Source organism: Oncorhynchus tshawytscha, linkage group LG24, assembly GCF_018296145.1.
Source record: "Oncorhynchus tshawytscha isolate Ot180627B linkage group LG24, Otsh_v2.0, whole genome shotgun sequence".
NCBI lineage: Eukaryota > Metazoa > Chordata > Actinopteri > Salmoniformes > Salmonidae > Oncorhynchus > Oncorhynchus tshawytscha.
This window is the reverse complement of record NC_056452.1, coordinates 2824414-2896502: the sequence shown is the minus strand read 5'-3', so window position 1 is coordinate 2896502 and position 72089 is coordinate 2824414. Positions and strand designations below refer to the sequence as shown.

Here is a 72089-nt window from a genome sequence, read left to right as displayed (position 1 = left end):
GGCCTGATATGGTTCTCAATCAGAGGCAGGTGTTAGTCATTGTCTCTGATTGGGAACCATATTTAGGTAGCCTGTTTTGTGTTGGGTTTTGTGGGTGATTGTTCCTGTCTCTGTGTTTGCACCAGATAGGACTGTTTAGGTTTTCACTTTTCTTGTTTTGTATAGTCTGTTCATGTATAGTCGTCTTTATTAAAAACATGAATAACCACCACGCTGCATTTTGGTCCGCCTCTCTTTCACCAGAAGAAAACCCTTACAGAATCACCCACCAACCAAGGACCAAGCGGCGTGGTAAACAGAGGCAGCAGCAACAGCAGCAGCAGGAGAAGCGACAGGTGCAGCAGGAGCAACAGCAGCAGCAGCAAAGGCAGCAGCAGGAGAAGCAACAGAGGCAGCAGCAGCAGTGGGAGAGGCTGCACTCTTTGGATAAATGGACTTGGGAGGAGATCCTTGACGGACAAGGACCCTGGGCAGAGCCATGGATGGAATTGGAGCTGTCGGCGAAGCAGAGTGCTGAGTCTGAGGGTGTGGAGGATGTATTGGACAGAGTAGAAAGAAAGCTGTTGGCTTGGCATAGTATGCACGGCATACCAGTGCCAGCACCACGCATCAGGCCTACAGTGCGTCCCACCTGTTCAACGCTGCCGGAGCCTTTCTCCTCTACAGCGCTGCTGGAGTCTCCCGCCTGTTCAGCGCAGCCAGAGCCTTTCTCCTCTCCTGCGCGGCCGGAGTCTCCCGCCTGTTCAGCGCAGCCAGAGCTGCCAGCCTGCATGGAGCAGCCAGAGCTGCCAGCCTGCATGGAGCAGCCTGAGCTGACAGCCGGCATGGAGCAGCCAGAGCTGTCAGTCTGCATGGAGCAGCCAGAGATGTCAGTCTGCATGGAGCAGCCAGAGCTGTCAGTCTGCATGGAGCAGCCAGAGATGTCAGTCTGCATGGAGCAGCCAGAGCTGCCAGTCTGCATGGAGCAGCCAGAGCTGCCAGCCTGCATGGAGCAGCCAGAGCTGTCAGTCTGCATGGAGCAGCCAGAGCTGTCAGTCTGCAAGGAGCTGCCAGTCTGTAAGGAGCTGTCAGTCTGCACGGAGCTGTCAGTCTGCACGGAGCTGCCAGTCTGCAAGGAGCTGCCAGTCTGTAAGGAGCTGCCAGTCTGCAAGGAGCTGCCAGTCTGCATGGAGCCGCCAGAGCTGCCAGTCTGTAAGAAGCCGCCAGAGCTGTCAGCCTACATGGAGCAGCCAGTCAACCAGACTCTTCCAGATCTGCCAGTCAATCAGACTCTTCCAGATCCGCCAGTCAGCCGGGATCCGCCAGAACTGCCAGTCGGCCAGGATCTGCCAGAACTGCCAGTCGGCCAGGATCCGCCAGTCAGCCAGGATCCGCCAGTCTGCCAGGATCCACCAGTCTGCCAGGATCCGCCAGTCAGCCAGGATCCGCCAGAACTGCCAGTCGGCCAGGATCTGCCAGAACTGCCAGTCGGCCAGGATCCGCCAGTGAGCCAGGATCCGCCAGTCTCCCAGGATCAGTTAGATCCGCCATTCAGCCAGGATCCGCCAGTCAGCCAGGATCCGCCAGTCTGCCAGGATCCGCCAGTCAGCCAGGATCCGCCAGTCTGCCAGGATCCGCCAGTCAGCCAGGATCTGGCAGAACTACCAGTCAGCCAGGATCCGCCAGAACTGCCAGTCAGCCAAGATCCGCCAGGATCTGCCAGTCAGCCAGGATCCGCCAGAACTGCCAGTCGGCCAGGATCTGCCAGTCGGCCAGGATCTGCCAGTCGGCCAGGATCTGCCTGTCGGCCAGGATCAGTTAGATCCGCCAGTCAGCCAGGATCTGCCGGAACCACCAGCCAGCCAGGATCTGGTAGATCCATCAACCTGCCTGAGCTTCCTCTCACTCCTGAGCTTCCTCTCACTCCCGAGCTTCCTCTCACTCCCGAGCTTCCTCTCACTCCCGAGCTTCCTCTCACTCCCGAGCTTCCTCTCACTCCCGAGCTTCCCCTCGGTCCCGAGCTTCCCCTCGGTCCCGAGCTTCCCCTCGGTCCCGAGCTACCTCAGTCCAGTGTGGCCCGTTGTTAGGTTTCCTAGGCCAAGGTTAGCGGCGAGGGTCGCCACTCAAGGGACACTAAGGAGGTGGACTAAGACAATTATGGAGTGGGGTCCACGTCCAGCGCCAGAGCCGCCACCACGGACAGATGCCCACCCAGACCCTCCCCTACAGGTTTAGGTTGTGCGTTCGGAGTCCGCACCTTGGGGGGGGTTCTGTCACGTTCTGTCCATCGTTCGTATGTGTTTTCCTTGTTTTAGTGTTGGTCAGGACGTGAGCTGGGTGGGCATTCTATGTTGTGTGTCTGGTTTGTCTATTTCTATGTTTGGCCTGATATGGTTCTCAATCAGAGGCAGGTGTTAGTCATTGTCTCTGATTGGGAACCATATTTAGGTAGCCTGTTTTGTGTTGGGTTTTGTGGGTGATTGTTCCTGTCTCTGTGTTTGCACCAGATAGGACTGTTTAGGTTTTCACTTTTCTTGTTTTGTATAGTCTGTTCATGTATAGTCGTCTTTATTAAAAACATGAATAACCACCACGCTGCATTTTGGTCCGCCTCTCTTTCACCAGAAGAAAACCCTTACAGTATTGGTCCTGAGATCCCCAAAAGTTTCAACAGCTGCACCATCGAGAGCATCAGGACTGGTTGCATCACTGCCTGGTATGGCAACTACTAGGCCTCCGAGCGCAAGCACTACGGAGGGTAGTGCGGACAGCACAGTACATTAGTGGGGCCAAGCTTCCTGCCATCCATGACCTCTATACGAGGCTGTGTCAGAGGAAGGCCCTAAAAATTGTCAAAGACTCCAGCCACCCTAGTCATAGACTGTTATCTCTGCTACTGCATGGCAAGTGGTCCCGGAGCGCCAAGTCTAGGTCCAAGAGGTTTCTAAACAGCATCTACCCCCAAGTCATAAGACTTCTGAACATCTAATCAAATGGCTACCTAGACTATTTGCATTGCCCCTCCCCCCTTTTACACTGCTGCTAGTCTCTGTTATTGTCTATGCATAGTCACTTTAATAACTCTACCTACATGTACATATTACCTCAATTACCTCGACTAAACGGTGCCCCCACACATTGACCTTGTACCAGTACCCACTGTACAGTTGTGGCCAAAAGTTTTGAGAATGACACAAATATTAATTTTCACAGTCTGCTGCCTCAGTTTGTATGATGGCAATTTGCATATACTCCAGAATGTTATGAAGAGTGATCCGATGAATTGCAATTAATTGCAAAGTCCCTCTTTGCCATGCAAATGAACTGAATCCCCCAAAAACATATCCACTGCATTTCAGCACCGCCACAAAAGGCCCAGCTGACATCATGTCAGTGATTCTCTCGCTAACACAGGTGTGAGTGTTGACGAGGAAAAGGCTGGAGATCACTCCGTCATGCTGATTGTTTGAATAACAGACTGGCAGCTTCAAAAGGAGGGTGGTGCTAGGAATCATTGTTCTTCCTCTGTCAACCATGGTTACCTGCAAGGAAACATGTGCCGTCATCATTGCTTTGCACAAAAAGGGCTTCACAGGTAAAGATATTGTTGCCAGTAAGATTGCACCTAAATCAACCATTTATCGGATCATCAAGAACTTCAAGGAAAGCAGTTCAATTGTTGTGAAAAAGGCTTCAGGGCACCCAAGAAAGTCCAGCAAGCGCCAGAACCGTCTCCTAAAGTTGATTCAGCTGCGGGATCGGGGCACCACCAGTACAGCGCTTGCTCAGGAATGACAGCAGGCAGGTGTGAGTGCATCTGCACGCACAGCGAGGCAAAGACATTTGGAGGATGGCCTGGTGTCAAGAATGGCAGCAAAGAAGCCACTCATCTCCAGGACAAACATCAGGGACAGACTGATATTCTGCAAAAGGTACAGGGATTGGACTGCTGAGGACTGGGGTAAAGTCATTTTCTCTGATGAATCCCCTTTCCGATTGTTTGGCGCATCCGGAAAAAGGCTTGTCCGGAGAAGACAAGGTGAGCGCTACCATCAGTCCTGTGTCATGCCAACAGTAAAGCATCCTGAGACCATTCATGTGTGGGGTTGCTTATCAGCCAAGGGAGTGGGATCACTCACAATTTTGCCTAAGAACACAGCCATGAATAAAGAATGGTACCAACACATCCTCCGAGAGCAACTTCTCCCAACCATCCAGAACAGTTTGGTGACGAACAATGCCTTTTCCAGCATGATGGAGCACATTGCCATAAGGCAAAAGTGCTAACTAAGTGGCTTGGGGAACAAAACATCGATATTTTGGGTCCATGGCCAGGAAACTCCCCAGACCTTAATCTCATTGAGAACTTGTGGTCAATCCTCAAGAGACAAGTGGGGAAACAAAACCCCACAAATTCTGACAAACTCCAAGCATTGATTATGCAAGAATGGGCTGCCATCAGTCATGTGGCCCAGAAGTTAATTGACAGCATGCCAGGGCGGATTGCAGAGGTCTTGAAAAAGAAGGGTCATCACTGCAAATATTGACTCTTTGCATCAACTTCAAGTAATTGTCAATAAAAGCCTTTGACACTTGTGTAATGCTTGTAATTTTACTTCAGTATTCCATAGTAACATGTGACAAAAATATCTAAAGACACTGAAGCAGCAAACTTTGTGATAATGTATATTTGTGTCATTCTCAAAACGTTTGTTCACGACTGTATATAGCCTTGCTATTGTCACGTTCTGACCTTTATTTCCTTTGTTTATGTCATTATTTAGTATGGTCAGGGCGTGAGTTGGGTGAGCAGTCTATGTTTGTTTTTCTATGTTTTGGGGCATTTCTATGTTTCGGCCTAGTATGGTTCTCAATCAGAGGCAGGTGTCATTAGTTGTCTCTGATTGAGAATCATACTTAGGTAGCCTGGGTTGCACTGTTTGTTTGTGGGTGATTGTCTATGTTAGTGGCCTGTGTCAGCACAGGTCTATTTTGTAGCTTCACGGTCGTCATTTGTTTATTGTTTTGTATGCAGTGTCAGTACTTTCTTTATTAAAGATTTATCATGGACACTTACCACGCCGCATTTTGGTCCGACTCTCCTTTTCGCCTCTCCTCTTCGGAAGAAGAGGAGGAAGACCGTGACAGCTATTGTTATTTACTGCTGCTCTTTAATTATTTGTCACATTAATTTCTTATTCTTATTTATTTTTTCAGTTTTTTAAAACTGCATTGTTGGTTAGGGCTTGTAGTAAGGAAGCATTTCACTGTACGGTCTACACCTGTTGTATTCGGTGCGTGTGACAAACACAAATGGATTTGATTTGCACACACACATATGCAAATGCTAGAACGTGCCAATAGGATCTTGCTAGCTCATTCTTTGCTCTGCCCACCTCCTTACTCGTTCTGCCCACTCGACTCACTAGCCTCCCATTGGAAACGACCGAGTGAGGGCTATCTTGGGTTAGTTATAAAAAAATATTTGGTGTTAGCATGCACTTTTATAGCTAGCTGGATAACACAAGAAATAGCTAGGTAACTAGCTAGGCCTAGAAAGCATGGTGATGATAACTAGTATAGGGAAATGTAGCATCTAGTTCTAAATGGACATACATTCTTCTTATCTACCACAGATTTCCACAAGGTCAGACTCCAGGATAGAAAAATGCTTGCCAGAAAGAAACAGATGAAGACAGAGGCAGAGTTGTTGATTTCCATTGTTGCTTTAATGTTAAAAAGTGGAGAAAAAGACAATCCCATTTTTCTAATGAGCTATTTAGGATACTTACCATTCTACTATAGGCTACAGATATGAGTCCCCACTAGAATAGTTATTTTTATGTTATATCTTTGTTTAATCTATTTAATCAAATGTTTAATCTAACAATATAAATCCTTATTATTTTGTAAGAAATGTAAGGTCTCTTTACATGTTGCAATAAGTTGATTAAAGCAGAAGCTATTCTATTGTTTGTAGGTATATTCATTTCGTAAAGTAATTACATAGAAACGACTAAATCCTGTGTAACATCTAGTAATTACATTGTACTTATGCAGATATTACATGTACTCTGTGATGTACTAGTGTGTTTATTTTATCACTTGGACGGCACTTTCAGAAGCTGACGATTAAATTGTCAGGATGGGTAACGTACTATTTGGGAACTGTAATTAACTGCAATAAGGCCCGAGGGGGTGTGGTATGTGGCCAATATACCATGTCTAATGGCTGTTCTTAGGCACAACGCAACCACCGTAATTAGAGCAAAAAAAATACATGTTTTGTCATACCCGTGGTATACGGTCTGATATACCATGGCTGTCAGCCAATCAGCATTCAGAGCTCGAACCACCCAGTTTATAATTACAACTAAATCCTCCTCAAGATACACTTCATTTTAAATAGCTAAATCCTGTGTAAAAACTAGTAACTACATTGTACTTATGCAGATATTACATGTAGTCTGTGGTCTAGTAGTGTGTTTATTTGTCACTTGGATGGCTCTTTCAGAAGCTGACGATTAGATTTTCAGGATGTGTAATGTATTTTGAAGGTACACTATTATTACAAGTAAGTACCCCTCAAGATACACTTCATTTTACCTACCTAAATCCTGTATAACACCTAGTAAATTAGTTATGCAGATATTACATGTACTCGATGGTGTACTAGTGTGTTTATTCTCCCACGTAGATGGCAATTCCAGAAACTTAAAAATGAGGGTACACATTCATTACAAGTAAGTACCCAGATAAGATACATTTAATTTTAACTGGCTAAATCCTGTGTAACAACTAGTAATTACATTGTACTTAAGCAAACAGTACCTATACTATGCTCTGAAATAGTGTCTTATTCCTCATCTGGGGTGACACTCGCATTAGATCTGTTTCGTAAGCTCAACCAAGTTAACCCAGATAGTACTTTAATGTGCTTTAATATTCAACAACTGAGACATAAGCTGAACAAGTTCCACAGACATGTGACTTACAGAAATGGAATAATCTGTCTTTGAACAAAGGGGGGGGGGGGCAAAATCAAAAGTAACAGTCAGTATCTGGTTTGGCCACCAATTGCATTAAGTACTGTAGTGCATCTCCTCCTCATGGACTGCACCATATTTGCCAGTTTTTGCTGTGAGATGTTAACCCACTCTTCCACCAAGGCACCTGCAAGTTCCCAGACTTTTCTGGAGGGGATGGCCCTCTCCCTCACCCTATGATCCAACAGGTCCCAGAAGTGCTCAATGGGATTGAGATCCAGGCTCTTCGCTGGCCATGGCAGAACACTGACATTTCTGTCTTGCAGGAAATCACGCACAGAACGAGCAGTATGCTGGTGGCATTATCATGCTGGTTGGTCATGTCAGGATGAGCCTGCAGGAAGGGTACCACATGAGGGAGGAAGATGTCTTCCCTGTAATGCACAGCGTTGTAATTGCCTGCAATGACAACAAGCTCAGTCCGATGATGCTGTGACCCACCGCCCCAGACCATGACAGACCCTCCACCTCCAAATCGATCCCGCTCCAGAGTACAGGCCTCGGTGTAACGCTCATTCCATCGACGATAAACGTGACTCCAACCATCACCCCTGGTGAGACAAAACCGCAAGTCGTCAGCGACGGTGGGTCCAGCGACGGTGGGTGTGTGCCCATAGGCAATGTTGTTGCCGGTGATGTCTGGTGAGGACCTGCCTTACAACAGGCCTACAAGCCCTCAGTCCAGCCTCTCTCAGCCTATTGCGGACAGTCTGAGCACTGATGGAGGGATTGTGCGTTCCTGGTGTAACTCGGGCAGTTGTTGTTGCCATCCTCTACTTGTCACACAGGTGTGAAGTTCTCATGTACCGATCCTGTGCAGGTGTTGTTACACGTGGTCTGCCACTGCGAGGAAGATCAGCTGTCCATCCTGTCTCCCTGTAGCGTTGTCTTAGGCCTCTCACAGTACAGACATTGCAATTTATTGCCCTGGCCACATCTGCAGTCCTCATGCCTCCTTGCAGCATGCCTAAGGCACATTCACGCAGATGAGCATGGACCCTGGGCATATTTCTTTTGCTGTTCTTCAGAGTCAATAGAAAGGCCTCTTTAGTGTTCTGAGTTTTCATAACTGTGACCTTAATTGCCTACCATCTGAAAGCTGTTAGTGTCTTAACAACCGTTCCACAGGTGCATGTTCATTAATTGTTTATGGTTCATTGAACAAGCATGGGAAACAGTGTTTAAACCCTTTACAATGACGATATGTGAAGTTCTTTGGATTTTTACGAATTATATTTGAAAGACAGCGTCCTTAAAAAGGGATGTTTCTTTTTTTGCTGAGTTTATATTCTTAGCACATACAACTCAGCAGTAAATGTTCAGGCATTCAAGGAATCTTTATTCTATGGCTTGAATAATATAAAAACAATCATATAAATCACTATAAATATAATGTACAAAATACATTTTGGAATCAAATAAAGTAAACAATTAAACATGTTATTGACAACTCAAACCATACTTTAATATTCCTATGCCTGTGTATTCAATGTTACAAAATGCCTGCCTCCAACACAATAACCAAATGTGACACTAACCAGGTTTTCATCTAAACCTTTTATGCGAGTAAAGAAAAGGTGGGATCTTTTAGTCTCTGTAAAATTTGTTAATCGAGAAATGTCAGTGGAAATGCTTTTATGGGCAAATATTGATTTAATAACCATCATTATTGAAGTGAACTTGGGAGTCACACGATGACATGTGTTGTCCTCCCACTACGACTTGTCGGGAAAGCATGCAGTTTTAGGCTACAGATTAAATAAATTGTGATGAACTTCACAGTGTGTTGAAAGTGAAAGGTGTTGAGCTGTCATGCCCTGACCATAGAGAGCTTTTTATTCTCTATATTGGTTAGGTCGGGGTGTGACTTGGGTGGGTTGTCTAGGTTATTATATATCTATGTTGGCCTGGTATGGTTCCCAATTAGAGGCAGCTGTTTATCGTTGTCTCTGATTGGGTATCATATTTAGGCAGCCATTTCCCCATTGTGCTTGTGGGATCTTGTTTTTTGGTTAGTTGCCTGTGAGCACGCCATTAGCTGTACGTTTCGTTTGCTCTGTATTGTTTTGGTGAGTTACATTTAATAAACATGTGGAACTCTACGCACGCTGCGCCTTGGTCCATTTATTCATCAAACGATTGTGACAGGAGATCCCACCAACAACGGACCAAGCAGCGTGCCCAGGAGGAGCAGGGATCCTGGGCCTGGGAGGAAAGCTAGAAGTGGAGGACATCCTGGACGTGAGACGAAATCTTGGCAGGAGACAGAAGCCTTCCATGGAAGCAGGCGGAGGCAGCGAAGGAGCAACAACGACGACACCGGGGTTCACTAGCCACGACGAAAGCCCAAGAGGCAGTCTCAAAAAAAAGGGGGGTGCACACGGGGTGGTTTGCAGAGCCAAGGTGGGAACCAGAACCAACTCCCTGTACTCACCGTGTGGAGTTGGTCACCGTTCAGATGCCATGTTTTCCGGTTCTATGCACCGTGTCTCCAGTGCTCCTCCACAGCCCGGTGCCTTCTGTGCCTCCCCTATTGAGTCAGGTTTTGCGGCCGGAGTCTGCACTTTTGGGGGTGGGTACTGTCACACCCTGACCATAGAGCTTTTTATTCTCTATGTTGGTTAGGTTGGGGTGTGACTAGGGTGGGTTATCTAGGTTATTATATATCTATGTTGGCCTGGTATGGTTCCCAATCAGAGGCAGCTGTTTATCGTGGTCTCTGATTGGGGATCATATTTAGGCAGCCATTTCCCTTCCATTGTGCTTTGTGGGATCTTGATTTTTGGTTAGGTGCCTGTAAGCACGCCCTTAGCTGTACATTTTGTTTGTTCTGTAATGTTTTGGTGAGTTTCATTTATTAAACATTTGGAACTCTATGCACGCTGCGCCTTGGTCCATTTATTCATCAAACGATCGTGACATGAACTTGATGCTTCTTTCCAATAAATATCAAGGGTTGCATTCTGGAGAAATGATCATTGATGCTTGGCTGCAGACAAATAAAACAATCTCGCTCTTTTGTCCAATCTCATCATGTAGTCTTTACGTGCGCTCGAGCATGAAATGGTTGGATGGAAACCTGGTTAAAGAATTTTGAATTTTCTGTAACAGTATTTGGATAGTCCCATGTAGATGCTCAAACTATCAAGAAACTAAGAAAATGTCAACTGCATCTCTGCTGATATGTTGGTCTATAGATGTTCAATTAACCATCTGCAGATGGACTATCCAAATGGTGTCACCGAACTTTCTATTGGAAACATTGTCGTATATGAGTCTGCAGCGATTAGACAGAAATGGAAAATTAGGAGCCACACATTAAAGCTGCAGCCATGATCAAAAGCCATTAACTGTTACAACCGTTGTAATACATTTTAGAAAATATGTTCCAGCTTTATTTTAGTGCACATGACCTCTCTCGCTTACCTACATTACATTCTGAATATAGTGTATGTTACAGCTTTATTTTAGTGCACATGACCTCTCTCGCTTACCTACATTACATTCTGAATATAGTGTATGTTCCAGCTTTATTTTAGTGCACATGACCTCTCTCGCTTACCTACATTACATTCTGAATATAGTGTATGTTCCAGCTTTATTTTAGTGCACATGACCTCTCTCGCTTACCTACATTACATTCTGAATATAGTGTATGTTCCAGCTTTATTTTAGTGCACATGACCTCTCTCGCTTACCTACATTACATTCTGAATATAGTGTATGTTACAGCTTTATTTTAGTGCACATGACCTCTCTCGCTTACCTACATTACATTCTGAATATAGTGTATGTTCCAGCTTTATTTTAGTGCACATGACCTCTCTCGCTTACCTACATTACATTCTGAATATAGTGTATGTTCCAGCTTTATTTTAGTGCACATGACCTCTCTCGCTTACCTACATTACATTCTGAATATAGTGTATGTTACAGCTTTATTTTAGTGCACATGACCTCTCTCGCTTACCTACATTACATTCTGAATATAGTGTATGTTCCAGCTTTATTTTAGTGCACATGACCTCTCTCGCTTACCTACATTACATTCTGAATATAGTGTATGTTCCAGCTTTATTTTGGTGCACATGACCTCTCTCGCTTACCTACATTACATTCTGAATATAGTGTATGTTACAGCTTTATTTTAGTGCACATGACCTCTCTCGCTTACCTACATTACATTCTGAATATAGTGTATGTTCCAGCTTTATTTTAGTGCACATGACCTCTCTCGCTTACCTACATTACATTCTGAATATAGTGTATGTTCCAGCTTTATTTTAGTGCACATGACCTCTCTCGCTTACCTACATTACATTCTGAATATAGTGTATGTTACAGCTTTATTTTAGTGCACATGACCTCTCTCGCTTACCTACATTACATTCTGAATATAGTGTATGTTCCAGCTTTATTTTTAGTGCACATGACCTCTCTCGCTTACCTACATTACATTCTGAATATAGTGTATGTTCCAGCTTTATTTTAGTGCACATGACCTCTCTCGCTTACCTACATTACATTCTGAATATAGTGTATGTTCCAGCTTTATTTTAGTGCACATGACCTCTCTCGCTTACCTACATTACATTCTGAATATAGTGTATGTTCCAGCTTTATTTTAGTGCACATGACCTCTCTCGCTTACCTACATTACATTCTGAATATAGTGTATGTTCCAGCTTTATTTTAGTGCACATGACCTCTCTCGCTTACCTACATTACATTCTGAATATAGTGTATGTTCCAGCTTTATTTTAGTGCACATGACCTCTCTCGCTTACCTACATTACATTCAGAATATAGTGTATGTTACAACTTTATTTGGAGTGAATATCAAATCTCAACTCTTGCTTATCTCACCAAGCCCTCCGCATTGTTTACATGCTTACTGACAGCGGCAGTACAGAAAGAGCCATCTCTCTTTCTATTGAGTTCTACTGAAGGGCAGAACAGCTAAAACATTTGTGTGGTCAAAAATAACATCCACTGGACCTGGTTTATGTCAAACATCAATGACAATGAAAGGAAAACATTTACAATTTCTAAAGAATGTAGGGTTTTCGTTTGGAAAAACTGTCTATGTGAGGCTATGCTGCGATTAACCAGGCAACGATGGGACAATGTGGAGCCACACATTAAAGATGTATCTACGAGAAAGGCCTTGCAGCCATGTGAGGGCATGAGTTGGAGACAACCTCAATGATGGTAAATATCTGTAAATGCAAATACCCATACATCATTAATATTGCTTCAATAGGTCTTTTTTCAGAGACAAAAGCTTGGGCTTAAGCATTTTCCCATTATCCAAGCCCATCAGGACTTTTTTTATTAAGTCAAAAGTGTGGATCAGATGCTTGGGATAACTTGTAATTCAAACCAAATAACATAATTGCATCAGCCAACCTGGGGACATCATTCATTACAATGTCACCTTCTAGCTAGCACAACAGCAATCCTTGCTGAGTTGAACTGGACATGATCAGCTTAGCTCTTGCTGACGACTGTGAGGAGAGCGACAGGTGTGTCTGTAATGTCTGGCTCTTCAGTTTCCTCCACCTGTAACATGCATAAATGTAAGTGTTTTACCATACAAGTGAACAAACTTCAGATGTTAACAGTTAAGACTGTATGCAGGAAATACTTACATTCCAGTGGTTTCCTCACAAAGGCAGATGGGGAGACCACAAAGGGCAGCAGTGCGCCTGGTGTTCACGTCAAGTTGCTCCTTTTAAGAGTGACACACAGTGCAGAGTAGAGTTTAAAATATAGCTTGTCTATGGTCATGCACTGTTATGGTGAATACAATCAAATGAATGCTCAGAGTGGTATTACATTTTTACCTACCTGGAGATCATAGATCCTTAAGACACTTCTCATAGCCTCTGCTGCATGGCCTGTCAGTGCTGCCCTCTGCCTGAACAAGACAATCAGTCGGGGGGAGGGTGTCTGTCTAGTTCTCCGTAAAATCGGCTCTTCAGATTGATCTAATTTCGTCTGCCTCAGTTTGTCTATTAATGTTAGATTTCTCTCTGTCTTTGAAACTTTGTTGATAATTTCCTGTTTCAGCTGCTTAAGAGACTCTGGGTCTTTCCCTCTTGGGAAGTATGGCAGGAAGTTTACCTCACCTCGTCTTGATCTCTTGATGTTTGAGTGGAGTGACTCTATCTCTGGGTTGTTTATGCTCCTCTTCACTGTATCCACAGAGACCTCAGGAACTCCAGCTCTGCTCAACTTGGTCCGATAGTTCCCCATCTTGAGCTTCTGACTTGTCATCCATGCATACCATCCAGAACGACTCCCTGCTTCTTTGAGACATGGGTGCTTGGTAACAAGCACTTAGGCAGCCTTGCCTATTTCTCCCCCACTCGGATAGGCCTTGAAACGGTGTTTCGCTTTAGCTACAGTATGTTCTCAAGAACGCCATGCTTCTGGGCTCTTACGAGTTCTCATAACAAGTATTTCCCTCTCTAAGCAGGTGCTCAATATCATAAGAAAAAGATGGCACCAGAAAGCCATCCGGCCACTTCTCTGGGCGCTCTGGAGACTCTCTGGTATGGGCCAGTATCTCTGTTTACAGTTCCGGTTGATCTGGCATCACTTTCTGATCTGATTACCTCCAGGACAGCTTTCTCAGGAAGCTCCTCAATGTCCACTAGTCAGTCAAATTGCCCATCTACAATCCAAAATTAAATCTAGAATCTGCTTCCTATTTCACAACAAAGCATCCTTCACTCATGCTGCCAAACATACTCTCGTAAAACTGACCATCCTACTGATCCTCGACTTCGGCGATGTCATTTACAAAATTGCCTCCAACACTCCACTCAACAAATTGGATGCAGTCTATCACAGTGCCATCCGTTTTGTCACCAAAGCCCCATATACTACCATTCACTGCGACCTGTACGCTCTCGTTGGCTGGCCATCGCTTCATACTCATCGCCAAACCCACTGGCTCCAGGTCATCTACAAGTCTCTACTAGGTAAATCCCCGCCTTATCTCAGCTCACTGGTCACCATAGCAGTATCCACCCGTAGCACACGCTCCAGCAGGTATATCTCACTGGTCACCCCCAAAGCCAATTCTTCCTTTGGCCGCCTCTCCTTACAGTTCTCTGTTGCCAATGACTGGAAGGAACTGCAAAAATCGCTAAAGCTGGAGACTCTTACCTCCCTTGCTAGCTTTAAGCACCAGCTGTTAGAGCAGCTCACAGACCACTACACCTGTACATAGCTCATCTGTAAGTAGCCCATCCAATCTACCTCATCCCCATATTGTGTTTATTTATCTTGCTCCTTTGCACCCCAATATCTCTACTTGCACATTCATCATCTGCACATTCTACCATTCCAGTGTTTAATTGCTATATTGTAATTACTTCGCCACCATGGCTTATTTATTGCCGTACCTCTCTTATCCTACCTCATTTGCACACACTGTATATAGACGTTTTCTACTGTATTATTGATTGTATGTTTGTTTATTCCATGTGTAACTCCGCGTTGTTGTATGTGTCGAACTGCTTTGCTTCATCTTGGCCAGGTCGCAGTTGCAAATGAGAACTTGTTCTCAACTAGCCTACCTGGTTAAATAAAGGTGAAATAAATAAAATAAAAATATGTGAACTGTGCACCCAACTGTGAAGCTAGCTGTAGTGGAGCTTCGGGAAACTAGCAGTCCTGCTAGTGATAGTGGTGGAGCCAGCACCTCCACACGTGGGAGATGTATCCACTCAGTCAAGTAGGCCTACTCCGCGACCCACAGCAACGCAGTCTTCTATGGCCCAGTTTATGCCAAAGTCTATGTCTGTAGCAAAACAAGGCCAAATTGATATTGCATTGGCTAAAATGATTGGCACGGATTTCCAGCCATTTTCGATCGTGGAGGACAGAGGTTTTAGAAATTATAGCAATAGTCTAAATCCAATGTACACAATTCCAAGCCAGAAAACCCTTTCACTTATTCCACTCCAGGTTTAAGAAGTTAGCCTTCAGTGATGCCAGAGCGATTGATGAGGCTCTTCTAAGAATAACCACAGCAGCAGGGAGGGACAGCCCCAGCAGCCAGCTGGCTCAAGCACCAGGGCAACAGGAAGAAGAGGGATCAGATGGAGCAGAAGCACCAGCAGTAGTGCCACAAACGTCTGCTGTTTAGATACTGTTTGACTAGAGAGCAACTGGGTATGCAGCACGAAGGAATCCCTCAGCAGATGCCATAATGGAGGTCCGATCCTATTTGGAGGAGCCCCTCCTCCACAGATCTGCAGATCCTCTGAGCTGGTGGAAGAACAAGGCCTCTGTCTACCCACGGCTTACTAAAGTTATGACAGGGAGACTCTGCATAGTGGCCACATCCGTTCCCTCTGAGAGGGTCTCCTCGAAAACGGGAAAAATAATTACTGAGAGAAGAAACTGCATCAGGCCCTCAAATGTGAAGCAGGTGCATTTCTGAATGCAAATCTCTCATAAAAGCAAAATATGGTCAGCATTGCTGTATGCTGCTGGTTATAACATGGCAATAAAGAACAGAGAGAAAAGAGGGACCAGTTTAATGTTTTAAGTGGGATGCTGCAGTTTTGCACATTGTTATTTATTTTTCTTTGATATGGTGCAATATTATTTTATTATGTTGTTCAGATGGTATTCGTTTTGAATTATTACATTTATATGCACTTTGTTTATATACATTCAAAAGTTATACTTTAAATGCCCATGTGTAATAGCAACCTTCTTTTTTCTTAAAATTTGCGGGATGCTGCAGTTTTGCAAAATGTTATTTATTTTTCTTTGATATGGTGCAATATTCTATTATGCTGTTCAGATTGTATTCGTTTAAATTGGTTAGATTTATATGCACTTTGTTTATAAACATTAAAAAGTTATACTTTAAATGCAAATGTTTAATAGCATTCTTTTTCATAACAAACCAATGCATTTTTAAATACATTGTGGTTAAGGTAAAGTATGATTTCATTTAATAATTGAATTAGAATTGTTTTAACACCAATCATAGTCAAACTATCGCAAACTGTTTGACTTGAAAAAATACAAAGCGTTTTTTAATTTTTTAAAAGAGCCGTTTGGGAGCCAAAAGAGCCGGCTCTTTTTTGGTGAGCTGAACCGAATGAGCCGGCTCACTGAAAAGAGCCGAAATGCCCATCACTACTATTAACACCAATGGCACCAACTACTTTCTGCTGTACATTAATGATTAATAATACTCCCAATGAAAATCCAAAAGAAATATCTCAGCATGTTGCCCAGTTTTATCAGAAATTGTATACATCAGCCCAGCCAACTTCCAATATGGATCTTTTCTTAGACAATGCAGCAAACATTGCTAAGAAGATAGATAATGATTTCAGGGATTTTTGTGATGATGAATTATCTGAAATTGAGATAAAAGACTGTATTAAAAGCCTTAAGGACAATAGGTCCCCTGGAAATTATGGTTTAATAAGCGAGTTTAATAAAGCATTCAATGATAAATTGATTCCTTTCATTGCTATGTTTCAAGAATAAATAGAAAAGGGGGAGTTACCGGCTTCCTTAAAGCAAGGTGTAATTACTTTGATTCCCAAACCTAATAAGAATACTCTTTACATAGACAACTGGAGACCCATTAGCCTGTTAAATAATGATGGGAAATTATTAGCCCTTGTATTTGCTAAGAGGTTGAAACAAGGCTTGCATCATATAATTGATGAAGAACAATCTGGTTTTATGCATGGTCGACACAATAGTTATAACATCAGGTTGATCATAGATATGATCGACTATAATGACATCATTATTGATGATAGTTCTCTTATGTTTGTTGATTTTTATAAAGCTTTTGACACTGTAGAACATGAGTTTATGTTCAAAGCAATATGTTTTTGGGGGTTTGGTGTCTTATTTTTGAAAGCAGTCCAAACTTGATATAGTGGTTGTACTAGCTCTGTAAAATTATCTCATGGGACATCCCAAAGATTTGATATTGGCCGTGGAATTAGGCAGGGCTGCCCAATTAGACCATTTTTATTTATTACTCAAATTATGGCTCTTCATGTCAAGAAAGGGGTTTTTCAAGGTGTTTCAGCACTTGGCAATACATTTAAACTGTGTCAACTCGCTGATGATACCACCATATTTTTAATAAGAGACAGGAATGAGGTTTCTAAAGCAGTTTCCTGTATTGAAGACTTTTCCTTAGTTTCAGGTTTGAAAATGAATATCAATAAGTCAGTCTTATTTCCACTCAAGGATTGTGTTTTACAGGACGTTTATGGTATCCCAATTAAAGATAAGGTTACTTATGAGAAAACAAAGAAAAAAATTGAACCTCTGGCTGATGAGAGATATTTCGTAATACGGTCGGGTTTTATTATCCAAAGCTGAAGAGTTATCCAGATCGGTTTATGTCTCATTATCACTTGACTTACCCCCTAAAATTGTAAAGGACTTAGATAAGATTCTTTATCATTTTCTGAGGAACAAGCCTCACTATCTACGAAAATATATTCTCACTAATATCCAAGAACAAGGAGGTCTTGAGATTTTAGATTTCAATACTCTAAATTATATTTTTAAAATAAATTGGATTCTGAAGTATGTTAAAGAACCAGAAGTATTTGAAATGTCTTCGCTAAGTATTTATTTGACTCTGTTGGTGGTTTAGAATTTTTGCTCCAAAAATGTTGATGTTGATTTTGATGTTGATAAAATCACAGTAAAGTTGGCCAAATTGCATAAGCAGGCAATTTTAGCTTGGATGTTAGCGTATAAACACATTTTTTCCCCCTCACAGTTTATGTAACAACAAAGATATACGATTTAACAATAAGTCTCTTTTTTTCGTAACTAGTTTGAGAATAAAATTATTTTGGTTGGTCAGTTACTGAATGAGGATGGATATCTACTCTCATATGGGAATTCCTTGATAAAGTTTAAATAACCCCGAAAGAATATTAAATTGTTTTTGATGTGATTCCAAAGGGGGGTTGTATCTCTTTTAAATTCCTCTGTGGTTGATGTAAGTAACATAGATTTACATTAAAATATATTCATTGGCAATAGTAACAAGATAAATGTAGTAATAAACAGATTAGGAATATTGTTTGTGATACTACAATTCCCTCGGCAAGATTATTTTGGTCAAATATATGGTGATATACAATGGAGGAAAGCATGGAAAATTGCTAACAAATATTGTATCAGTAACAAAGTAAAGGAAGTTTCATTTAAAATGCTACATAGAATTTATCCCGTGAAACATGTTTTGGAAAGAATTCCAAAACCGAATTCTTTGGATTGACATACAGAAGTTTGTTACAAAAAAAATAGAACCGGTTGTACTATTTAATGGTTTTAATATAATTATTATTATTTTATTTTTTTGCACGACATCTTCATAGAACTCGCTAATAACTAAGACTCAATCAACATGCAAACGTTAACTGTCCAATGCTAAAAAAAAAACTCACCTCATTTTCCTCTTCGGTTTGACGTTGCCAATACCGTTGCTGTGCCGAAAAGCTTCCCACTGCCAGAATTCACTCCCCCTCCTTCGCGTGAACGCGCACGCACTTACTTCTTCATTGCTGCGACTTGCTTGAACGCGCACGCACTCAATTCTTCATTGCTGCGGCTTGCTTGCTATTAGAGATTTCTGATCACGTTTTAAACTGCGTTTCATTTGATTTTTTTTATGTCGGTTTGATCGCCGGGGAGGCACTAATAATGTCTGCAGTTTTCGGTTTGGCTATTTGTTTCAAGTGTATTAGTCTATAAATAAATCTCTTTACCAAAATTCGTGATCTCTCCCATGTCTTATTCAACTAGTAGTTGTTCTGAAATACTTGCCTACATTTTACTCCCTCCTCTATGTTTAATTAAGATAACACATACATTAATTATTAATTTCGGTTGCCTATCCTGATGTGAAGTTTGTTCTATAGAAAGTATTTGACTCTGATGTGTGCCACAAAATTAAGGAAATTAGAAGGGGGGATTTAGGCAAGGCCATTTTATTGCTTGCCGAACCCCCCCTTCTATCTTGGGACTGCAAGGCCTGGCAAACTTTAGAATAATCTTGGTAGCTCATGTTGACCAGTAGTGTGTGCCACGGAAAGTATTTGACTCTAGCCACAACATTAAGGGAATTAGGGGGGGATTTCGGCAAGGCTATTTTCTTAACTGCAGAAATTCTCCCCCACCTTCTATCTTGGGACTGCAAAGCCTGACACACTTCAGGATCATTTTGGTGACCTATCATGCCCTCTGATGTGTGCCACATGAAGTAATAGACTCTAGTCACAAAAGGAAGTGGTTATTTCAGCAATAATAGTTTTCAGAGCCCTCTACTGTTCTCTCTACCCGTCCTTCAATCCCCCATCCCATCCTGCTTTTCCCTCTTATGGCTTTTCCTACATTTTTTTTAACACTTTTTCTGTTTTAGTTTTTAAGAATGTACAGTTATATGTATGTACAGTAGTAATGGGAGACATAGAAAATTCTTGACCTCTGCGTCCTGCCATATAGTTACATTAGTAGTGCCCTTCCAAGAAGGCTCAAGGTCATTGGCCACAGATAAAATCACATTATACAGTTGAAGTCGGACGTTTACATACACCTTAGCCAAATACATTTAAACTCCTGACAGTAAAAATTCTCTGTTTTAGGTAAGTTATGACCACTTTATTTTAAGAATGTGAAATGTCAGAATAATAGAGATAAAGCTTTTATTTCTTTCATCGCGTTCCGAGTGGGCCAGAAGTTTACATACACTCAATTAGTATTTGGTAGCATTGCCTTTAAATTGTTTAACTTGGGAACGTTTTGGGTGGCATTCCATAAGCTTCCCACAATAAGTTGGGGGAATTTTGGCCCATTCCTCCTAACAGAGCTGGTGTAACTGAGTCAGGTTTGTAGGCCTCCTTGCTCGCACACACTTTTTCAGTTCTGTCCACACATTTTCTGTAGGATTGAGGTCAAGGCTTGTGATGGCCACTCCAATACCTTCACTTTGTTGTCCTTAAGCCATTTTGCCACAACTTTGGAAGTATGCTTGGGGTCATTGTCCATTTGGAAGACACATTTCCGACCAAGCTTTAACTTCTGATGTCTTGAGATGTTTCTTTAATATATACACATAATTTTCCTAGCGCATGATTCCATCTATTTTGTGAAGTGCACCAGTCCCTCCTGCAGCAAAGCACCCTCACAACATGATGGTGCCACCCCCGTGCTTCACAGTTGGGATGGTGTTCTTCGGCTTGCAAGCCTCCCCCTTTTTCCTCCAAACATAACGATGGTCATTATGACCAAACGGTTCTATTTTTGTTTCATCAGACCAGAGGACATTTCTCCAAATAGTCCAATCTTTGTCCCCATGTGCAGTTGCAAACCATAGTCTGGATTTTTTATGGAGGTGTTGGAGCAGTGTCTTCTTCCTTGCTGAGCGGCCTTTCAGGTTATGTCGATATAAGACTCGTTTTACTGTGGATATAGATACTTTTGTACCTGTTTCCTCCAGCATCTTCACAAGGCCCATTGCTGTTGTTTTGGGATTGATTTGCACTTTGGGCACCAAAGTACGTTCTTCTCTAAGAGACAGAACGCGTCTCCTTCCTGAGCGGTATGACGGCTGCGTTGTTTATGGTGTTTATACATGCATACTATTGTTTATACAGATGAACGTGGTACCTTCAGGCGTTTGGAAATTGCTCCCAAGGATGAACCAGACTTGTGGAGGTCTACAATTTTTTAATGAGGTTTTAGCTGATTTCTTTTGATTTTCCCATGATGTCAAGCAAAGAGGCACTGAGTTTGAAGGTAGGTCTTAAAATACATCCACAGGTACATCTCCAATTGACTCAAATTATGTCAATTAGCCTATCAGAAACTTCTAAAGCCATGTTTAAAGACACAGCCAACTTAGTGTATGTAAACTTCTGACCCACTGGAATTGTGATACAGTGAATGATAAGTGAAATAATCTGTCTGTAAACAATTGTTGGAAAAATTACTTGTGTCATGCACAAAGTAGATGTCCTAACCGACTTGCCAAAACTATAGTTAACAAAAATTTGTGGAGTGGTTGAAAAACTAGTTTTAATGACTCCAACCTAAGTCTATGTAATTGTCCGACTTTAACTGTAGATACAGTAGTAATAGTAAAATAATAATAAATAAAAAATCTGTACTGTGGGCGAAAAAGAAAGTTTAAATATATAATTCAACATGTGCATATCCATAACCACAGTAACTGTTATAATAATAGAAAAAAATAAGAAAATGTATAAGTTTATAATAATATAATAAACAAAACTATGCCTGAATATGCCTCCATGAAGAATCCCCTCCCCAATAGGTCCCTTCGCCCTCAATAGGACACCCCCAGCACCTCCACTGTCCCCATCAACTTCCCCCCACCTCTCAACCACAAAACACAATAATGATGACAGAAATTAAATTTAAAAAAATGATATACCCAGATATATATACACATACACAGACATGTACAGTACATATACATAAACATATTCACAGGACACTCGACTTATCTCTTATCTCTTTTCCTACATCAGATATGCAGGTGACATTTCCACCTGGATGACAGCACATAATCAGCAAGACGGAGATGCTCTTCATCCGAGGGAATGCCTGCCCATTCTCAGATGTTAGATAATCCGAGATGATCACGTCATTTACATTCCTGCCCTAACCTGAACGTTCTGCTTCTTCCTCCACACCATCCAGCGATGCCCCCTAGATTCGAAGTCAGAGCCTTGTCAGCTTCAGATTTGACCACTTCAACTCACACCCTGCTGGAATCCCTGCATTCTCATATTCCCCTCTGTTATTAATCTCTATATTGTAATCAATAAAGTGTTTCAAAATGCTGTACTTTTATTAACATATATGCTCAGATCATTCCTGAGAGAGAAGGGGTGTAATATCTCCAGATGGGCGTGTGGTACCCTTCCTCACCCATGCCAACAAGATGTTACTTCTTGTGGGGTCTTTGCCTTGAAAGTAAGTATGAGATTATAAGCAATGTACAATTAACCTACTGGAAGTATACTGACTAAAAGGCAAAACAGAACTGTGAAATTATATTATAGCTGTGTCGTTGTATACTTGCGAATTAGAATCTTAAGTGTAGTTAACTGAAATTCTCATCAAATTATTTTCCCAGTTTGCTGAATATGTTCTGAAGGAGGAATCTATTGTCTTTTCAAATACGGACAAAGATGTTAACATCATGAGAGAAGAAATAGTAGTCACTCTCCTCCAAAACACAGGTATGTTCAATTTCTAAATTAATATAATTGTAGATAAAAAAACAACTTTTATATGGATCTTTTAAGGCTATCTTTGATCCAACTTCTGACTTGAAGGCCACTAAAACACATGTATTTAAATAATTATGTTACAAGAAACCTAACCTTGTTCCCTGTTTGCTCAGAAAAATACATGTAAAGATGTATAGACTACTTGATATTATGTTTTGCTCGATGACCTGAGCCAACTGTGCCACTTCTGTGGGGAGGTGGACAATAATGAGGAAGACACTGACTGGGTAATTGCTTGTTCCCTTCTAGGCACATATTTAGGAGCACAAATTTGTATATGTAGTAATATTTATAGACGTAGTATCATTCGCTTTGTCTGATAATGAAATAATTGTCATTCAAGAAAATGTATTTAATTTTTTAAATATGTTAACATTTTCATCATAAATTTCAGATTGGTTGTGACCGCTGCCCACAATGGTTCCACCAGTCCTGTATGAAAACCATACCATCATTGAAGGATTATGTCTGCGCTGCCTGTGAGGACTAGGTTAGCCTTTAGTTCCAGGCAATGGTATCGCCTGGAAAACTTTCCATAAAAAGTGAACTGAATGTTCAGTCAAGCTGTTGAAGCTTTCCACTATTTGTTTATGTTATTTATTGTCATTTTATATTTGATTTATTGTAATTGTATATGTTATTATGCAAAGATCGAAATTTGTATTTCTTATTTAATGTTTTTTAACAAACTCAACTTCCTGTAATGTTTTTGTGTTATTGTGTGATAATATTTGTGTATTATCTTCATTTTCTTAAACATTACAAAATGGTTTTAAAATAAATGTTTATGTTTCTTTATACTCTAATTTTGCTGTCTGTGGCACACACTACTGGTCAACATAAACTACCAAAATGATTCTGAAGTGATTCTGGCAGGGGAGAGCTTTTAGGCACAACACCGGAGCTAACAAACGGGACTATTTAGTTCCAACCACACACTAAAAGCTGTTTGAATATACAACAGTTGTCAAAACAGTTAATTAGCCCCTTACTTCAAAATACTCCGCCAGACGTTTGTTCTTCTTCCTGGGAAAATACTTAACGGTATTTGAATCGCTAGAATCGAGCAGCTATTTCTGTCAATACATTTTGAGACGCACCACAGTGCAGAACGTTGTTGATGCACATGACGTCAGACGTCGTCGGGCTGTACAATTAAAATATATTGAGTACAGTTACAGTATTCAGATAAAATAGTTGAGTTCAGGAAAAGTAAATGCTACATGCACGTTAGGGTAACCCAATACTTTAGAGTCAGGACAACGACTTTCCACGTAATGAGTTGACATCACTCAGTTTTTGTTACTGCATGACAGTTAGGGTTTACAGTGTACCCCCTCAGCCCCTACCCAGATGGTCATGCGTCGTCCCAATCTTCGCTCTCTCTCTCTCCCACTACTCTCTCTTCTATCCTATCATCTCTCCCGCTAAATCCTTCTCCCTCCTGTCTCCTGATTCTACCTCTTCGACCCTACTCTCCTCCCTTCTGGAATCTATGACTCGCAATGTCCACTTTACTCCTGGCTGGCTAGGCCCTCCCCTCCTGCTCCATGGCTGCTCTGTATTTGCTGCTAAAGCCACTTTCTATCACTCCAAATGTCAAGCTTCTGCCTCTAACCCTAGGAAACTCTTTTCCACCTTCTCCTCCTCCTTAATTCTCCACCCTCTCCTGCGATTAATAAGGTTCGGAGACCTTCTCCCGTTGCTCACATCCCTGACCACTGGCTGTGTCCCCTTTGATTTCAAAACTGCCAGAGTCACTCCACTCCTCAATAAATCAACACTCGACTTCTCTGATGTCAAACTACGGACTGGCATCCCATCCTTTCTCATCTTTCCAAGACACTTGAGCTTGCTGTCTCTGACCAACTCTCTTGCTATCTCTCTTGGAACGATCTTCTTGACCCTAACCAGTCAGACGGATCACTCAGTCGAGACTGCTCTCCTCTGTGTCTCGGAGGCTCTCCGCACTGCCAAAGCTGACTCTCTCTCCTCTGTTCGCATCCTCTTAGATCTATCTGCTGCCTTCGACACCGTGAACTATCTGATCCTCCTCTCCACCCTCTCAGGCCTGGGCGTCTCAGGCTCTACACACTCTTGGATTGCACCCTACCTGGCAGGCCGCTCCTACCAGGATCTGTGTCTGCACCACATACTCTCACTACTGGTGTCCTCCAGGGCTTGGTTCTAGGCCCTCTCCTCTTCTCTCTATATACCAAGTCACTCGGCTCTGTCATATCCTCACATGATCATTCCTATCATTGCTATGCGGATGACAATCAACTACTTTTCTCCTTCCCCCCTTCTGATACCCAGGTTGTGACACGCATCTCTGCATGCCTCGCAGATAGCTCAGCTTGGATGTCGGGCCACCACCTCAAGCTCAACCACGACAAGATGGAGCTGCTCTTCCTCCCAAGGAAGGCCTGCCCGCTCCAAGACCTCTCCATCACGGTTGACAACTTAGAACAGCATAGAAATAATGTACGTAGAATATATCTACTGCTTCTTAGACTTGCTTTTAAGGAAAATGACAGACCTATAACTCACATTTCAATGTGAATTTGGTCAGGTCACCCAGAAAGTTACATATTGCAGCTTTAAAAAAAGATGCTGCTTTGCAGTGACTAGGGAAGCTGTCCGTACAGAGCCTCTCACCCCTCAACAGTATCTCTCACCACATTGCTAACTTCCCAGGTCTTGCCTTGTAAGGCTCCTTTCAATAGGGCTCCTGTTATTGAAGATCGTGACATTTTTGACTTTTCAACTGAAAATGAAACGGGAAAGGGATCTATTTCTCAACCTTCTTACACTGTTTATGGACCTAACTTGCCCATAATGGGACTACTTTAAGGGAGGTTACTCTACTTTAAGGGTTTACAAATAGGCTAATTAGACAGTTAACTAATAGGAAGTTTGTGAATGATCAGTAAACAGTTATTATTCATTGATTCAAATTGTATGAAATTGTATGTTGTTTGCCAAGTAGTGACCTTATAGGGTATTGGCTGTACGGTAACAATAGGCTTATACAGGTGATAATCCATTACAGTGCAGCCTTAAAACCCATCATTTAGCAAACACAAAACTGACTCACACATTTATACATAATGAGTTGGAAAAAAACCACCAACTAAGAATTCAATCACTGTTAATAAATTACTTTTAAACCATTTAAAACCTAACTTAGACTACTCTATAACATATAGGTAGGCCATGACTGTGCACTTCTACCCCTAATAGTCTAGGCCTACTACTAACACCCCCCCTCCCCATGATCCCTTTCTGGGGAATGCAATGTTTCCACAATATGACCTGCCCTAACCTCTTTTGGTTCATGAAGGAAAGGAGATAAGGAAAGGAAATGCTTAAAGATTTTTGGAACCTGGACAATGTCATGCAGTGAAGCAAGGCACCCCTCCACACTGTTGCTATCAATAGCTAACCATATCAATCTTTCACTTTCTGAGAACCTAGCATTCAGGCTTGACCGAGAACAAACCTTGTGCAAGACATGGAGCATGTGCACAGATGGACTTATGAATAGTTTTGTGCAGTTTCCTGATTAGTTATATGCAGTCTGTTGGACTCTGACCCTGATATTGGTGGAGAGTGGATAGTTGGTATGAATAGAGCTTATTCTTCTTCCTCCTAATTTCGCGCTCTCGGAGAAGGGACTGAGAACAGTGGAGAATTTGAATAAGACTAAATCTACGGCATAGACTTGTATAAGCAATGAATAATGATTTGAAGAACTCGAATATGTAGAATCCCAGATAATTATTCGTCAGACCATTTTGAGTGACTTTCTGACTGAGGCGGGCCGCGGGCGACTCTATTGGGGCTGTTGGAGTCAATCGGCCCTATCTGCCACTCCCCATTCAGCCCTTCACGGGAGCGCGCCGACTGGCTGTGTCACGCAAGCCTACTACGGAGAGGCGAGCCACAAGCACGGAATTCCGAGGAGGAAGTTACTGGGATTGGAAAAACAACCTCAAAACTAACTGCACGAATAAAGGTGTAGGGGCGCTCCTCTGTGGGAATAAAAAAAGTTTGGGTTACTATGGACTAGTGGTGGTCGCAATCGATGGAGGCGGCGAGAAGTTTCCTGTTTCTCCGGTTACTGCTGGTCGGACTTTCGGGCGCATTGGGCAGAGAAGGTGGGTCTCACGTTGGATCCTCTTCTCTTTAACACAGTGTCGGAATAATTCAATTAATCAAATGTGATAGGCCTATGTACAAACCTTGGAATACTTGAAAACCATGTGAATTCTCGAAATTGTGGGGAGTTCAACTCGACCCAGAGAGCATGACTTTGTGCTCCGACAATAGACCGCATTCCTATGCGAGTCCAACCCCCTCCCCGCACTGATTTCAATGTTGTGGCTCGAGATTTATTAGCCACTATTGATAACGACACAAACGGTTAAAATGGAAGCGCAGTAAAGAGCTGGAGTTCGCGTTTAATTTGGCAATGCTGTTACAATTTAACAGTTGTTGTGTTAAAGTGTATAGTGACACAGAGTAGCATTGGAGTGAAACAAGTAGGCCTTAAGTAGCCTACGCCACCAAGAAATATGAGAACCTGCTTAGCAACTTTGTGAAAATGGCACTTGTACGAATAGTTGAGAAGAGTTCACTTTTGTGGTAAACAAAATCAAAACAACAGTGATTGCATTGTATGCTCCAAGGGCTCATGACGAGGTCAATTATTCACTGCGTGCGCTAAAGAGGACATTGTCTCATAGAACAGACCACTTGTCACTCTTGAAACTGCAGCACTTCAAATATTAACCAGTGAAAACTGAAAATGGAAGAGCAAAACATTCTGAAAACACATAGGTCTACATGTAGGTGACCTCTTTCCAAAGGGTACCGTGCATTCATTCACAACAACCAAGCTATTACTGTACAATTGTATTGATGCAATTGTTGTATCTCCAACTGTCTCATATCAAATTCAGTCTTTGCAAGAAGACTAAAAAGAATCACAGATACAAACTTTCTCAATGTAGGCCTATAGCTAGCCTACAATATCTGTTGTAGCCTTTTCTTTGACATGGAGGCATAACTGACTTATTGCATTTTGCGATCTAAAGTTAAGTTGATTTAACAGCTCCCACAATTTACACTTAGTCACCAGCTGCAGACAGTGCATAATGAGATTCAAAACTGCCAGGGGACATGATACACAATAACATTGGTACACGACTGAATGCAATCACAAGTCTGGTCAGAAATGGTTGACTATTTGCACAAACCAATTACAAAAAAATGGTTTGTGGAGAAGTCAAAGTAGTGCCAAGCTCTATACAAAACTGAGATTGGAATTGAATCAGAAATCAATTCTCTTTGAAAAAGTGGTGTGTGTTTCATTAGTTGTTTTGGTTCAAAAACATACACACACGTAGCTAGCTACTAGTCACAGGTGACGTGTTTAGCAAATACAATTGCATTGTTGTCTGTAACAGGTCTGTACAGTTTTTGTACCAATCAGTCTCTATCTTCTTTGGAAGCAAATCATTACCACATTGGTGTTCATAGTAATGTTTTCATTGCACTCAAAGCACCACATTCGAGTCATGTAAATATATTCATATTTTCACTAAAACACCAATAGAAACCGAATCTTACTGAGCTAAAGCGGGAATACTTATTGATACAGAAAGGACACACACACACACCCTTGTTTTTGAAAGGTCGATATTCCAAAGGTCAGCTGTTGGGGTTTGATATGCAACTGTGCTCGGGTTCCTATTATACAGGTGGGAACACACTGAAACCTTTGGCTCTATGTCAATGTGCACACTCAGATTAGAGCATGTAGCTTTGTGTGTGTGTGTTGGACAGTCTTCACAACCCTTTAACTCTCACACTCCAGTGCACCCATTGATTGAAACTCACTTGGAGGTGATTCAGCCTCTCAACTTAGTGTCACTCACTCTAGTTAAAACTCAATGAAGCATGATGACTCGCTAGTCTGGACACCATGCAACTTAACTGACTAATGACTAGTGTATCCTCATATCTGTAGCGTCATCCCCAAATATTCCAGCCTCAGAATACATTTTTAAAATACATTGGTAACACTGCAGCCTGCAGGTATATTGCTAGGAGTAGTGAGCTCCAGAAGTATTAGGACAATGACACATTTTGTTGTTGTACTCTGTACTTCTGCACTTTGGATTTGAAATGATACAATGACAATGAGGCAGACTGTCAGCTTTAATTTGAGGGTATTTTCATCCATATCAGGTGAACAGTTTAGAAATTACAATACTTTTTGGTACATAGAATTTGGAGTATCTACACAGGCATACAGTCTCATTTATCAGCAACCATCACGCCTGTTTCCATTGGCATATTGTTAGCTAATCTAAGTTTATCATTTTAAAAGGCTAATTGATCATTAGAAAACCCTGTTGCAATTATGTTAGCACAGCTGAAAACTGTTGTCCTGATTAAAGAAGCAATGAAACTGGCCTTCTTTAGACTGGTTGAGTATCTGGAGAATCAGCATTTGTGGGTTCGATTACCTGCTCAAAATGTCCAGAAACAAATCTCTTTCTTCTGAAATTTGTCAGTCTATTCTTGTTCTGAGAAATTAAGGCTATTCCATGCGAGAAATTGCCAAGAAACTGAAGATCTCGTACAACGCTGTGTACTACTCCCTTCACAGAACAGCGCAAACTGGCACTAACCATAATAGAAAGAGGTGTGGGAGGCCCGGTGCACAACTGTGCAAGAGGACAAGTACTGTCTGGTTTGAGAAACAGACACCTCACAAGTCCTCAACTGGCAGCATAATTAAATAGTTCCTGCAAACACCAGTTTCAACGTCAACAGGGAAGTGTGTTCTTTTGCCCATCTTACTCTTTTCTTTTTATTGGCCAGTCTGAAATATGGATTTTTCTTTGCAACTCTGCCTAGAAGGACATTTCTAAGTGACCCAAAACTTTTGAATGGTAGTGTATATACAAAGTATGTGGACATCCCTTCAAATGAGTGGATTTGGCTTTTTCAGCCATACCCATTGCTGACAGATGTCTAAAATTGAACATTGGCAGTAGAATTGCGTTACTGAAGAGCTCTGTGACTTTCAACATGGCATCGTCATAGGATGCCCCCTTTCCAACAAGTCAGTTCGTCAAATTTCTGCCCTGCTAGACCTGCCCCGGTCAACTGTAAGTGTAGTTATTGTGAAGTAGAAACATCTACTCAGCCGAGAAGTGGTAGGCCACACAAGTTCACAGAATGAGACCGCCGAGTGCTGAAGCTCGTAAAAACCATCTGTCCTCGGTTGTAAAACTCAATGCATAGTTCCAAACTGCCTCTGGAGGCAACGTCAGCACAAGAACTGTTCGTCGGGAGCTTCATGAAATGAAGGGTGGTGTAAAGCTCGCCGCCATTGGACTCTGGAGCAGTGGAAATGCGTTCTCTGGAGTGATGAATAACGCTTCACCGTCTGGCAGTCCGACAGACAAATCTGTGTTTGGCGGATGCCAGGAGAACACTATCTGCCCGAATGCATAGTGCCAACTGTAAAGTTTGGTGGAGGAGGAATAATGGCCTGGGGCTGTTTTCCATGGTTAAAGCTAGGCCCCTTAGTTTCAGTGAAAGGCAATCTTAACGCTACAGCATACAATGACATTCTAGTCGATTCTGTGCATTCAACTTTGTGGCAACAGTTTGGAGAAGGCCCTTTCCTGTTTCAGCATGACAATTGCCCGTGCACAAAGCAAGGTCCATATAGAAATGGTTTGTTGAAATTGGTGTGGAAGAACTTGACTGGCCTGCACAGAGCCCTAACCTCAACCCCATCAACCACCTTCGGTATGAATTGGAACACCGACTGCGAGCCCAGACCTAATCGCCCAACATCAGTTCCCGACCTCCACTAAATGCTCTTATGGCTGAATGGAAGCAAGTCCCCGCAGCAATGTTCCAACATCTCTGGGAAAGCCTTCCCAGAAGAATTGAGGCTGTTATAGCAGCAAAGGGAGTACCAACTCCATATTAATGCCCATGATCTTGGAATGAGATGTTTGAAGAGCAGGTGTCCATATACTTTTGGTCATGTAGTGTATGTCTCCATTGAATGTCTGGTTTGTGCGCTTGGCGGGGGGATGGCCTGAGCCAGGGGAAGTGTAGCTCTGCAAATCTTAATCACCCACAACCTATTATTTGGGAGGGAATACTATTTCTATATCAGTTATTCTACACCTCACTTTCCTGAAGCTGATCCTCTCCAACGGACTCGGAAGTTGTAGCTAAAAATAGATGAATTAGGGGCAGTTAAAGGGGTGAGTCAAACCAACACCTTAACCGTTACTCTAAGAGGTCCGAACCTCTTGACTTGACACTCGCTGGATCAGGATTCAAGTCCCAGTCCCAGTCAGAAAAAAATTCCCTTCTATACATTGGTGTCAGAAGTGCAAGGAGGCCATCTGAGAGGTGTGTACATGTGATGGACTTGGTATGGAGGACCGAAGGATGGGGGTAGTGTAGCGACCTTAGCCCAACACCTAGCAAGCTCATCAAGAGGTTTGAGCCTCTTGGCGTGATGGTTAAGGTGTTGGCTTGACAGTCGCTGGAGCCAGGTTCGAGTCCCGGTCGTGGGGCTACCTCGGATTCACTACAATACACTTCTATGGTTGGTTTCAATAACTCTAACCTAACTGCCCCTAGTTGACCCATTTTCAGCTACAACTTCCGAGTTCGTTGGAGAGGAAAGTCAGCTTGAGCCAAAGTGAGATGTAGAATCACATACCTACAAATAGTATTCCCTACCAAATAATAGGTTTTATGTGCAGAGCCATGCCTACCCTTGCTCAGGCCATCACTCCCGCCAAACACGCATGCACAACCAGACAATGATTGATTGGAGACAGTTTGTGCCATTTTAAATAACATTTCCTAGGGTTTTATACCTACAGCAACTCTAGTGGATAATGCTGGAAATACCGGTAAAAACATAGTGTCCCAAAAAGGGCCCAAAAAGCATGGCCTTTATTACAAGTTTAATATATATTATTTCATAACACATCAAAAAAAAGGACACTTGTTATTTCTGTACTTGAGTATTTATTTCTATGCGTATGGGCATTGAAATGATTGAACATATTAGTAACACATTACTTAAAGCCTGCAGGTATAGTGCTTTACAAGTTGTTATAAGCATATATGAGCCATTTTTATAATTTTTAAAAATGTATCCTTTATTTAACTAGGCAAGTCAATTAAGAACTGATTCTTATTTACAATGACGGCCTCCGCCGGCCAAACCCGGACTATGCTGGGCCAATTGTGCGCCGCCCTATGGGACTCCCAATCACAGCCGGTTGTGATACAGCCTGGAATCAACCCAGGGTCTGTAGTGACGCCTCTAGCACTGAGATGCAGTGCCTTAGACCACTGCGCCACTCAGGAGCCCCAATGTCTTTATAATGTCTTATTTTTAAAGTTTCACAAGACATTATAAGACAGTCAGTCAAACATGCTTGTATGACAAGTTTTACAATGCATTAGAACTTCCGGCTTAATGTTTGATTGGCCTACAGTAAAATACATCCACGTTTTAACTGTGGACAAAGCTTGATCCCTGTTGATAGAGACGGAGTGAAAAAAGACAAGGATACGACTGGACTGTTGGATGGATTCTACTACAGCATTCAATTTCAGTTTTGTTTTTGAAGCAGATGCGTTGAAGCAGGCTGCGGGCCAAAATAAAATGAACAATCAAATGCAATAGAGCTACATTTTGTGCATTGAGGTTCTCAACGCAAGGGATGTCTACAGTGAAACGTTGTACCTGCAAGAAACTATTTTTCTGATACCGGTCCTCAGATTGGTTTGGAGGAGCAATCATGCGTTTATTGTGTGTGTTGCACTCTGCCTGCCATTGTATTGACGTGTGTGTGTGTGTGTGTGTGTGTGTGTGTGTGTGTGTGAGACAAAGAGTGAATTTTCATGCGCATAGAGTACGCTCTGCACTGCAGCAACAGGTACATATCCTGTTCTTCCTGTCAGTTGAGCAATACCTGTTTGTACTTTGCAAGGGAAAGAAGGAGGAATGCTTTTGGGGGGAGTTAGAATAGAAATGTATGTTTATCCAAGGCAAGTTGCTAGGATTAGGGTTGTTGGGGAGGCAAAGCCCACCTGAAGGTGCAATCTGTAATTTAGTTTCTGTTATTGAGTGGACTATGTAAAGGACTGAGTGGGAGGGTCTTTGCGGGTGGGTGTACTGATTGGCTGAAATAGAACTATGTTTGTTTTTGTGCTTTTCTTTTACTAGCTTTGATTGTTCATTTGCCCTGTGGCCATCAGAGTACAAAGGAATTCCAGATTTCACCTTTAAATGATGTCTGTTTATTTGTCGGACAATACTAGGTTTTGAAAGGAAGATGTTGAGTATCTTGGGGTAGGAGGTGATTAGGGTTCCAGTGAAGGAGGAAGTTGAAGGGGCGGTACAGCAAAGGGAATTGTTTTGATGTGTCTCGGTGGTGCCAGCTTTTCCGGGTTGAATTAACCTACACCTGCAGTAACATTGCTGGCAGTTGACTTTAGAGCTTATAGCGAGCAAAGGATTTCCAAGTTTTATGTGGGAAGAAAAATATTTTGATTTGAAAATGTAATCTTGGATGACTAGCAATCACATTTCATTAGAAGTTGATGGTTCCCAAAGGTATAGCTGCCAATGTTTAGAAAAGACCCTGAGACTTGAATCTTCAAGTATGCTTTACAAGAAGTAGAAGGACACATTAACTTGAAACATTTTATTTTTCAATTCAAAACCTCAATGGCGTTCCATCCTCACTTTCATAAAGGCAAATGTAATCCATGAATGTATACCCAAACACTAATAATTACTCTCTCAAAACTAACGTGCAGTTTCATTTTCAAGCAAATGTGTTTGACAATTGCATTCAACTGTCATGATAGACATGGAATAGTCCGGGGTACGTGGGCTCTGTAGTTTTCATGAGGTTCTCAATGCTGACCGAACTGTTTGGTGTGTTATTTTTTCATCTTTTTTTCCCAGAAAACTCCACCACCTGGGTGGTTACTGCAGAAAGCGTTTGGCAAATGGACGTTTCCAAGTGAAGTTGCTAGGATACGGTGTAGAGAAGCGCTATGTAGCCAGCATTAGCGATCAGGGAGCACCTCGGTGAATGTGTGTTTGTTTAGGTGTCAGTGGCATTCCTTTGTTGGGCACTGACACATGCATAACGCCAGCACTTGTGCCCGTCTGAGAAAGAAGGGAAGAGAGGGAGGGATGGATGAAGGGAAGGAGATGGCGAGGGAGATCTGAAATGAGGAGAGAGGAAGTAGATAAGGAGAGAGAGCTGGAGAAAGAGAGAGAGAGAGAGAGAGAGAGAGTATTTACAGTAATTGGTTGGATAGGGAAAGGAAGGGGTGGGTTTCTACTCAAGGCCAAAGTCGGACAATGAACAAAACACGTACACACACACACACACACACGTGAGTGCGTGTGTCCATGCAAGTGGGAGTGAGTTTCGGTTTGATTTAGTGGGTCAGTAAAGAAATGAAAGCAGTTTCGGAAAAAAATCAAACAAACTCCTCTTTAGCTCCCTACAAAATATTTTACATGACCAAGTCAGTATAACATAGGAAGTTTAATTATAAGAAGTTTAAGTCATTTGATCTACACTGTAGAAAATAATTTGTTTCAATGTATTATTTACAGTCGTAAAGTTGCATGGCCCTTTCAAGCTCTATCAACTTTACATGTCAAGCTATCCTTACTTACACAAAATATTCTTTGACTAATAAAAGATAGTTAAGTCAACTTCAACAGTTGTCAGTTTAAACTACTATTCCTAGTTGAATCTACTTCAACTTCAGTTATATCAACTTTATCCTAACTAACACCTAATTTAATAAAACAAAGTCAAGTCAACTTTACAGTTTGTCAGTATAATGTACTATTTATAGTTGAATCAATTGAGGTTTTAGTAGAGATAACTAGCCTCCATTTTGAAAAATGACGTAATGTTTTCAAATCATCTAACTTACAGTCCAGTTAAGTAGCCACCAGCCAACAGACCACTTTAACTACAATAACACGAGTTTCCGTTTCACTCGTTACTTTTTTTTACATGTGATTGTGTATCTACCTGCATTGAATGCACTAACTGACGTCGCTCTGGATTAAAGCATCTGCTAAATGAGCCAGGGTCAAAAGTAGTGCACTATATATCGCTGAATGATGCGTCTTGTCGTAGAGATCCGGCATTTACAGTAAGGGCGCGATAGTAATCAACTGAAGTTGCAAACTTTGAACAAGAAGATGTCCTGTTTGAGATACAGTCATGGCATTTTTGTACATGAATGCACATCCTCATGTGAATCAAGTTTACCGTAAGGATCTATAAGCTCCGCCCATTCACAAGTCACAACAGGGAATCGATTTGAGCATTTCACAGTCAGCTCATTGACATCGACTATTCTTTTACTATAAGTATAGTCGAGCGAGACTACTATCAGTATAACTGTCCCTCGTCTGCCCATAAAAAGAAATCATGTTTTATGTCAATGCATCTCCCTTTCAAGCAGTGGAGTCTCTGACATCCCATCCATTGTGAGCTATCGTAGTTTTGATTTCCAGTGAGTGCGAAAAATGCTAAATAGTTTTTTTTCTCTCTCTCTCTCATCAATCCATGCAACATATGTTTGGATAACGACCTGTTTACTGTTGCCTTGTATAGCATCTAGCATCTCCCACAGTCACACACAGTCTTTAGATTAACAAACATTTCCCTTTTTGCAGCTAGGGCTGTGGCGGTCATAACATTTTGTCAGCCGGTGACTGTCAACCATTTTAAAAAGTCTAATAAATCTATTATTAAATACCCTACACCATCATAATAAATACATGATTTATTTTAGACAGGTCTAAAGAAACATGATATGAAGAAAATGTAGTTTATTTGAGAAGAACAGAATAGCATACTCTGTGTTGTCCTTATGTTAGGCCCTGATCTGACTATGCCATATGGCTGTGGGCTACACTAGTTCATTTAGCAAACGAGATTTGCTTAGAGTTCCGTAGCATCATTTTATAGTATGAAGAATACAATTGAACATAGCTGAATAAAATCGAATGGATATTTTCTCAAGGATTTCAGGGAGTGCGCCCATGCAGCTGTTCTGTGTTGAGTGATTAACTCCTAAATGTTTAATTTTAATACATTCTCGGGCTGCATGATGTGATTAATGATGATTTGAAAAAAGTCGCATGAAAGGCATGAGCTCTGCTTAGTTTTTTTTTGCGCAGCCTGTACGCACTTCATTAGTCTCTCATTCACAATTTGATAAGTCACTTGATAATACGTTGAATTTCCCGGCTACATCCCCTTTGTGTGGCCATAATCCCCCTAAAAAAAACATGCCTTTTGCGGCCAGTAGCCGTTATGCCCTTGGGGTTAAATATAATAATTATAATTCCCTTCTCCCTGCTGCGTGCTGAAGGACCTCTCACTCACATGGATCTCAGTCACGTGATCGGGTCTTTCTCACATGCTACAAGTGAAGACAGACACATCTGGGACGCAAACTGCGCTTCCTTATCCAATTCCGAGGCGCATATTGACAATATTGGAAGAACTGTCCACATTTCCTTTTCGTCAGCGAACAAGATGAGTAGGCCAAACGAACAGCAAAAAGCACTAGCCTATGTCAATCTACTCTTCCCCCATAGTACAAAAGTTTATCTATTCTGGGCGAGAAATAAATATTCCAAAGAAAGTCCGGGACAGTTGTGGGGATGCAATAGATCCCAAATTAATGCAATGAGCCTGACGCAACAGATGAAAACGTTTACCTTAAAATGTTGATCAACTATTAGGCTATTTCTTCACATTATAAACACAGCAATGCACACACGGAAGTAGGCTATAAGCACAAATGTTCCATTAGCAGGAAAACACCATTCTCAAAAGTGACCACTAATGCGATTATGCATGTAATGCATTTTATGGCGAAAATGATCTTCCCCAGTCTAGGCTACATGAGGTGTGTGACTATGATTTTGAAGAAGTTGCACAAAATAAGCATGCACTGTTTGCCTTAAGCTGGGCATCATTCACAAGTGATCGGCTGTAATTGTCACCCATCAGACTGTTCTTGATTTAATCTTGTTTTTACAAACACTAAATAATATATGTGTGAAATTGGTTTTGATTTAGAATGGATCATTATCATGCACCTGTCTCGAAACAGGAGCAGCGGGGAAAAGATACATGTCATCTATGCACATAAATAGCAACTGGAGGACGCTTTTCTCGTGGTTAATTTTCATGTCAGTCAGGTAGGGTATACTCCTGTTGTAAAGATAAGCAATGTGCGTAATATTAGGAAGGTTGAGAAATAAATATAGTAGGACTAGCCTATAGAAAGCTGATGGGATCCTCCTTTTTTTAAATAGAGGCCATCACTCTGTTTTCTCACGCAATTGCGTAGCCTATAGAAGTGTTGCGGAACATGAGCTCATGGGCTCTCGTGAAGTGTTTGATTAGATTTTTGATTACATTTGCATTGATGTCAGAGGGATTAGAGGGACAATAGAGTGCGGAGTACCAGGTAGTTAGCAAGTTTGGTAGGCTACTAATGACCATCAGCAGCATCAGAGCTTGGTCACATGGAATTTGACTGCCGGTGTGGCGCTAATACGGTCACCGTAATAGCCCTAGGTGCAGCTGATATTATGTAGGTCACTGTGAGAGCGCTGTGTTTAGAACACACTACACATCACATAGCATGTGATAAGAGTTCGTACACGATACAGTACTACAGGCGCGATAACGACTCGTATCTCTTTGGCTGCGTCCCACTACATTGCCTATATAGTGCACTACTTTCTACCAGAGCCCTATGGGCATCTTCTCGGCCATCTTCAACCTGTCCCAGGCTGTAGTCCCACATGCTTTAAGGAGACCACTATCGTGCCAGTGCCCAAGAAAAACAAGGTGACATGCCAAAAGACTATCGCCCCATCGCGCTCACCTCCGTCATCATGAAGTGCTTTGAGAGCCTGGTCGTGGCCCACATCAAGGTCAGCATGCCAGGCACACTGGACCCAGTCCAATTTCCTTCCCGTTCCAACAGATCCACGGAATATACCATTTCCATCACTGTACACACGGCCTCAACCCATTTGTAAAAGAGGAACCCCTATGTGAGAATGCTGTTCATTGATTTCAGTTTGGTCTGGACACCACTCTCTGCTACTGGATCCTGGACTTCCTGATGGGCAAACCACAGGCTGTGAGGACTGGCAACAACACCTCCTCCATTCTGACTCTTAACACAGGGGCACCCCTGGGGTGTTTTCTCAGTCCTCTGCTGTACTCCCTGTTCACACACGACTGCGTGGCTTTGCACAACACCAACTCTATCATCAAGTTAACTGACAACACCACGGTTGTAGGACTGATAACCAACAATGATGAGTCAGCCTATATGGGAGGAGGTAAGTGAACGGCCATTGTGGTGTCACGACAACAACTCCCTCCATGTCAGCAAAACAAAGGACTTGATTGTTGACCTCAGAAAGCAGAGGAGGGAACATGCCCCAATCCACATAAACGGGACTGCAGTAGAGAGTTTGAAGTTCTTCGTCGTTCACATCGAGGACTTGTCATGGACCACCAACACCACCACTCTTGTCAAGAGGGCGCAACAGCGTCTCTACTTTCTAAGGCGGCTGAAGAAATTTGGCATGCCGCCCTGTATCCTCTCAAAATACTACCGCTGCACCATCGAGAGCGTCCTGACTCGTTGCATCATAACATGGTACGGGAATTGCTCTTTCCACAACCGCAAAGGCCCTCCAGCGGGAGTTGAAGACGGCCCAGTATATCACTAGGACCATGCGCTCACCCGTCCAGGATATCTACTCAAAACGGTACCTGGGGAAGGCACGCAGCATCATCGAGGACCCCACACAGCCCAGCCACGAGCTGTTCTCTCCGTTACAGTCGGGCATGAGGTCTGATACCAACAGGCTCAGAGACTGTTTCTATCCACAAGCCATCAGGCTGCTGAACACTTGAACAGGTCTGACCAACTGCTCTGATTCTCTGCACCTTAGTGCACACACACACACACACACACACACACACACATATATATACATTAAAGCTACACACACATCACAACTTCTGCTACCACACTCTTACTATACTGCTCAATTTATACACTTGACCCCATCCCCCCCTTCGACAATACACAAGTAAATATTAAATTATGCCTTCCTGTATTACACTTAAGCTAAAATATTTATTATATTCTACTGACATTTACTTGTTCATATTCATGTCTTTGATTATTTCTTATTGTTTGCATTGTTGAGAACGAATCAGCAAGTAAGCATTTAGTTGGACAGTGTATACCATGAGTATCCCGCACCTACAACTAATAAAAACTGGATGGGCCCTGGTCAAAAGCAGTGCACTATGTAAGGAAAAGGGTGCCATTTGAGACAAAGCCATGCACTTTGGAGACCCTTGGCAGAGGCTCAGCCATTGGCCAAATCATCTTCCTCTCTCTGCATTTCCTGTGTCCCTGTATCCTGTGTCACCTAGTGTCCGGCTTGCTGTCTCCAAAACGAGGGAAAGTGATAGCCCTGGAGGAGGGTGAGAGGAGGTGGAATTGAACTTCTGGAAGGAGGGTTGACATAAGTGTTATGGGAGTCTTCCAGGGATCTGGGGAGGAAGTAATTGAATGTGTGTGTGTGGAAGACTTCTTTCTTTCCTGTCTTTAGGAAGAAAGTATGTCAATGTGCACACTATACAGACAATATGCATATGACTGTATTCATCATGCTATGGTAGAGGGAGGAAAAAACCTATAGTGAATCTTAAAGTGAAAAAAGACATGTACTACATGGTGTACTGTATATTGTCAGTTGTTGATACACCTGCAGTGTATGTGACAATAAAACGCCTCCATTTGTTTTCGGCACATGCAACAGAAATGGCACACCTGATTACCAATTTACCCAAATGCTTCATCAAAGGCGTCAAGATGCGCGGAAACACTGGTTGACACAAAGCCCTGCTTCAACTCAGGATCCTGTTCTTTAAATTAAAGGTAACATGTATTAACGTATCTATTTTGTGTGTGCGTGTTGTCAGTGTGCCTGGGCACAGACATGAAGCTGGCCCTGCCCTCCAGTCTGGAGAACCACTATGAGACCCTGCGGCTGCTCTACACTGACTGCCAGGTGGTGCACGGCAACCTAGAGATCACACATCTTCGGGGCAAGCCGGACCTCTCCTTCCTACAGGTATATTTTCTTTGCCTGATTTTTCTTCTTCTTCTCCCTCACCTGTTATCAATGCTAACATCCCTCCCTTTCCCCCCTTTCTTCCCTCCCTCCCCCTCTCCAGGGTATCGTGGAGGTGCAGGGCTACGTCTTGATTGCCCGTGTGTCTGTGAATGTGGTGCCGCTGGACAACCTGCGCATCATCCGGGGAAGCCAGCTGTACAACTCCAGCTATGCTCTGGCTGTCCTGGATAACACACTCCCTCAAGAAGGGGTGGGCCTGAGGGTGCTCCGCCTCCGCAGTCTCACAGGTGAGGGAGGGGCCAGAGAGTGAGAGGGAAGTATTTTTGGGATACAAGAGGGATCTAATCGTAATTGAATGAAGGGATGGATTGGATACTTATCGGCCCCTTTTTTAATTCTTTAAATGTGCATCTTTCCTTCTTTGTCGTAACAACTAATTAGACATGATTGAACAGGTGAATTCAAGGGCTTTACCACATGGCTTTTTCCTGTCCAGTCATTTCTCATCAGTGAATACTTCAAGGAATGTAATCTCTTGTTAGGTTTTTTTGTCAGTTCCTCTGTGAACATTTTGAACTGACCCTTCTCTCCCTGTCCTGTTAACCCATAGAGATCCTGCTGGGTGGAGTGCATATTTGGGGGAACCACCAGCTCTGTTTCCCAGACCCCCAGCACATGGAGTGGAGGGACACACTGGATGAAAAGAACACGCATGCCAAGCAGCTCCGCCTGCAGGCCCGGGCCCCCAACTGTGAGTGTTCCTGTTATGGGAGTTTACACACACACACACGTACTCTCAGACGTGTACACACACAGACATGTGTACACACACACACACACAGACATGTGTACACACACACACACACAGTGCCTTCGGAAGGTATTCAGACCCCATTACTTTTTCCACATTTTGTTAGGTTACAGCCTTATTCTAAAATATATTATTTGTTTTTTTTCCCCCCTTATTGATCTACACAATACTCCATAATGACGAAGCAAAAAACGTTTTTTGGAAATTGTTGCTAATTTATACAAAAATAAAATACATTTACATAGGTATTCAGACCCTTTACCCTTGGCAGAAATTACAACCTCCAGTCTTCTTGGGTATGAGGCTTGGGCTTGGCACACCTGTATTTGGGGAGTTTTTCCCAATTCTTCTTTGCACATCCTCTCAAGCTCTGTCAGGTTGGATGGGGAGCGTTGCTGCACAGTTATTTTCAGGTCTCTCCAGAGATGTTCGATCGGGTTCAAGTCCGGGCTCTGTCCGGGCCACTCAAGGACATTCGGAGACTTGTCCCGAAGCCACTCCTGCGTTGTCTTGGCTGTGTGCTTTGGGTTGTTGTCCTGTTGGAACGTGAACCTCCTGCCCCCAGTCTGAGGTCCTGAGCGCTCTGGAGAAAGTTTTCATCAAGGAACTATCTGTACTTTGCGCCGTTCATCTTTGCCTTGATCCTGACTAGTCTCCCAGTCCCTGCCGCTGAAAAACACCTCCACAGCATGAAGCTGCCACCAGCATGCTTCACTGTAGGGATGATGCTGGGTTTCCTCCAGACGTGAAGCTTGGCATTGAGGCCAAGGATTTGAATCTTGGTTTCATCAGACCAGAGAATCTTGTTTCTCATGGTCTGAGAGTCTTTAGGTGCATTTTGGCAAACTTATAGCGGCCTGTCATGTGCCTTTTACTGAGGAGGGGCTTCCGTCTGGCCGCTCTACCATAAAGGCCTGATTGGTGGAGTGCTGCAGAGATGTTTGTCCTTCTGGAAGGTTCTCGCATCTCCTCAGATGAACTCTAAAGCTCCGTCAGAGTAACCATCAGGTTCTTGGTTACCTCCCTGACCAAGGCCCTTCTCTCCCAATTGCTCGGTTTGGCCAGGCGGCCAGTTCTAGGAAGAGTCTTGGTGGTTCCAAACTTATTCCATTTAAGTATGATGGAGGCCACTGTGTTCTTGGAGACCTTCAATGCTTCGACACAATCCTGTCTCGGAGCTCTACGGACAATTTCTTCAACCTCATGGCTTGGTTTTTGCTCTGACATGCACTGTCAACTAGTGTGACCTTATATAGACAGGTGTGTGCCTTTCCAAATCATGTCCAATCAATTGAATTTACCGCAGGTGGACTCCAATCAAGTTGTCGAAACAGCTCAAGGATGATCAATGGAAACAGCATGCACTTGCACTCACTTTCGAGTCTCATAGCAAAGTTTCTGAATACTTATGGAAATAAGGTGTTTCTGTTTTTTTTCTTAACCTGTTTTCACTTTGTCATTATGTGGTATTGTGTGTAGATTGCTGAGGACTTTTTTGATATACGCCATTTTAGAATAATTCTGTAACATAACAAAATGTTGAAAAAGTCAAGGGGTCTGAATATGTTCCGAAGGTACTGTACATCCCATTTGTCAGTCAACTATCGCTATGATTGAAGTGTGGTCAGTCTCTGCAACAGTCTGTCTCCAGAGGTCAATGTTTGGTCAACATCGGTGACCGTCTGTCAAGGTGTTGTTAACCGTCTGTCTTTTGTCCCAGGTCCAAAGTGCTCCCCTGCCTGTGTAAAGCGAAGCTGCTGGGGAGAGACAGAGAAAGACTGCCAGACCCGTGAGTCTGTCTCTTTCCATCATTTCTTCTCTCAATCTGTTTGTCTTTATGTCTCCATTCTGTCTATGCCTCTCTCTGTCTCTCTCTCACACACTTTCTCTCTTTCTCTCTCCCCTTATAGTGACCCATGTGCACTGTGCATCGGGGTGTCTGCGCTGTAAGGGACCTGATCCCAATGACTGCTGCCACATGCAGTGTGCTGCCGGCTGCACTGGGCCCAAAGACTCAGACTGCCTGGTGAGAATACTGCCATGACAGACAGACAGACAGACACAGAGTTCCTGTGTCTGTCTATTTTAAATAATGTGTATTGACTCTTGCCTCCGATGTGTCAATTTTCCACTGTATTGGTTCCTACAGTTGCGCCAGGAGAAAACACGGTGGTGTGTTACATAGGCATTGCGGCAATTGTTCTGCCAATACTGCAGCACAACCTAACTTTTTCATTTCCTTCGGACAAACTTCTAAAGAACTGCCTCTGTTTTACAGTCGTGCCGTCACTTCAACGACAGCGGGACGTGTAAAGACAACTGTCCGCCCCCCACCATCTACGACCCGGTCACCTTTGTGTCCAAACCCAACCCCAACAGGAAGTTCAGCTTCGGGGCCACCTGCGTCAAGACATGTCCCTGTAAGCTTGGCTTACTTTCCTGTATATATAAATGTCCCTTTTTCTATGTCTATGTCTGTCTCTGTTTCTCTCTCTTCTCTCTCTCTCTTTAAGGAATTATATTGTCTCTCTATCTCTATCCCTCCCTCTTACCTATTTCTTCTTAACACACTCTCTCTCTCTCAATTAATTTGAGGTCAATTCAAAAGGCTTTATTATCATGGAGAGTGTAGCGACACACACTGTACATTGCCAAAGAAAACATATAGAAACAGAAATATCTCAATTATATTTTAAAATTAACATCTCTCTTTCTATAGATAACTACCTAGCCATGGAGGTGGCCTGTACCATGGTGTGTCCTAAAGCGAACCAGGAAGTGATTATCACCCAGCCTGATGGCAAGGAGACACAGACACAGAAGTGTGAGAAGTGTGAAGGGGAATGTCCAAAAGGTTTGTGTGTGTATGTTTTTGAGTTCGTATGTGCTCATATGTTATGACGGTGGTGTTGATGGTGGTGGTGTGTGTGTTTTAACATTTGCGTGTGTGCTTATTCACCCTGACTGTATCTATGTGTGTTCCAGTGTGCTATGGGCTGGGCATGGGTGATCTCCAGAGCTCCTCCTGGGTGAGCTCCTCCAACGTGGCCCAGTTCACTGGCTGCAATAAGATCTATGGCAGTCTGGCTTTCCTTCCACAGAGCTTCACAGGGTAACTGCTCTACTGTCTCTTTTCTACCTTATATCTGGCCCACTAAGAGAGGGGGATTTGTCTGTTACCAACAGCCAATAAAAACCTGGGTTCAACCTGGGAGAGGTTTTCAGTTTACTGGCAAGCTCAATCCAGCAATCGGGTCCGAGCCTCTTGCCCATTATTGTGCCATCTCCATGCAAGCCATTGTTTGCTAACACCAGAAAGACTCAGCAAGGGACTTCTTCCTGTAAATAACTAGTATGGAAGAACTTGTCACATTCACGCTTCCTCACGGGAAGCAATCGCTTCAAACCTGTCTGGCACTAGCACGCACTGCCTCGCACGGATATGACACAATAATGGGCAAGTGGCTATTGTGTAGCAGTATTACCCTCCAGGGTGATGTCACAGCAGCTATTTTATGCCTGAAAGCTCATCTCACATTTGCTGTCACATGTTGAGTTGTTAAGGTGTTGTTCATGTCCATATTGACCACACTCATGTGTGATCTCTGTGTTCCTTTTGTCCAGCGACCCATTGGCTAACATGACAGGTCTGACCCTTAGTGAGCTGGATGCATTTAAGAATTTGGTGGAGATCACAGGTACTGAACACACGCGTACACATGCATATATGCGTACATGCATGCATGTGCACATAAACGGAATGCACATGCACACACACACTTACCCTCACACATGCACTCACACGCACAAACACGCACAGCCATACACACACACACACACACACACACACACACACACACACACACACACACACACACACACACACACTCTTTACTTTCTTTTGGGATAGCATTAATTCTGTATGCGTGTTTGTGTGTGTTTCTGTTCCCTACAGGATATCTGTACATTGATGCGTGGCCAGCCAACTGGACTAACCTGAGTGTGTTTGAGAACCTGAAAGTGATCCGAGGAAGGATGCTCTATAAGTAAGTCTGTGGGACTGTCCGTCGGTCTGTTCGTCTCCGCCATGTCATTACAGTATCATGTCTGTTGTCAGTCCGCCGGCCAAGTCCGTCTGTCCACTAGTTTTGGTCTACTAATGTTTCATGAAGTCTGTCTTATATAATAATACTTTTTTTCTGTTTGTCTTGCCAGTCAATATTAATTATATCCATCTACCTGTCTTGCTGTCTCTTTGTCCTGCTGCCTGCCTGTCTACGTTTGTCCTCATTATATGTGTCCATGTTCTATGCATGTCTGTCTGGTCAAGGATCCCTTGAACTTTGGGTTATAAAAGCTAATGATTACCCAGCACAGCTGCCTGAGGCTGCAGGGTGATATTGTAAATATTGCAGGTTAGTGGATGGAAGTCTGTGCAATTGCTACTTGTATGGGGTTTTCTGCTTTCCCGTTTTCTGTGTTTCTGTCAAGCTATCTACTCTTTCACTCCTCCCCTCTTTACCCTTCTTCTACCATCCTTCTAACTCCTCTTAACCCCATTTTCTCCTCCAACATTTTTCACTCCCAAAAATAGATTTAAATGTTCTAAATAACGGGAGCTCTCATACTATACAGATTTATAAAAATAAATATTCCCCCATCGTGTGTTGTGCTTGTATCGCGCTGTAACTAAACCTGCTGTTAAACTAAACTTACAGCATAGGTCACGCTGCAGAATATAACTTGACTCACGGTGCGTTAGCTCACAGCGCAAGTGTCTTCGCCCATACTACTAACTGAATAAATGGGCTCCCACCTCTCCTCTCTTTCCTTTTAGAGGAGTGTTCTCTCTGGGGGTCCAGTCAATACAGATCCGCTCTCTGGGTCTGCGTTCACTCAGGAGCATCAGCGGGGGTCTGGTCCTGCTCCACAACAACTCCCAGCTCTGCTACACCCAGGACCTGCCCTGGGGGACCCTGCTGCACCCCACCCAGGGGCCCCACCGAATCGTCAATGCCAACCAGGACCCCCAGGAGTGTGGTATGCATAACGCGCACACATTCACGAATGAAAACAAGCAGCACACGTGCATGCTAATAGGCACATTTTGTGGATGTCTATGTTTATGCGTATGTGTGTATGGTGGTTGTGTGTTGAGAGGGAAGAAACATCAGTGTGTGTGTGTGCATTCACGTGTGTGAATGTTAGTATTTTCCATGTGGCACCAAAAGCTGTGTCCTTGGTGATCAGTAAAGTTTATTCAATCTAATTGAATTCTCTCTGTCTTCTCCTCCTAGTGGTGGAGGGCCGTATGTGTCACCTGCTGTGTGCTAATGGCTGCTGGGGGCCAGGGCCCAGCCAGTGTGTGGCCTGTGTGAAATTCCAGCGTGGGAAGGAATGCGTGGAGGAGTGCGACATCTATCAGGGGTGAGAGACGGTCAAACAATCTGTCATACGCACGTACACACGCGTTCTCCCGGCTCCTATGGCTGGAAAATAAGTCAAGAGTGTGTGGAGGAGTGCAATATCTATCAGGGAGGATAGACGTATGGGGTGCCGTTAGTAACAACTCTATGTTATGAAAAAGGTGCATTTTGTGCCATGAAATGCAAACATTGCCGTCTTTTGCTTCCACAAAATGGAGATGGTCAAAAATGAATAGGGAGTGTACAGTATGTCAGAGCAAATCGATACAAATGTGAAAATGACAACTGGATCAAGTGATTAAAGCATTTAGTCAATCAATTGAAAAGCTTTTATTGTTGAATCTGCCCTCTGGTTCCTTTGGTTGATCCAGACCAAAGCAGCTTGTACAGTATTACATGCTGACTACACTGGCCACGTGCGCACGTGTTGATTTTGTCCATCATGACACACAGGTTAAAATATCTAAACCAACTGTGAACCAAGTATATTCATTTGGGTGCATGTCGAAACACACATGACATATTCATGGACTTTTAGCTAGCTTGTTATGTCTAGCCAATTTGTCCTGGGAGATGAACATTGGGTTGTTATTTTACCTGAAATGCATATGGTCCTTTTTTTTTTTTGTTTTTGCTTGATCTTTGTAGAATTTTGACCTGGAGTCATACAAAATTGTTTCTGTACTCCGACTATTTATTAACGCTAGAAAATCTGGACGTTGAGCAATCCCATTCATGAAGCTGCTTTAGAGAATGCCAAGAGTGTGTAAAGCTGTCATCAAGGCAAAGGGTGGCTTCTTTAAAGAATCTCAAATATAAAATACATTTTTGATTAGTTTACTATAGATACTCGCTGCTTTGCTATAAGAAGAAAGGATAAGAGATTGAGAGGTTAAAAAATGATGTTTTATAAAGCCTAATATGAAGCAGAGGGGTGAATATAATAGCAGCAAAATGCAACAATCAACTGGTAGAAAAGCAGCATAGAATTCTGGTACCGCGCGCAAAAATAACTCTCGTTGTAAGGGCCGTTTATAAATATATTTTTTAAACTTATATGCTTGTATGCTCCTGAAAACCAATGAGTAGATAAGAGAGGCGGGACTTGCAGCGCATCAAGCATCTCAGATAGAACCAAGTTCTGTTTTAGAGCCTGGCTGCGCTGACACCCGTTGACACGTACGACCAGTGTGGATGAAATTACTGAATAACATGTATGTGGACATTTTATTTTTCAACGCTTGTGTGCAATCTCCCAATAGAACGGAATGATGTTTAAAAAAATACAAGCGAGACCAAGTAGTCATGCAACTCAGAGTAAATCAAAGTCACATACCCCGAATACAACAGGTGTAAACTTTCCCATTAAACGCTTACTTATGAGCCCTTTCCCAACAATGCAGAGTTAAAAAGAACATTTGCACAAAAATAAAAGGAAATGGTAACTCAAGGCTATGTACAAGGAGTACCAGTACAAAGTCAATGTGTGAGGTAGTTGAGGTGATTGAGGTAATATGTACATGTAGTTGGGGTAAAAGTGACAAGGCAATCCGGATAGATAAACAGAGTAGCAGCAGCGTGTGAAGAGTTGAAAGTGTGTGTTTTGTTCATTAGGACACACAATGGAATATGTTAAACATTTTGCAACAGAAAAGATAAATCCAGCCCTGGTAGTTCCTTCCTGTTTCAGTCTGTTTCATTCTGTTTGGTTTCTAATGAACACAACCCAGCATTATGTAGCTCTTGTCAAAAGTAGGGCACTGTATAGACTGGTGGTACATCTAGCAACAAAACGGATGCGAGTACAACTTTGGGGCAAAACAAACAGGGTTGGCTTCATTTCAAAGGATTATTGACAACATGTGAACTATATTTTGTCTCCAAATGTTTGTTTATTGAAAACACAAAACAATTTGCACAATATGCACTTGTTGTCTCAAATACATTGCTACAGTTGTTGGTTAGCTAGCTAGCAAATTCTTGCCATATTAGCATAAACATGAAAAAATAAGTCAAAACAAGATATGGTATCAAGAATAAGATACAACTAGCTTAAAAGAGCCACCTACGATTTAATGGTCATCTTGATATCATCTTGATGCAGGTAGAGTGTGTGGACTGTTTGGATGTGTAGATAAGGCGATGATGTTGATGATTGTGATCTTAATGATAACAGTGATAATGACTATGGCAATGGTGATGAGGACAATGTTGATGATGTGTTTGGTGCAGTTCCCCGAGGGAGTTTTTCGACAACTCCGAGAGAGTCTGTGGCGCCTGTCACTCAGAGTGTCGCCCCATCAATGGCTCTGCCTCCTGCCTAGGCCCGGTAAGACGTGTGTTTTCGTATATGAGTGGGTGTTACGTTTGTGTGTGTGTGTAGACGATATCCCTCTGTTTGTGTGTATTTTCATTTGAGTTTTTGTGTGAGTTTTCATTTACAGTGCTGTGAAAAAGTATTTTTCCCCTTTCTAATTTTCTCTACTTTTGCATAGCTTTCATCCCGAATGTTATCAGATCTTCAACCAAAACCTAATCATAAAATTGATGACCTACGAGGAAGATTAAACTAGCAACTGGACATTAAAAACTAATATCTTATGCTTCATGGAGTCGTGTCTGAACGACGACATTATCAACATACAGCTGGCTGGTTATATGCTGTATCGGCAGGATAGAACAGTGGCGTCTGGTAAGACAAGGGGGGTCGGACTATGTATATTTGTAAACAACAGCTGGTGCACCATATTTTAAGGAAGTTCAAGGTTTTGCTCGGCTGAGGTAGAGTATCTCATGATAAGCTGTAGACCATACTATCTACCTAGAGAGTTTATCTGTATTTTTCATAGCTGTCTACATACCACCACAGACCGATGCTAGCACTAAGACCGCACTCAATAAGCTGTATTCCACCATAAGCAAACAGGAAAACACTCATCCAGAGGTGGCGTTCCTTGTTGCCGGGGACTTTAATGCAGGGAAACTTAAATCCGTTTTATCAAATTTCTATCAGCATGTTAAATGTGCAACCAGAGGGGGGAAAAAACTCTAGACCACCTTTACTCCACGCACAGAGACACATACAAAGCTCTCACTCGCCCTCCATTTGGCAAATAACACTGAGCGCACCAGCTGTTCCGGACGACTGTGTGATCACGCTCTCCGCAGCCGATGTGGGCAAGACCTTTAAACAGGTCAATATTCACAAGGCCGCAGGGCCAGACGGATTACCAGGACATCTACTCCGAGCATGCGGTGACCAACTGCCAAGTGTCTTCACTGACATTTTCAACATCTCCCTGTCCGAGTCTATAATACCAACATGTTTTAAGCAGACCACCATAGTCCTTGTGCCCAAGAACACTAAGGTAACCTACCTAAATGACTACCGACCCGTAGCACTCACGTCTGTAGCCATGAAGTGCTTTGAAAGGCTGGTCATGGCTCACATCAACACCATTATCCCAGAAACCCTAGACCCACTCCAATTTGCATACTGCCCCAACAGATCCACAGATGATGCGATCTCTATTGCACTCCACACTGCCCTTTCCCACCTGGACAAAAGGAACACCTATGTGAGAATACTATTCATTGACTACAGCTCAGTGTTCAACACCATAGTGCCCTCAAAGCTCATCAATAAGCTAAGGACCCTGGGACTAAACATCTCCCTCTGCAACTGGATCCTGGACTTCTTGACGGGCCGCCCCCAGGTGGACAGGTAACAACAGATTCGCTATGCTGATCCTCAACACGGGGGCCCCTCAGGGGTGCGTGCTCAGTCCCCTCCTGTACTCCCTGTTCACTCATAACTGCACGGCCAGGCATGACTACAACACCATCATTACGTTTTTGCCGATGACACAATAGTGGTAGGCCTGATCACCGACAACGACGAGACCTGGCTGTGTGGTGCCAGGACAACAACCTCTCCCTCAACATGATCAAGACAAAGGAGATTATTGTGGACTACAGGAAAAGGAGGACCGAGCACGCCCCCATTCTCATCGACAGGGCTGTAGTGGAGCAGGTTGAGAGCTTCAAGTTCCTTGGTGTCCACATCACCAACGAACTAACATAGTCCAAACACACCAAGACTGTCGTGAAGAGGGCACGACAAAACATATTCCCCCTCAGGAGACTGAAAAGATTTGGCATGGCATCCTTAGATCCTCAAAAGGTTCTACAGCTGCACCATGTAGAGCATCCTGACTGGTTGCATCACTACCTGGTATGGCAACTACTTGGCCTCAGACCGCAAGGCACTACAGAGAGTAGTGCATATGGCCCAGTACATCACTGGTGCTACGCTTCCTGCCATCCAGGACCTCTATACCAGGCGGTGTCAGAGGAAGGCCCTAAACATTTTCAGACTCCAGCCACCCTAGTCATAGACTGTTCTCTGCGCTACCGCGCGGCAAGCTGTACTGGAGCGCCAAGTCTAGGTCCAAGAGGCTTCTAAACAGCTTCTACCCCCAAGCCATAAGACTCCTGAACATCTAATCAAATGGCTACCTAGACTATCTGCATTGCCCACCCCCTGTTTTATGCCGCTGCTACTCTGTTATTTTCTATGCATTGTCACTTTAATAACTCTACCTACATGTACAGTGGGGCAAAAAAGTATTTAGTCAGCCACCAGCCACCAATTAGTCAGTCATCAGTGGTCTTGTATGTCTTCCATTTCCTAATAATTGCTCCCACAGTTGATTTCTTCAAACCAAGCTGCTTACCTATTGCAGATTCAGTCTTCCCAGCCTGGTGCAGGTCTACAATTGTGTTTCTGGTGTCCTTTGACAGCTCTTTTGTCTTGGCCATAGTAGAGTTTGGAGTGTGACTGTTTGAGGTTGTGGACAGGTGTCTTTTATACTGATAACAAGTTCAAACAGGTGCCATTAATACAGGTAACAAATCCTGTGGAGGACAGAGGAGCCTCTTAAAGAAGAAGTTACAGGTCTGTGAGAGCCAGAAATCTTGCTTGTTTGTAGGTGACCAGATACTTATTTTCCAACATAATTTGCAAAGAAATTCATTAAAAATCCTACAATGTGATTTTCTGGATTTTTTTTTCAAATTTTGTCTGTCATAGTTGAAGTGTACCTATGATGAAAATTACAGGCCTCTCTCATCTTTTTAAGTGGGAGAACTTGCACAATTGGTGGCTGACTAAATACTTTTTTGCCCCACTGTACATATTACCTTGACTAACCCCCTGTATATAGTCTCGCTATTGTTATTCTACTGCTGCTCTTTAATGACTTGTTCCTTTTATTTCTTATTCTTATTTTTTAAACGGCATTGTTGGTTAGGGGCTTGTAAGTAAGCATTTCACTGTTCTATTCGGTGCATGTGACTAATAAAATTTGATTTGATTTGGTGGTGGTTGTGTGATGGTTTGGGGATGCTTTGCTGACTCAGGTCCTGGATGACTTGCCTTAACAGAAGGAACCATTAATTCTGCTCTGTATCAGAAAATTCTACAGGAGAATGTCAGGCCATCCGTCTGTGAGCTGAAGTGCAGCTGGGTCATGCAGCCATGCAAGACAATGATCCAAAACACACAATTAGCCTACATGAAAATGGTTAAAAAGCGACACATTTGAGGTTTTGGAATGGCCTTGTCCAGGTCCAGACTTAATACCAATTCAAATGTCGTGGCAGGATTTGAAACGAGCAGTTCATGCTTGAAAACCCACAATTGTTGCTGAGTTAAAGCAGTTCTGCATGCAAGATTGGGCCAAAATTCCTCCTCATTGATGTGAGAGACTGATAAACAACTTCAAGAAGCATTTGGTTGCAGTCATTGCCGCTAAAGGTGGCCGCTAAAGGTGGCACAGACAGTTATTGAGTGTAAGGGGGCAATCACTTTTTTACAAAGGGGAATTAGGTGTTGCATAACTTTAATAAAATAAATAAAATACGTTTTTAAAAATGTGGTTATTTGTCAAATCCGTTTCTCTTTATCTAATATTAGGTTTTGGTTGAAGATCTGCTAACATTCAATATATAAAAATATGCAAAAACAGATCAAATCAGGAAGGGGGCAAAAACATTTGACTATATATGTGTTTTTAAATACTGTGTGTGTGAATCTTAAGCTCTCTCTTTCGTCTTACCTCTAGGGGGCCCACCAATGTACAGATTGCCTGCACTACCAGGACGGGGAGGTGTGTGTGGAGAAATGTCCCAGTGGGTTGAAGGAGGAGCAGCACACTGTGTGGAAATACAGCAACGCCACGGGCCACTGCCTCTCCTGCAACACCAACTGCACACTCTCGTGAGTGTACACACACACACTTAAACAGACACACACTTAAACAGACACACACACACACAGATGTAACATGAGACATATACACACACAAACACACAGGCATGTGAACATGCACACACAGGCATGTGATCGCACACACACACACAAATGGGCATGTGACTGCAAACACACACAAACTTAAACACACACACCGATATGACATGAGATATATATACACACACAAACAGGTGCGTGAACACACACACAAACAGCCGCGTGAACACAAACACACCACCACCAAAACTGCACAATGCTAATGCTGCTTTTTCTTTCTTAGGTGCACTCAGAAGGATGAAAGAGGCTGCCCCATCCATACTAAAACAGGGTGAGGTTTTCCATCACAAATATCTGTCATGCTCTGCAATACTCTTAACTGATATCCCATTGTCTTTCTTTTTCAATACTTTTATTTTTTCTCCAAGCCACACCCACCACGTTGGTGCTGTTTCTCCCCTCTATCCAACTCTCTCCCATTCTCTCTTATCCAACTGTTGTGATCTTTCATCTCTCCTGCTCTATAACCGAAGTTCTCCAGTGTCATCTTTGAGCCTGTTGTCCTGTTGCTCCGAGGATTACTTCACCTGCTTCAATGCATTCACAAAATATTCACAAGGAAGCCAAGAGGGTTTATGAATGTGTAGTAGCATTAGTAAAAGTAGTAGGTACTTGATGAATGTGAATGTTTGCTCTCTGTCTTTCCAGGCCGGGCACTTCGATCGCGGCTGCGGTGGGCGGGGCGGTGCTCTTCCTCATCCTATTGGGTCTGCTGGTGTTCTACCTACGCCGACAGAAACAGCTCAAGAGGAAGGAGACATTGAGGAGGATTCTCCAGGAGCATGAGGTGGGTGTGGGCACTGCCATGACACATGGGGCTGACGCGACGCATCATGGGGGGGGGTTGTTGTTCAAAAGACAGAATTTGGAAAATGATTAATGCGAAGCTTGTAAATGATGTCTTTGTAATATCAGTAGGTCGCTACTTGTAAAGATCATACAATATGTTAATAAGCTGTCTGTCTTATAGTTACAGGGGTTAAAGTTCTGTCACTGCGACGGATTTCCTTCATATGGATTCGTCTTTTTTTTTAATACATTAAAAAGTTTCATACGTGTACAAAATGATCCTCTTTCCTGAAGAACATGGTCATGCTTTTAAAACATTTTTTTGTTTATTTTATTTTTTTATACATGAAAGGGGAGGTTAACTTGGCCCCCGACAATTTTTCTTCTATAACCCCTGTAGTTAATGTTATTAGTGTTTCCCAGGGCATTATCAATGTCGTAGGTCTTGTCGTAACACAAGCGTGATAAAAGTTTCAGTTCTAAGTGAAAGAGTCGGTGATTGCAGTTCTAGTTTTAACTGCAAACATGATGGGAGTCTTCTCTCTGTCTGTAGCTGGTGGAGCCTCTGACTCCCAGTGGAGCCCTGCCCAATCAGGCCCAGATGCGCATCCTCAAGGAGACCGAGCTAAAGAAGCTAAGAGTTCTGGGCTCAGGAGCCTTCGGCACTGTTTACAAGGTGTGTGTGCAAGCGTCTGTCTGCCTTTGCGTTGTCTATAAGATACCCTCATACCAATCGAATAGTTTGAAATTTAATATAACATTGATTGTCAACATTTTGTTTATTGAAATTCAAACTTTTTCTAAAGTTACTATGTTATTATAGCGTAATTATAATGTGAATATACTCATTCCAGGGGGCGTGGGCTCCTGATGGGGAGAATGTGAAGATCCCGGTGGCCATCAAGGTTTTGCGAGAGAACACTTCGCCCAAGGCCAACAAGGAGATCCTGGATGTGAGTTTTGGTATCAACCCATCCTTCTTTTAATGAATCCTTACACACAGACTCTCACTGTCTTTCTCGCTCTTTCTCTCTTTCTTTAACACACACACATACACACACACACACACACACACACACACACACACACACAGGAGGCGTACGTAATGGCCGGTGTGGCCAGTCCCTATGTGTGTCGTCTGCTGGGTATCTGCCTGACCTCCACAGTTCAGTTGGTCACCCAGCTCATGCCATACGGCTGCCTGCTGGACTACGTCCGAGAGAACAAGGACCACATCGGCTCCCAGTACCTCCTCAATTGGTGTGTGCAGATAGCGAAGGTGAGGCTACGAGAGATATGATCTGTCCATCATTCATTAGTTTGTCCGTCTGCATGGGATCATAATGGCTATGGGTGTAATTTCTTATTTTGTGTCTGTGTGTGTATGTTTAGGGGATGAGCTACCTGGAGGATGTACGTCTTGTGCACAGGGACCTGGCAGCACGTAACGTCCTGGTAAAGAACCCCAACCACGTCAAGATCACTGACTTCGGCCTGGCTCGCCTGTTGGACATAGACGAAACAGAGTACCATGCTGACGGAGGCAAGGTATGGCTGTGTGTGTGTTTTTATATACACACACACATACACACACACACACACACACTGAGTGTACAAAACATTAGGAACTTTCCATGACATAGACTGATCAGATGAATCCAGGTGAAATGTATGATCCCTTATTGATGTCACCTGTTAAATCCAGGCTGTTAAATCTGACCTTGTTACCTTACAGGAAGCCCTAGTTGGTTTAAAACTTGTACTTAATGCGTGCAAGACTAAATATATGTTGCAGGGCTGCCAATGTGAATTTTATTGCCCAATGACACAGCCCCTAGTTGTGCCAATTTCCTGCAATTCTACATATTGTGACATGGCTTAGGCCAATGACCAGGGTGGATTTTTTAAAATTGATTTTTTTTACCACATCAGGTGTATTTAGGACTACTGTTACTTTGAGTATGCTAATATTTTTGGGGGTGGTTTGACACTTTTTCAGACAGTAATTAAATGATGGGGAGACAGGAACATGGGAGAAACATTGGGAAGGTTGGGTGCAGGGATTGATCCCTGTTCTCAGGTGTAAAGCTGTATGTGACACGTGCCGAGGAGTGTTACCACTACACTAAAGCTCTGCACAGGAAATACTCATATTAATAGTTGATGGCAGTGTGTAACCAAATCATAAATTGTTTTGTCCATGGACTGCTTTTAAGGTAAGGACACAATCATTTTGTATTTTGGGTAAACTATCTCTTTTAAAATAGGGCTGAAAGAAAATCCTGCTTGCTCTCCAGGAGGGTTGGCCACCCCTGATGTTTCCCCAAGTGCTGCGTGTTCAAAAATGTTCTTGTAATAACAATTTATTTCTCAAAAATCACCCAACCTTCAAGAAAAGTCTAATTAATATCAATATTCAGGTGGTTTATGCAGACCAGTTGAAGATCCTTGCCATCATCTTATTCTACATATACAAAATATGATGTGTTAATGAGTTGTGAGTCCCCCTAAAATGTCAAAAATATTTTTTGATTCCTGGAGCATTCAATATCCAATGCTTATTTGTATGACATATTTAAAACTGTCCATGAATGACTGAAAAAATACATAGCCTCATATAATACATTTTCAAAGACACAAGTATGCATATCAGATTTCAATTATGTGATTTTTTTCCTGCAAAATTTGGAAAAATTTCATCAAGAAGAAGTGGAATAATATAAAATAACTGTGGGGAATAACAGTAGTGTTCTTGCTGACAAGCAGAGTAATTACTACATTATTGCCCAATGTAAAAAAAAAAGTGAATTGTTCCACTGATCAGACTAAATAAAGTAAATATATAATAAAATCTCCTGAAGTTAAGCTCAAATTCTGTTTCTATTGATTGTCCCCCCTCTAAAATTAAACAAAAAAGAATTACACTTTTTAGTTCACAACCTGTTCGACAATATGATTTTCATAGTTACAAATCGGGTCACCCTACCAAACTTCCCTGCAAAACCATGCTCTATAGTTCTGTCTGCTGCCTTTTCTTTGTCACAGCCTAAATGCCAATCACCAAACCAGGGGACTAATGAAAATGTGGATGACATGCTGACAAAAGGCTGCGTTCTGCAATAGGGGTGGGAGTAACCGCAATTACATTTTGTTGACATTGTACATTAAACAGCGCTTCCATGCTGCTATTTTTACAGTTTTATAAACTCAGAGGATAACTTTCTCTCTCTCCATTCAGCTCCATTCTAACCTTGATGGGCGTTTCTTTAAAACATGCATCCAATCCCCTTGATCCCTAACATAACTAGACTAATCATATGCTTCAATCATATGCTTCAATAATCTGCGGTTCACAGGGCTGTGGCAAAGTAGGACGAAGATAGAGGTTCCGGTCGTGATGTTAAATTGCAGGCGCAGATGTTCCGATTTCAAAACGATTTGGAGCACAGTTGAAAGTTAATGCGCTTACTATAATGGACTAATTAGAAAAAGAAAAGCACTTTTCAATGCGTGAGATAATCGAGGTGTGTCGTAAGAGCGTGCAAAGAGGGTCAAATGCATGTGTCTCACGGCCAATGCGTGAGAGTTGGCAGCTCTGTTATTTTTAGTTCTCGCAAGAATGTTTCAGATGGATACATATGTATTCATTGGATTGTTCTAGGGCTGGAACCAGTTTGTGTTTTTACTTTACCTTCTATAATGGTATTTCAATGTTTGTTTTGTTAAATGTGACATGCAACTCTGGCGCGTGTAATATCCGTTTTATTATGGTTTACTCCATTTGCTACTTTTCTCCCTCTCCCCCTGCTGCTTCCCACATCAAGCTCTGCCCCATGTCACTCAAGGAGAGAGCAGTTGCTCAACCAAGATGTCACTAGCACTTTCTTACCATTAATTCTGCAAGATGTTGGTGACAAGGAGGCTGTTTTCTACAAGCGTTAACTACATTATTATCTATCCTTATATATAACTACATTATTATCTATCATTATATATAACTACATTATTAGTTTGTGTATCTTACTGTCTGCAAACTACTGTCTGCTAGTTTTTCTTTTCTTAGCAAGTTCCAGCTCAAATAAATTGTTAGCCGCTAATCGCTAATTAGATTATGTAATGAGTCAGCGCAAATGTAGCTAGCTCACACAGCCAGGTTGTTTGTGCAATGGTATCTAACAAATCAGAGAAGAGCAGACGAAGCATGAATATATTAGCTAGCTACACGAGGTAAGAAAACATGTAATGTAACCTCTAATTAGAGTCCCCTGGAAACACTGACCAACACTTTGGTTTCTACCCTGTCAGTAATTCCTCCATGGCTTATTCATTCATTGTCATGTCAAACAACAATTTATTCAAGGTGCTGCCCACTATATTCCAACTTCAGAATGAGATAAATCATTCTATTTCCATGATTCCAACAGTTCACCAATTAACTAGGCCTAGATGTCTTTGCCCATATTATGCAGCTCTGTGGGGCACTGTGTGGAAATAATAACAAAGTGCAGGAAATCCAGAAATGTATGAAAATGCACAAAGTTATTTTGGTTTGAAGTTGGATTGAACAGTATAAAACATTCAGAATAGAGAAAGCTCCATTGAAATCACTTATAATGTATGTTTCCACCCTAGGGTCATGAACTTCTCATAAATGTATTTAAAACCTTTATTATTCATAAAACCTAAAATAACGCCAAATACTGTAAAATATTTGAAAAATATAGTGATACGAAATTTTGGCCATATCACCCAACCCTAGATGATTCTCCCATTTATCAGGTTCCCGCCTACAAATCTGCGCATTTGGATGAACAAATACTTCATGTTTTAAAAAACAAATATGGGTGAGTTAGTTAAAAAGCTAAGATTTTAAAGTGGGCTTTTTTAGAAATAGATCTTCCCTCTCCCTAAATTGAAAATTGTACAGTCAACTTTCCTGCCAGTTCATGATTATAGTGACACCATTTACCAGATTGCAGAAACTACCACTCTTAAACTTTGTATGCCGTTTACCATAGTGCCATTCATTTTATCACTGGTGACAGTCTTAATACTTAATACCACTGCGTCCTGTATCAAAAGGTGGGCTGGTCCTCATTAAAGTCCTGTCAATCAATTTATCACTCCCTTTTTGTTTATAAAGCCCTACTACACAAGCTTCCAACTTACCTAACTTTTTTGTTAAAGTTTAAAAAAATATATGAGATAACCAACCCTGTGAGCGGGTTTGGAAACTCTTGAGGTTTCTCGGGTCTCTACCGAATTAGGTAAATCTGCTTTTAGTTTTAATGCACATCATTGCTGGAACCAACTGCAAAATACACAGCAATTGGATGCTCTGATGCCGCTTGGGCAACTTAAAATACTAATTGGGGAACTATTTGCGGAGGAATAATGCTGTTTTTCTTGATTGTTTGTTGTGCTATTATTTAGTTTGTTTTTGTACTGATCTGATTTTTATTAGATTTTGTCTATGAATTGTATGTGCAGGGCTCCCTTGAGAAAGAGACCCTGGTCTCAATGGTGAATCCCTGTTTAAAAATAAATAAATATAGATGATGGGGAGGAGACGGGTTAAACAAGGAATTTTAAGCCCTGAGACAATTGAATCATGGATTGTGTATTTGTATTGTAGTTTTGTATTTTATTTAACCAGGCAATGGGAAAGACAAAATATTTAAGTGCCTTTGAACGGGGTATGGTAGTAGTTGCCATGCGCACCGTTTTGAGTGTGTCACGAACTGCAACGCTGCTGTTTTTTTTATACGCTCAACAGTTTCCTGTGTTTATCAAGAATGGTCCTCCCAAAGGACATCCAGCCAACTTGACATAACAAACTGGGGGATCCTGTTGGCCCCGGCGAATTGAGACTGTTCGTTCTGAGGGCAAAATGGTGTGCAACTCAATATCAGGAAGGTGTTCCTAATGTTTTACTCACTCAATGTGATGTATCTGTGCTCTTCAGGTGCCTATTAAGTGGATGGCGTTGGAGTCTATCCTCCACAGGAAGTTCACCCACCAGAGTGATGTGTGGAGCTACGGTCAGTCTAGACACTTCTAACCCATCTTGATACACATACTTAATATATAAATAATGGCACTAAACATTTAAATATTCACTAAGACAGCAACGTCGACTGTTATTTCAGACTCAACAGTACCTCTGTACATTTGTGGGCAATAAAAAGTTAAGTCGTATAGGCAGAACAATTGCCATAATGCGTATGCAACAAGGCACTCTATCGAATCGAATAGCAATAGTTTGTTTACAAAAACCTGTACCACAGGTTTTAGTGCCCACAACTGTTTATCTATAGCTCTGAATAAAGTCCGCAAACTGAGTGTGAGATATAACATTTAAATGGCCGCCATGTTGGCACCAAACATTCAAAGACTACCTTCTAGTTTGAATAGACTGTTATTGCTGTAATATCACACACGACAAAACAACAGTTTATTATAGAATACTACAGTACTTACTGTAGAATACTATACTACACACTGTAGTATCCCTCGATCATGTGTTGTACTTACTATAGAATGTTGTAGAATATTACAGTAACTACTACGGTATTATCTGCAAATATACACTGTAGTAAAAATTACAGTAATGTCTGCAAAAACACTACACTTTTTTAACTATAGTAAATGCTAAATTGTTGAATTTGAATATATACTGCCAATTCCCCTCCCTCATAATCACAAGTTGTGACACCCATAAGTGATAAACCTACATGCCAAATATAGACCACATTGTGTTCCCTACAGGTAATAGAAATAGGGAGCAGAAGCTCTAAACTATCCATTCACACCCTAGTCCTACCTACCTAAAGGTTAAGGAAAATGTGCTCTTTTAATATTTCTCCTGAAGGAGAAAGCCACCTCTATGTAAAAGATAATACAGCAAAAACACTGTAGTAAATACTACATTTATGTCTGCAAAAACACTACAGTAAATACTACAGTATAATACAGTCTGCAAAAACACTACAGTATAGAACAGTCAGCAAAAATACTAAAGTGAATACTACTGTAAAGTCTGCACAAACACTACAGAATTTATACCATAGTACACCATACTGTTTTTTAATGTTGGATGGAGCATTTGGAACCATCTCTATCTGCAACTGTATCTCTCGATCTCATTAGGGGTGACTGTTTGGGAGCTGATGACCTTTGGGGCCAAGCCCTATGACCTGATCCCGGCACGAGACATCCCAGAGCTGCTGGAGGGGGGCGAGAGGCTCCCCCAGCCCCTTATCTGCACCATTGACGTCTACATGATCATGGTCAAGTGTAAGTGACACTGGAACTGTAGCGTTTCTTCCATACAAACAAAATGGGGGGGTTGTCAAAAATCAAAGTTTGTTGACACAGCTCATAGGCCAATACTCCAAATAAATGGAAAAGACTCATCCATTCAAGTCTTTTTTAAAAGCGCAACACAAATGAAATGTATTTCATTGATAGTATAGTTCAGACTATAGTTCAGACTATACTGTGTCTGCGTTTGATACACAGGCTGGATGATTGAACCAGACAGCAGGCCTAAATTCAAGGAGCTGGTGACCGAGTTCAGCGCCATGGCACGAGACCCACCTCGCTACGTAGTCATCCAGGTGTGTGTTTCTGTTGTTGTCTCTGTGTATGTTGCCGTCTGTCCGTCTGTGACTGGGTGGCTGTGTGTGTGCGTGCTTGTAGACATGCTTGATGTGTGGATATTGTTTGCCAGTCTGTGACATGAGTATGAGTGGAATCTGTGTGCATGTGAGTTTGTTTGTTCAAATACATGTAGCCAAACCCTCACCATCTGTTTGCTTACCAGCTTACTTAATTTCCTAAATCATTCCTTTCTTCCTCTCCCTCTACCTCTTTCTCCCTCCCTCCCTTCTCTCTCGCCAGAATGATGACAAGATGAGTTTGTCCAGTCCGGTTGACAGTCAGTTCTTCAGGATGCTACTGGAGGAGGAGGGAGCAGAAATCAGAGACCTGCTGGATGCTGAGGAGTACCTGGTGCCCCAGCCCAACTTCTTCAGACCCCAAGCGGAGACCTCGGGCCCCAACGGCCCCTCACGACACCACTCACACAGGGTCAGTACTCAACTCACTTTGTCCTCTCTGAATTATTTCCTCTGCCTTTTCCTCCCATTTACCCTTTTCTTCTGTCCTGTCTGTCTTTGGAACGATCACTTAGCCTCTACTTGCGACCTCTCCTGTTCTTCCCTCATTTCCTTCCCTTCTCCATCTTTCCCCCTCCTCCTGCCCCTTCCCTCTCCCCTTTTGCCTCTTCTTCCCCTAATAGTAAGTTTCCTTGATCTACTTTCTCACACACACACACTCTCTCTCGCTCTCGCTCTCTCTGTCTCACACACAAACTCTTCTTCCACCCCCTCAGAGTACGGACCATGGATTGGATAGTGAGCCCTCCATGGCGGGCGGCCCGAGAAGCATGTACTCCTCGGTGAGCACCCTGGGGCGCAGCCAGTACCCCACTCTGCCAATGGGGGCCAGTGCCATCTCCAATGGGCCCTGGAACCCCCATTACCCCTCCCTCCTGGCCCGCACCACCTCACACCTCTCTACGGGGGGACACTCGGACTCAGTGTTCCTGGACGGGGGTCCCGATGACGCCCCAGCGAGCCCCGGGCGCTATTGCAAAGACCCCACCTTCCCCAATGGAGGAGAGAGCGACCTGGAGACGGATGGACCGTCACCGATGCATCATTATAATCATCTTAATCATCACTCGCTGCCCCGTAGGGGTAATGCGTATAATCATAATCACGCGTTACCAGGTGAGTTAGGTCATAGACAGTACACAATAGACCTGTGCTGTTTTGCCTGGTCCAAAGGAACCAATGGATTAGCAGTGGTGTGAAGTACTTAAGTAGAAATACTTTAAAGTACTACTTTAGGAGAGTTTTGGGGTATCTGTGTTTTGGGGTAACTTCTACTCCACTACATTCCTAAAGAAAATAATGTACTTCCCATGGGGGCCAGCGCCAAATAAGTATATATAAATAAGCATATATAAAATCGAAGACTTTTACTCAAGTAGTATTTTACTGGGTGACTTTAAGTAGTATTTTACTGGGTGAGTCATTTTCTATTAAGGTATCTTTACTTTTACTCAATTTTGGCAATTGGGCACTTTTTTCACCACTGCGGATAAGTGCAGTGGATAAGTGTAAACTTACCCCTTGCATCTGGCACTCTACGCAAGCTCAAGCAAATGCTCAAGTATTTGAAGGAAAACAAATTGTATTTGAACTCAGGTCTGAATACACACATTCATCTACTTATACGTGGTGCTGAAAAACATCTGTGCAAGTCATAATCAGTCTGAGTGTCCCTATTAATTTGTTATTCACGTAATATGGCTGTGCCTTCACCTATACTTCTTTATGTTCAAAGACTACCATTTAAAAAATATATAATTAAATCTGTATATCTCTATGTGAAACTACATATCTGAACTATTCTCCTCTCCTCATTCTCCTCCCCCAGAGTACATCAACCAGGAGGTGCAGGACCTCCGGCCGGGGGCCATCGAGCGCCCCAGCACTCTGCCCCGCAAGGGGGCAGCCGAGAGGCATCGGCACCTCCCCAATGGCCTGAGCTCGGGACACAGCGTGGAGAACCCGGAGTACCTGGTCCCCATGATGACCTCCGGCTCCACCTCGCCTGCCTTCGACAATCCCTACTACCTGGACCTAGTGGCTAAGGCTGTGGCCGGGGGTGGTGGTGGTGGGGAGAGGGATGGGGGGCCTAACCCTCCTCCCAGGCAGGTGAATGACTTTGTGACGCCCACGGCAGAGAACCCAGAGTACCTGGGCCTAGCAGACACCTGGAGCGGCCAGAGAGAGCACACCTGATGAGACTGACAGGAAGTGATGTGAGGAGGCATGAACCTGGGTTATAGACAGGGGATAGGGTAGCTACTGCTGTAGAAAAGGAGGAGCGTGGGAGGGATGGAAGATGGGAACGAGTGTGTGTGTGTGTGTGTGTGTGTGGGATGCAGGGGTATGTGAGGACTGTGTGTGTGTGTGTGTGTGTGTGTGTGTGTGCCTGTGTGCATGCATTTGAGAGAAAATGCATTAAGAGTGAATGCACGTTGAGTGTCTGAGATTAAGTTCGCATGAGTGGGAACTAGTGTGTGATTGCGTGAATGGAGGTGTACTGTTTGGAGTAGCAGTCACAGGGCTGCCAGCCAGAGGATGTCCAGCTTGTATCTCCTGAAAACATGGGGTGTTACACAACACCACCCAATACAATGTAGCATTATCGGAGGGACGTTGTTATTATGCGCGTGTGTGTGCTGAACTTGTTTCAACGCTCACCGAGGTTTCTTTCTTCCTTGTCTCCCTACGTTAGCACCTCAATGTCAACCTTTTTAACACAGCCTCGGAAACAACACGGAGTACTTTGAAGGCCGAGGAAATTGACTCACCGGAAAGAAACAGTTCTCTAATCCTGACTATATGGTACTACTAGCAGGCAAAAGACGGACAGCACCACGATATCTAAATATTTTAAGTCATCTCATGATAAATGGGAGAATAATCCAAGTAACACTGGACTAGGGATATCAAATTTTAAATATTTTAGTTTTTAGATTTATTTTATTGAATGTTATCATTCATGATTGTCATATTTGTGTGTGAATCATTATGTGAGTGTCTGATTCCCTTATCCTTTCCTTCTTGTAATCATACATATAAGACATTGCTCGTCTTCCCGGTTTTATGGGGGGAAATGTACAACACACTAATGTGTGGGGTTTCAGACAAAAACAACCCTGTTGGCAAAACTGGTTGTAATGTATTTAACCTATTTTAGCAAGGAGTCCCATTGAGACCAAGGTCTCTTTTGCAAGGAAGCCCTGTATATGATGTCTTTTCAACCATTTTCCCCCACCGGTAAGCCATTTATATGCTTATGAGAAAGAAGTTTAATATTCTGGTGAGCAGCTCGAAGACCTGATGGGGCTCGGTACAATCAAAGCCATTTTGTTTGGCCAAGAGAAGGGCTTTGCTGACCATCTGACCGACGTCTGTACCCCACGAAAGGAATACATTATGCATTTAGAAGACCGCCATTGTGGCCAGGGAAGACGTGTTCATTAATGTGGCTTTAAAATGGTAGATTGGCATATAGGAAACCAAGGGGGTTTGTGTAAGCTTTAATGTTCTTGATAAGTTCTTACAACATACCAGTGACATTTCGGCGAAAGATACTACTGTACGAAGAATTCCAGGTTTTCAGCTGAATAGTGGAGAACCACTTTGGCAAAAGTTTCAAATTTTCATTTGAAAAGGTTATTTGCGTTTGAATTTCTGTTGCTTACAATGCAGTATGTGCAATACACGCACTGCATAACTCCCAAAGTTTCCAAGATGGGGTCCAGTGTTATTCTTCCACTGTGTCCCAAACTTTGTCATCGTGGACGCCCAAGAAAAGTGAAGATTGAGTTCTAATACTATGGTTGAATATTTTGAGAATTTGTTTGTCCCTTGAAGTTGGAAGAAACCAATGTATTTTTATTCATATGAGACATGTTTATATTCTTGCGTGTGATTCTGAAGAGGGAAATGTGTCCCTTGTTGTTGTTTTTGATAATCAATGCATAGTTCAGATTCCTCTGGGCAACAAGCCCACACTGCTAGTTAATAATCGACCGCATTTTTTAAACGGCGATTTACATGTTAAAGGCCCAGTGCAGTCAAAAATGTGATTTCTCTCTGTTTTATACATATTTCTACACTGAGTTTGGAATAATACTGTGAAATTGTGAAAATTATGATAATGCCCTTTTAGTATATGAGCTGTTTGAAAAGACAGCCTGAAATTTCAGCCTGTTGTGGTGGGATGGAGTTTTTGCATGCCTACTACCAGGCAGTAAATTAGTTAATAGACCAACAAGAACGAGTTCCAAAACTTTACCAATGACAGCTAGTTTTCAGTTTTCCCCTCCCCACTCACCACTCCCAGACAGCCCTAGCAAAATTCTTGTTTGAGAAATTGCTCTTTGCTAAGAATCTGTTTGTTTTCAATAAAAAATAAAAAAATAAACACAATCACAGTAAGGTTCTAAATTGTTACCCAGAAATGATTTAATATTGTGATAAAAATGGCTGCATTGGACCTTTAACTTCTCTGGCTGTGAGGGGGATACTGACAAGTCAATGGAGCCATTGTTTCTTTATGGATGTGTGGGAAGATCAATAACTCCCCTACCAACTGTCCCCTCCACCACCAGTGAACATGTTTCTGCTTTGAAAAGAGGGAGGAATCCTGGGTTTTCTGGTGTGAACGCCTTGGAGTTGGCATGGAGGAGGGGCTGGGAACTATCCCAAATTTTTGAATGGGGGCGGAGGGGTTGTATGGATTCAGAGACTTTTAAACACGTGACCTGAAAGGAATGAATAACTGCAACGCTTTTGACAGGAAATCACCATTTTGCCCCTATTCAGCCAAATGTTTGTTCCCAAGATCTATATTGGTTCATCATGGATTGAGGTGCTTGCACATTTGTTTTTATGAGAAAACACTCTTGGAATCCAATGTACTTTACAAGTGCCAATTAATCTTTGATGGTTAGTTTCCTGATAGTGACCAAAACAATGAGTTATGTGTGTCAGTGTCGGGTGGGGATGGTTAAAGTATTCATCGATTTAAAAAAAAAAAAAGTTTTTTAATGACTTTAAAAAAAAGTTTTCTTCCCCGAGGTATTGACACCAGCACTAGCCACATTTGCTTTGGAATCTTGTTGTCCTCGTATGGGTAAGCTTACAATTTTAACCGCTTATAAATGTGTTGCTTTTGTTTCTGAAGCATTTGGGATGTCTTAACAAATTTGATAGATATTGATTATACAACTCCGAAGTTACGGCCAATAGCTTTTCATACAACCAGCAGTTTTGTACTCGTAGAATTTAGACAAGCTTTGTCAGCCGTTTCTGATGAGCCATTGACAGATCTCATATCGTTTATTTTTATTTTTACATAGTATATTGACAGTCATTCCCTTCCACGTGCTGTAAAAGTTTCATGACTCTAGGACCAATCAAAGTCATTCAAAATACCTTGAGGTTCCAAAACTATAATAAAAAAATGTTTGCTCAATTCCTGAAAAGTTCACTTTTTGGAGATACAAGGTTTTCCGGTGACGATATGAGAAATCTGGGGTCTCTTAAAGAGTTTAGTGCTATTTTACAATGCCAGAGATTTCAGACAAGGGCAAAAAAACACTAAACCTGGAGGAGCAACCACACAACTCCAGTTCTCAAGAGATTCCTACTCCCATCCACATCGATTAATTTAGGCTTGGGAAGCCTTAATCAGTGGGCTCATCAGTTAATCACAGAGGCGTAAGCAATCCAAGCTGACCCTTCAGGACTGGGGTTTCCCTCCCCCTACATGAAGTTCTGCCCTCTGACACTGTATCTGTGTGTGCGTGTTTGAGATCGACTACATTGCTGTTGGAGACTTCAGACTGACTGATCTACAAATCAACTTGCATCCTAAATGACTACTCACTATGATTTGTGGATAAGTCCGCCTGCAGTTGCTAACTGCAATGTAGTTGATCTAAAAAAACACAAGTTCAACAGCCTCTACCCTCCCCAAGTCTCCCCTTAAAACAAATTAATGTGAGGATGGAACCGCAGGTGGAATTTTGTACTTTTTCTTGTAAATATTTTTATATAGAGTACCAGTCAAAGGTTTGGACATACAGTGCCTTGCGAAAGTATTCGGCCCCCTTGAACTTTGCGACCTTTTGCCACATTTCAGGCTTCAAACATAAAGATATAAAACTGTATTTTTTTGTGAAGAATCAACAACAATTGGGACACAATCATGAAGTGGAACGACATTTATTGGATATTTTAAACTTTTTTAACAAATCAAAAACGGAAAAATTGGGCGTGCAAAATTATTCAGCCCCCTTAAGTTAATACTTTGTAGCGCCACCTTTTGCTGCGATTACAGCTGTAAGTCGCTTGAGGGTATGTCTCTATCAGTTTTGCACATCGAGAGACTGAAATTTTTTCCCATTCCTCCTTGCAAAACAGCTCGAGCTCAGTGAGGTTGGATGGAGAGCATTTGTGAACAGCAGTTTTCAGTTCTTTCCATAGATTCTCGATTGGATTCAGGTCTGGACTTTGACTTGGCCATTCTAACACCTGGATATGTTTATTTTTGAACCATTCCATTGTAGATTTTGCTTTATGTTTTGGATCATTGTCTTGTTGGAAGACAAATCTCCGTCCCAGTCTCAGGTCTTTTGCAGACTCCATCAGGTTTTCTTACAGAATGGTCCTGTATTTGGCTCCATCCATCTTCCCATCAATTTTAACCATCTTCCCTGTCCCTGCTGAAGAAAAGCAGGCCCAAACCATGATGCTGCCACCACCATGTTTGACAGTGGGGATGGTGTGTTCAGGGTGATGGGCTGTGTTGCTTTTACGCCAAACATAACGTTTTGCATTGTTGCCAAAAAGTTCAATTTTGGTTTCATCTGACCAGAGCACCTTCTTCCACATGTTTGGTGTGTCTCCCAGGTGGCTTGTGGCAAACTTTAAACGACACTTTTTATGGATATCTTTAAGAAATGGCTTTCTTCTTGCCACTCTTCCATAAAGGCCAGATTTGTGCAATATACGACTGATTGTTGTCCTATGGACAGAGTCTCCCACCTCAGCTGTAGATCTCTGCAGTTCATCCAGATTGATCATGGGCCTCTTGGCTGCATCTCTGATCAGTCTTCTCCTTGTATGAGCTGAAAGTTTAGAGGGACGGCCAGGTCTTGGTAGATTTGCAGTGGTCTGATACTCCTTCCATTTCAATATTATCGCTTGCACAGTGCTCCTTGGGATGTTTAAAGCTTGGGAAATCTTTTTGTATCCAAATCCGGCTTTAAACTTCTTCACAACAGTATCTCGGACCTGCCTGGTGTGTTCCTTGTTCTTCATGATGCTCTCTGCGCTTTTAACGGACCTCTGAGACTATCACAGTGCAGGGGCATTTATATGGAGACTTGATTACACACAGGTGGATTGTATTTATCATCATTAGTCATTTAGGTCAACATTGGATCATTCAGAGATCCTCACTGAACTTCTGGAGAGAGTTTGCTGTACTGAAAGTAAAGGGGCTGAATAATTTTGCACGCCCAATTTTTCAGTTTTTGATTTGTTAAAAAAGTTTGAAATATCCAATAAATGTCGTTCCACTTCATGATTGTGTCCCACTTGTTGTTGATTCTTCACAAAAAAATACAGTTTTATATCTTTATGTTTGAAGCCTGAAATGTGGCAAAAGGTCGCAAAGTTCAAGGGGGCCGAATACTTTCGCAAGGCACTGTACCTACTCAATTTTCTTTATTTTTACAATTTTCTACATTGTAAAATAAAAGTGAAGAGAGAGAAACTATGAAATAACACACATGGAATTATGTCGTAACCAAAAAAAGTGTTAAACAAATCCAAATATATTTTAGATTCTTCAAAGTAGCCACCCTTTGCCTTATGACAGCTTTGCACACGCTCAACCAGCTTCACCTGGAATGCTTTTCCAACAGTCTTGAAGGAGTTCCAACAAATGCTGAGCACTTGTTGGCTGCTTTACCTTCACTCTGCAGTCCAACTAATCCCAACGCATCTCAATTGGGTTGAGGTCGGGTGATTGTGGAGGCCAGGTCATCTGATTTAGCACTCCATCACTGTCCTTGGTCAAGTAGCCATTACAGAGCCTGGAGGTGTGTTGGGTCATTGTCCTGTTGAAAAACAAATGATAGTCCCACTAAGCGCAAAACAGGTGGGATGGCCATATCATTGCAGAATGCTGTGGTAGCCATGCTGGTTAAGTGTGCATTGAATTCTAAATAAATCACTTAGTGTCACCAGGATAGCACCACCACACCTTCTCCATGCTTCACGGTGGGAACCACACATGCAGAGATCATCCGTTCACCTACTCTGCGTCTCACAAAGACATGACAGTTGGAACCAAAAATCTCAGATTTGGACTCATCAGACCAAAGGTCAGAGTTCCACCGGTCTAATGTCCATTGCTCATGTTTCTTGGCCCAAGCAAGTCTTGTCTTCTTATTGGTGTCCTTTAGTAGTGGTTTCTTTGCAGCAATTTGACCACGAAGGCCTGATTCATGCCGTCTCCTCTAAACAGCTGATGTTGAGATGTGTCTGTCACTTGAACTCCGTGAAGCATTTATTTGGGCTACATTTTCTGAGGCTGGTAACTCTAATGAACATATCCTCTGCAGCAGAGGTAACTCTGGGTCTTCCATTCCTGTGGCAGTCCTCATGAGAGCCAGTTTCATCATAGCGCCTCAAAGTTCTTGACATTTTCTGAATTGACTGACCTTCATGTCTTAAAGTAATGATGTACTGTCTTTTATTTTTGCTTACTTGCGCTGTTCTTGCCATAATATGGACTTGGTCTTTTACCAAACAGGGCTATCTTTTGTATACCACCCGACCTTGTCACAACACAACTGATTGGCTCAAACACATTAAGAAGGAAAGAAATTCCACAAATGAACTTTTAACAAGGCACCCCAATTAATTGAAATTCATTCTAGGTGACTACCTCATGAAGCTTGTTGAGGGAATGCCAAGCATGTTCAAAGGGTGACTACTTTGAAGAATCTCAAATATAAAATATATTTTGATTTTGTTTAACACTTTTTTTGGTTACTACATGATTCCATATGTGTTATTTCATAGATTTGATGTCTTCATTATTATTCTACAATGTAAAAATAATGAAAAACCCTTGAATGAGTTGGTGTGTCCAAACTTTTGACTGGTACTGTACATTGAGGGTTTGTCCGATTGGGATGTTTCCTACCTATCAGTGAGCCAAAGAAACATGACGTAAACATACACAATACTTGCAAGGAAGAAAACAAAAGCTTTTTGTAAGAAATATGGTTGTATGTGTACTAACCATGCAGCTATGCTGGTGACAGTGCACAGAGGAGTCCATATGTAAGAAAATATTTTATGAAGAAAATGTGTATTTTTTTATGTAATGATTGGTTATATACACTACGTGTGCCTTAATACATGGAAAAAATCCTTCAATATTTTGTCTGTGTGAAATGCATTCTTAAACAGAATAAATAAATATTGTGGGAAAACATGGAATAACAGAATCTAAGAATTACACTTTACTAACCAAGCTTTTAGATTTAAGTCAGAAGTTCGTATCAATTGATCTATAACAATGCCTTAAATAATTACATAAAGGATAGGTTCGGTATTTTAGACATTGCAGTTATATTGTTTCTTACTCCCAAGGGAAACCGTAATCCTCGGTTCGGATTTCTTAAAACAGCCAGTACTAACTTCAGCTAACTTTCGTCACTGCTAACCAAAACCATTGGGAGTAATGGGGAAACCATGCAATGATATACAGTACCAGTCAAAAGTTTGGACACACCTACTCATTCAAGGTTTTTTCAAAAATTGTACTATTTTCTACATTGTAGAATAATAGTGAAGACATCAAAACTATGAAATAACATACATGGAATCATGTAGTAACCAAAAAAGTGTTAAATAATCAAAATATATTTTAGGTAGCCACTCTTTCCCTTGATGACAGCTTTGCACACTCTTGGCATTCTCTCAACCAGCTTCACCTGGAATGCTTTTCCAACAATCTTGAGGGAGTTCCCACATATATGCTGAGCACTTGTTGGCTGCTTTTCCTTCACTCTGCCATCTCAATTGGGTTGATGTCGGGTGATTGTGGAGGCCAGGTCCTTCCTGGTCAAATAGAGCTTACACAGCCTGGAGGTGTGTTGGGTCATTGTCCTGTTGAAAAACAAATGATAGTCCCACTAAGCGCAAAACAGATGGGATGGCGTATCGCTGCAGAATGCTGTGGTAGCCATGTTGGTTAAGTGTGCCTTGAATTCTAAATGAATCACCGACAGTGTCACCAGCAAAGCACCCCCTCCTTTATTGGTTACTACATGATTCCATATGTGTTATTTAATCATTTTGATGTCTTCACTATTATTCTACATTGTAAAAAATAAAGCAAAAAGGATCTTCAAAAATGTGATTTTCCGTTTTACATATTTCCACACTATGAGGTTGGAATAATAGTGTGAAAGTTATGATAATGCCCTTTTAGTGTAAGAGCTGTTTAAAAAGTCTGCCTGAAATTGAATTCTGTTTCAGTGCGATGGTGTTTTGGTCTGCCTGGTGACAGCACCTGGCAATGAGTTAATAGACCAATAAGAAAGTTTTTCTCTGCCCATAACAGCTAGTTTTCCCCTCCCCACTCAGACCACTCCCAGACAGACCCAGAAAAAGTCTTGCTTGAGAAATTGCTCTTTGTTAAGAAGCAATTTTGGTTTATTTTTTTAACCATTTTAATTTAAAACAATCACAGTAAGGTACTTGTTACCCAGAAATGATTTAATATTGAGATAAAAAACGGCTGCATTGGACCTTTAACTACTCTGGCTGTGAGGCGGGATACAGCCAAGTCAATGGAGCCATTGTTTCTCTGTTAACGTGTGGGAAGGTCAACAACTCCCCTACCAACTGTCCCCACCACCAGTGAACATGTCTCTGCTTTGAAAAGAGGAAGCAATTCTGGGTTTTCTGGTGTGAAAGTTTTGGAGGGAGGGACTGTGAACTGTCCAACGTGTTAATGGGGGCTTGAGTGGTTGTATGGATTCACAGAGACTTCCTGATTTTTAAAAAACATGAGACGTGAAAGGAATGAATAGCTGCATCGCTTTCGACTGGAAATCACAATTTTGCCCCTATTCAGCCAAATGTTTGTTCCCAATATCTATGTTGGTTCATCATGGATTGAGGTGCTTGCACATTTTTTTCATGAGGAAACACTCTTGGAATCCAATGGACGTTGCAAGTGCCAATTTTTCTTTGCTGGTTAGTTTCCCTATGGTGACCAAAACAATGAAAACAATTACAGTAAGGCAATTAAAAGCGGCAATATGTACATTT

At 42.3% G+C, this 72089-nt stretch overlaps 1 protein-coding gene across 2 annotated transcripts; it reads left to right on the top strand.

Moving 5' to 3' along the window:
* Positions 1-26199: 26199 nt before the first annotated feature.
* Positions 26200-66201, top strand: erbb2 (erb-b2 receptor tyrosine kinase 2). Of its 2 annotated transcripts, XM_024387177.2 has the most exons (28): positions 26200-26529; positions 39526-39677; positions 39781-39967; positions 40291-40431; positions 42212-42280; positions 42402-42517; positions 42770-42911; positions 43211-43345; positions 43477-43603; positions 44116-44189; positions 44447-44537; positions 45329-45531; positions 45789-45918; positions 48150-48246; positions 52043-52197; positions 52511-52558; positions 52936-53074; positions 53630-53752; positions 53931-54029; positions 54170-54355; positions 54469-54624; positions 59042-59117; positions 60226-60372; positions 60598-60695; positions 60979-61167; positions 61472-61871; positions 62584-62971; positions 63451-66201. In XM_024387177.2, exons 1-27 carry the CDS (start codon positions 26457-26459, stop codon positions 62949-62951), a joined length of 3921 nt encoding a protein of 1306 aa, XP_024242945.1. In that variant the 5' UTR covers positions 26200-26456; the 3' UTR covers positions 62952-62971; positions 63451-66201. The 2 variants fall into 2 exon arrangements, with proteins under 2 accessions (XP_024242945.1, XP_042161094.1); XM_042305160.1 differs by having other exon boundaries at positions 26201-26529; positions 62584-66201.
* Positions 66202-72089: the final 5888 nt, after the last annotated feature.

Bases quoted from the DNA above. Each gene is read 5' to 3' on its own strand.
- erbb2 (XM_024387177.2), top strand. From the start codon at position 26,457: ATGGAGGCGGCGAGAAGTTTCCTGTTTCTCCGGTTACTGCTGGTCGGA. The intron at 26,530-39,525 runs GTGGGTCTCACG...GCGTGTTGTCAG, and splicing joins GGGCGCATTGGGCAGAGAAG to TGTGCCTGGGCACAGACATG. The intron at 48,247-52,042 runs GTAAGACGTGTG...TCTTACCTCTAG, and splicing joins CTGCCTCCTGCCTAGGCCCG to GGGGCCCACCAATGTACAGA.